General features: G+C 46.5%; 1 protein-coding gene across 3 annotated transcripts; it reads left to right on the top strand.

Moving 5' to 3' along the window:
* The first annotated feature begins 1,736 nt into the window (after positions 1-1,736).
* Positions 1,737-50,138, top strand: N4BP1 (NEDD4 binding protein 1). Of its 3 annotated transcripts, none has more exons than XM_040982742.1 (7): positions 1,737-2,052; positions 26,840-28,494; positions 39,145-39,275; positions 40,699-40,795; positions 42,856-42,963; positions 44,509-44,616; positions 46,151-50,138. In XM_040982742.1, exons 1-7 carry the CDS (start codon positions 1,855-1,857, stop codon positions 46,503-46,505), a joined length of 2,652 nt encoding a protein of 883 aa, XP_040838676.1. In that variant the 5' UTR covers positions 1,737-1,854; the 3' UTR covers positions 46,506-50,138. The 3 variants fall into 3 exon arrangements, with proteins under 3 accessions (XP_040838676.1, XP_040838679.1, XP_040838678.1); XM_040982745.1 differs by lacking the exon at positions 1,737-2,052 and adding an exon at positions 18,175-18,542; XM_040982744.1 differs by lacking the exon at positions 1,737-2,052 and adding an exon at positions 18,551-19,022.
* Positions 50,139-71,140: the final 21,002 nt, after the last annotated feature.

The raw sequence follows: 71,140 nt of genomic DNA on the forward strand, positions 1-71,140 counted from the left end.
AGCCCAACTGCCCTGCCAGGTGGTCCTGCGTTGCCAACACCCCTCTTACACTTCCCTTTAAGGGTGCTTCCAACATGGAAAAACACTAACAAGTTTGCTGATGACAGGGTGGGGGAGCTATATACCTAGGCAGCCCAACCAGCTGCTGCTGCCTGGTGCCAACATCAGGAATCAAGCAGAACTTGACTGCCTGAACTCTTCTCTGGAACCAAGACATGAAGACTGGAGGCACTGTTTCAGAAGAACATCGGTGGTGTAAAAATAAAATGTACTTAAACACGAAAGGATCTAAAATTCGTGAAGTTCAGTAAAAAGCATGCTTGAATACTATAAGCTGCTAAATGTAAAAATGAAATTAGACACGAGACAGTTGAATAGTACCCTAAAACCAGTTTAAGGTTTATAGCAGCCGGTTGTGTATAAATTAAAATTGAGATGTCGATGAAGTAGTTACAGGATGTGGTTAAGAACTTGCATTTTTCTAACATATTGATCACTCAATACTGTGTCAATTAACTTCATGATGGTGTAGATTTCCATGTTTCTGCCTGTTGTTGAAGATGTGTAGTGGCTTTTCATTGGAGGGGATGATATTGTGCCAGCTCTACTTTCAGATCAGGGATAGTCTCTCAATGAAACTGTTGAATTTATCTGAACAAGTTGCTGGACTCTGTATGGTCCACGCCCACAATGAAGGAATTAGGACTGGTTATGAACTGTACTACTGCAACAATATGGAGGAAGTCAATATGGGAGGGGGGCTTGGGAGAATCCCAGAGCCTATGAAACTGTGTCATAAAATGACACAATTACAAAAAAATCAATGGGATTAAGTTAAAACACACACACACAAGGATCCTGCTGCTGCTTTCTTGGTGAAGGTTGAGGACTCGGATTTGTTTGTTTGTTCCCCGTTACAGCTAACACGTCTGGTGAGCATTTACTGCCTCAGGTACTATATTCATTTTCACAGTGGCAAGTGCTGTAACTGTCTCACCTACATTGTACAGGTCAGGAATTAAGACACAGGTGTTAAAATTCCCACCTGCCTCATTCCACAACATTTAGCTCAGACGCAGGAAACTAATCCTTTATTTTCCCGAATTTGTTTTTCCTGGACTCAGAGAAGGCAGGTTCAACGCCACACTAGAGCTAACCAGGTGCGACCAGAGCCTTCACAGGCGGGAAACGCAACCGGGGTGGGTCAGTCCCGCTCCCCCTTCAGGTGTTCTCCATAACAGAGAACAGAACTCAATTTCTGCCTCCCTACCAGAACTCAATTTCTTGAATTTGCTTAATCATGTTTTGCATTTCAGTTTTCCATTTCTATTACCATTGTCTCTTCCCGTTACCATGTTTACCGAAAGAAATCAAGAGGGGAAGGAGAGGGAGTGGAAGGAAAAACAGAAGTCTAGCCCACTAACAATGTAAAACCACAAACCTGCATTCACTCAATGACCCCCCAAAGCGCCGGGGCTTCAGCAGAGGACGCCGCCCGGGCTTGCCCAGCAGCCCTCCCCGCGCCCTCAACTACCATGGCGACTGCAGAAGACGTCAGCCTCCGTCGCCGGCATCCTACCGCCCTTCCCCCAGGGGGCGGCGAGCCTCAATGACGTCAGAGGGCGGGCCGCGGCGGCGGCGGCGGCGAAGGGGTGGAGGGCTTCGCTGCCCGCAGTTGCCAAGCTGCGGTGTCCGTGGCGGGATGGTGTAGCTTGGCCTGCGGGCGGGCGGGCGCGGGGCGAGGCGGCCGGAGACGGCCGACGCCGCCTGACGGACTCGGGTGCTTAAGGCAGCACGCTGAGGGGGCGTCGCCGCCTCCGGCCCCCGGCGCCACCGCCGGAGGCCGCGCCCGCCATGGCGTCCCGGGCGGTGCTGGACGAATTCACGGCCCCTGCCGAGAAGGCGGTGCTGCTGGAGCGGAGCCGCTTGCGCATCGAGGGCCTTTTCGGCGTGAGCCTGGCCGTGCTGGGAGCGCTGGAGCCCGAGCAGCCGCTGCCCGCGCGCATCTGGCTGCAGCTTCGCGGCGCGCAGGAGGCGGTGCACAGCGCCAAGGTGAGTCCGCGGCCGCGCGCGCCTGGCCGGCCCCTGGCCCCGGCGCGCTGCGCTGTCTTGAGGGGAGGATCGCGTCCTCGGCCGCCGCTAGCCCTGCTGCTGCTGCTCCTGCTCGGGGCTCGCCGTTCCCTTCCCTCAACCTCAGTGGGAGAGGTTGCTGACGAAAGGACGTGCTGGGCCGCCTGTGGCACTCACGGCCCCTAGGGGTGGTACGCGGGGGCCTCCGGGGCCTGCGGGGCTGCGCCGGCATCTCCTTGTGCAGAAGCGCGGCCTTCCTCCTCCTCCTCGTAGGACTCCTGCACGGGAACCTTTTTGGGATCCCAGTCCTGCCTGGTAACCGGGGAGGAGGGGAATAACCCTCATAGTAATGAAATGAGAAAGCCCAGGGAGGAGAGCATAACATGATTGCTGGGGGCCGTTATGTACACACCGTGAATAGCGCATCAGCCACAGAAGGATGATGCTGTCTTTTAGATAACAGTAAGATCGATTTTCTTAGCTAGCGCCTTTCTTTTTACATTAACAGCTGTGGAAACTGAAACTCCAAATGGTGACTCACGTGTCTAAACCTTTCAGACTGTTAGCTACCCGACATCTCCCTTCAAGCCCAGTACAACAACCACTTGTGTTCCTGGTAGGGCAGAGAAACAGTTTGTACCCGATGATGGTCCGGTAATCCGCTAGCCAGAGGAACCGGAGAGAGAGCAGTTGCATTACATGCTTGGGAGTCCCAGGAAGGGTGGGCTTCTGAGCTACCTACAGCCAGGAAGAGGGGTCGGGGCTGTCTGTGGATTTCCTGTCCTGTGGGATTTGGAAGTCTTGTTTGCCCCCAGTCACATTGGGGGCTGAGGAGAACGCAGCTCCTTCCATTCCGTGTGCAGTCACCTGCCTGCCAGAGCTGGGCTTGGACGATGAAGCTTCCTGAACTCCAGGATCCTCCCGGTTTTCCCATCTCGTGGGGAGGGGGGCGGCAGGATTCAGATGTAGGACGGTGGTTCCAGAGCCCTTGTCCTGATTGCCTGACTCCCGAGGGGGTCCTGAGAGCCTGGGAGACTCCCTGATTGTGGCTCTGAGGTTCTCAACAGCCGGGAAGGCTGGAGGGCCTGCTTTGGATGTGTTTAAAGAAGGCTGACATGCTTGGATATGTGGTTCTTCTCCACAGCTTGCCTTTTCAAAACATGGCAGGTGCAGAATAGAGGTAATTTTCGGTGCTTGTTCTTTAACCTGCGCTCTGCTTTGGGGCAGTAGTTTGGATTTCTGCCCCTACCCCCTCCTTCCTTTTCCCGTTACCCAGTTGCTTTTGCTCGCCAAGGCTGAAAGCTCTGGCATGACTTCGGTCTTATTTCTTCTGGAGCCCCTCACACATTGTGCCTTGCCTTGCCATGGCCGTTCCAGGGTGTCTACTCTGAATATGTTCCCTCCTTTGCTCCCTGCCCTGAAGAGCAGCAGTTAGGGCACTCCCTCTGACTTGGAGAGTGTCCGCCCAGTTTTCTGGTTTAACACCGCAAACCTCAATTATCATCCAGTTCTACCTCCTTGGCCGTGTGCTTTGCATCTGCTCTAGGCTCTGCTCCACAGCGAGGCCCTTCCCAAGCTTCCGGGCAGCCCCATCTGCTCCTGCTGTCTCTGTGTGCACTTGGCTTAATCTAATTGGAAAAGGTGTGTCTTGCCTTATCTGGGTGGTTTGTCAGCTGTCTGGTTAGCTTTGCCTCATATATTACTCATGACCCAGCCCTGTCACTTGTAAATTCTTTTTCTTTCCTTGAGGGAAAGAGTTGAATGCTGCAGTCCTTTGCTTTTTGTCCTGTTGGTTCATTTTGGAGTTTATTTGTTAATTTTGGAAGCCAAGGAAACAATAACTTAATTTTAAAAAGTAGTAAAGTTGAGTTGGTTCAACATCCATGTGTTTTGGCTTTTGTGTGCGTGTTTGTGTGTGTATTTTAGTTTGCAGTGAAGGAGAGAAAAAGAGTGAGTGAGCTTTTCCAATTCTCTTGTACACTCCCCAAATGGTCCCAAGGACCAGGGCTGGGTCAAGCCAAAACCAGGAGCCTAGAACTCTCTCATGAAGTGCAGGGGCCAGAAATGCTTTCTCAGGCACGTTGGCAAGGAGCTGGATCAAAAGTGGAGTAGCCTGGACTCGGAGTAGCCCTTATTTGGGATGAAATAGGAGATTGGACTTGCTGCGCCACAGTGCCAGCCCCTGCATCTGCAGCGTTTTAAGTTAAGCTGTGGGAAAGAAGCAGATTTGGGAGAAGGACAATTTAGAGTGAAGAGTGTGGTCGCTTCGGCAGCAGACACTCGAAGTAGAGTAATAGAACGAAGAGGCATTTTGAAACCACCGGAATAACAGCTGATCAAGGGAAGATGAGTTCAGCTGTTCTGGGTTCCACCTAGTGGCTTCACTTGTTTTCTTTAAAAATGTTAATTCTGCAAATGCTAAGGCAGAAGAGAATGTGGAAGTGTAGCAAGCTTCGGTTTACTGGAGAGGGTCAGCTGGGAACCTCTGGGCAGAAGGTGATATCCAGGGATGTTGAAGAAATGCACATGAACGGCCACTTTGTGAAAGAATTTGTTGGAGGAAGCCCCACGTTAGCTGAGCCAGGAAGAGCCCTGAGTGCCTGGCATTCCACACAGCAGGGGTTGTGAGCGGAAGTCCAGAAGCCATAAATCACATGGAGTGTCATGGTGGAGCCTCAAGGCCTCCTGTGGGAGATGAAGTCAGGAAGCCCAATGTCAAGGTCTTATCCACTAGGGAAACTGAGGATTTTGAGAGGGGCGAGAATCTGCCTAGGATTCTGCATAGGGTGCTTACGGGACTGGAAGACTCAATAGAGAGAAAATTGTTCCAAGTTAAGAGTTCCGCTGAAACTGCATGGTTCTTACAAGGACTGAGCAACCCCATGAGGCATGAGTGTCAACATGTAGGATTAGGTTTTAAGGGACAGTGGCAGGAAGGATGGCTGAGAACAGTGTTCACTTGGAAGAGCCAAGTGGGGCATTGTCTCACTTGCCAGGACTGGTGCTCCTCAAGGAGCACTGTGTGACACACGGCTTGTATCCAGAGTGTACAGTGACACGGGAAAGGAAGGGCCCTCTGCCCACCCGGATTAAGTATTTTCGGCAGGCTGAGCTTGGGGAGCCCCAGGCGGACCCAGGACCCAGAGATCTAGAAGGTAGCAGTGTGTTAAGGCCAAGGATCAGTTTGTATTTCTCTAAGATTGTCTAGGAGATCCTAGGAAAGAAGTAACGGGCAACCTGTGGGAGGGGCCGCTTGGAATGTCTTGACGGAAGATCCTGTTGAAAGTTCAGTCATAGCAGGGGAAGCAGACCAGAGGAAGAAGGAACTCGGTACACTCTAGTTCCAAGTTGACATAACCTTGTATCTGGTAGGATGAATAAAGGGTGAATGCGTGTTTTCCAGAGAGCAGGGAGTCCCTAGCAGGGGTTAAGATGAATGCAAATCACAGGGATATGAAAGAATGCAATTTTGTTACAGACTGCATGTAGGAAATGGCCAGGTCACACAGTGCTGGGTGCCTGCAGGAGAACGTGGTTGATGCTCTGCAGGCAGGTTGTAGAGAGTCAGATTTACCATTCCAGAAATTGCCTCAATGTTCACTTCCCTGGGCTCATGCTGCTAGTTTGGCTCCTTGCAGGCTTGCCATGATGCGTGAGTGTAGGAAGTGAGTGTAAAGCGTCTCACAGCATATGGCCTTTTGACATGACCGGTAGTGGCAAGACAGTGTGTGAGGTGGCTGCGGTGCAAAGGGTGCCCAGAGAAGGGCTATAGTCTACAGTAGAACATCATGGAAGCCAAGGAGTTTGAGGACTGAAACGGAGGTACACCCTGGCTCCCACCTCCTTGAGAAAGAGGGGTTGATGATGCCTGCCAGGCAAGGCTGGAAATTCTCTGGATGGGCTGTATCAGTCCTGGGGAGTGAGGTAAGTTGAGCTGTATGGGGTGGTGATTGCGTGGTAGTAGGACCACAGTAAGCTAAGGCCCCGTGTGGCCCGTGGGAGGCGAATCCACATGTGCAGTGTCAGCCAGTTACAGTGCATTCTCCGGGATATCTGACTATCCAAGAGGAGTTCATCATCTAGAAGACTCCTGGAGGCTGTATATCTTTATGAGTAACTTGTTTGTGTTTTTCTGGGTGATAATGTTTTCAAAAGCTATGCACTCTATAAATTATGCCAATTTTTTCCCCATGAATGGTCTTTTTTGTTGTTGTTGTTATTTTGTTTTTTTAAGAACTATTTGGGAAGCAGAGTACTCCCTCCTACTGGTTCACTTTCCAAATACCTACAAGGACCGGACTGGGCCTAGCCGGGCAAGGCCAAAGTCCCATGTGGAAGTGCTGGGGATCCAGCTGTGCAATCATCTGCTTTCTCCCAGGGTGTGAATTGCAGGAAGCTGAGACTAGGAATGGAGCTGAGTTCAAGACTTGGGAAGTGTGCAGCCATCACAAATGGGATCTTAACCACTTTGCCAAATGTCTTCCCTGAAGTATATACTGTAAAAAACATGAAGCCACTGTACATGTGAAACTACATGTTGGTGGGACAGATTCAGCTTTGGGGCTGCCTTTTCAGGACCTCTACTTCAAATAGGAGGAGACAGGGCTGGTAAGATACACATTTATATTTCTGTTCAGAGAAGAGGGCCTTTGAAGACGCTGAGCTCATATTACTGTGGTAAGGTGGGATGCTGGTTCATCCCAGGGCCCGTGAGAGTCTGGCAACAGTGCAGTGTGTTAGCTTCAGCAGAGCTTCTGGGAGTGCACTGGAAAAGAACAGCCGTGAAGGCCTAAGGAACTGGAGTAAGGGCCATGGAGAACTAAAGAGCTTGAATGTATAGTGTCTCTTGACCCAGACATTCTCTTGTAGATGACACCTTGCCCTATCCGGAGAGTCGGCAAGGCCAGCACACCAGAACTAGAGCTAAACAGATCTGCAGAACAACTGAGCAAGGCAAAGCAGTTCCAAGGAATTGTGATGGCCAGCCTTGTTCTAGAGAGTGGAAAGTCAGTGTGAACTGTGAGAGCAGGCAAGACCTGAGACCCTGTTGTGAGACATGCACACTGGAGCAGGATTCTAGTAATTATTGGAGAGTTATAATAAAAAATTTCAGAGATCAACGTTTGAGAAAGATAACTCCCTTATCTACTGCTTTACTTCCCAAAGGCTTGCAGCAGTGGAGCTAGACTAAGGCAGAAGTTGAGGGCCAGGAACTCAATCCAGGTCTCCCATGTGGGAGTAGTACAAGTTCTCGAATCATCACCAGTGCTACCAAAGTGTGCATTGCTCCGAATCTGGAGTCAGGAGCGAGAGCTGGGAGTTGAACTCAAGTACTCCAAGTAAGATGCAGGCAACATAACTGCTAGACTAAGCTTGTGCCTGTGTGAAGGAATTGTGAGGAGTACATTGAGGAACAAAAGGTGCTTCAGTGGCTGTGGGTGAAGGGCAAGATGAGGCACTGCTGAGGGCCTGAAATCCTAGCAGAAAATGGAGTGCTGAAGTTAGTGAACCGGCAGCCTGTCCGAGGTTAGCAGGTGGACAGGACTTGGAATCAGTGGCATGGCTGCTTGGGTTGGGTCCCCCTGAGTCTGGGTCCCCCTGAGTCTGCGGGCTGCTCGGTGTGTAGCTCACAGCTGCTCACCCCCTGGCATTCAACAGCCCCCAGGGACTCAGCAAAGCACTAGCCTGGACAAAAGGGTCCCAGAGAGGGGTCCGGAGGATGAGCTGATCTTAACACATACCCACAGCACTGCTAAGGTAGCCTCGCATCCAATCCATTCTTCATTGGAGAGACAAAGTGTTAAGAGGAGCTACTAGTTGGCCTTTTTCCAACTGTTTTACTTGATATTTGTGGAGTGAGGAAGGGAACGGGGCAGAGTGAGACAGTTTTGGAAGAATGACTGCCTGGCTTCTGAGGGTTAGCACTGGCCCCCCTGTGCTGTGGCGTTTCTTTTTGGCTTAGAGGAGTGTGGAGGAGACTCCCAGAGGCTACGTTTCTTTGTGTAAGCTGTTTGTGTTATTTCTAAATGATATATGTATGTATTTTTTTTTCAAAATTATGGATGCTATAATTATGCCAATAAGTTTTGGTACCTGGGTTCCTAAATAAGTTCTTTTTTTTTTTTTAAGATTTATTTATTTATTGGAAAGTCAGATATACAGAGAGGAGGAGAGGCAGAGAGGAAGATCTCCCGTCCATTGATTCACTCCCCAAGTGGCTGCAACAGCCGATGCTATGCCGATCCGGAGCCAGGAGCCAGGAGCCAGGAACTTCTTCCGGGTATCCCACACAGGTGCAGGGTCCCAAGGCTTTGGACTGTCCTCGACTGCTTTCCCAGGCCACAAGCAGGGAGCTGGATGGGAAGCAGAGCTGCCGGGATTAGAACCGGCGCCCATATGGGATCCTGGCGCATTCAAGGCAAGGAGTTTAGCTGCTAGGCCACGCCGCTGGGCCCCCTAAATGAGTTCTTGAACTTAAACAGGCTTATGGAGGAAATATTCATAGAGGTAACATTGGCTAGTACCATTGACTTTCTGTTTTCATTTTACCAGAAGGGAGGGTGCTGGTCTTTTGCACTTCCTAGAATGATGTGGTTTTTGTTTTTTTTTTTTTAAACTCAGTGCGGTTATAAAACTCCACTTCTTAGGAAACAGTGATTGATTCAGTCCCTTTAATATTCTGGGTTATACCAGAATGTTGAAATGAAGGATCCTCAGACTGCTGATACCAAGGTCAGTGATTGCTCATGACTCAAGTTTCTGCTTCCCTATTTTGCTACCAGTATTGTGGGGTTTTGATGAAATCAAGGGCCATGTCTTGTTTTTTAGGTTGGCCTCTTACTAAATCGGCTTTTTTTTCTTTAATATTTATTGATTTTTTATTGGAAAGTCAGATTTAGAGAGAGAAGGAGAGACAGAAAGATCTTCTGTCCAGTGGTTCATTCCCCAAGTGGCTGCAAAAGCCACAGCTGAGTTGATCCGAAACCAGGAGCCAAGTGCTTCTTCTGGGTTTCCCACGTGGCTGCAGGGTCCTAAGGCTTTGGACCATCCTAGAGAGCTTTCCCAGGCCACAGGCAGGGAGCTGGGAGGGAAGTAGAGCTGCCCGGACACAAACAAGTACCCATATGGGATCCTGGCTCATACAAGGCAGGTGAGGGCTTTAGTCACTAGGCTTCCATGCTGGGCCCAAATTAATGTGGTTTTATAGGGTTAGCAGGGGGAGAACCCTCACAATAATTAAAGAACTCTTTGTTTTAAAAAAGACTTAGTTATTTTTATTTGAATAGCAGACTTATAACAGAGATCTTTATCCATTGGTTCACTCCCCAAATGGGCACACCAGGAGCTAGGCCAGTTTGAGGCCAAGAGCTCCTTCTGCGACTCCCATGTGCATGTGGGGGCCCAAGCTTTTTCAAGTCGTTAGCAGGGAGCTGGATCAGAAGTGGAGTTCGAATTGGCACCCATATGGGATGCTGGTACCACAGGCGGAGGCTTAGGTGGTTGTGGCACAGCACCAGCTCCAAATAACTGTTTAATCAAGTATTTCATGTGGAAACAAGGATAATGGTTTTGCTTAAAGAAAACTGAAGTCTTTCTTCAGTTTTTTAGGGCATCTGTGTTACAGCACAGTTAACTACTCTACTTCCAGTCCAGATTTCTGGTAAGCCACCTGGGAAGGCAGTGGATAATCAGGGCCCGGCTGCTGGAGTTTCTTAAAGTTCCTGGTTTGGCCCTGACCCACTGCTGGCTGTTGTGGCCGTTTGGAGAGTGAACTAGTGGCTGTAAGATTTCTCTTTCCTTCACTCTTTTTCTACCTTTTAAATATATTAACAAATCTTTAAAAAACAAGTTGTTTGTTTAGTGGTTTTGTTTGGTCCTGGTGTTGATAGCCTTAGTCATTTGCATTAAGTAAAGAGTATGAGCTGTGTGAGTGCATTTATATCTGAGTTTCTTGCCTGAAAGTTATGATTATGACATCTTAAAAAAAACTTGTGAGAGATCTTTTATCTAATAATTCTTCCCCCAGATGCTGGGACTAGGCCAGGCCTACAACGGGAACCTGGAGCTCAGTTCAGTCTCCCGGTTGGGTGGCAGGGACCTAAATACTTGAGCCATCATCTGCTACTTCCTGCAGCACCCATCTGCAGGGAACAAGTCTGAAGTGGTGCTGGGCCCTCTGGTACTGGGTGCAGAGTCCCAAGTCGTGTCTCACCGCCCATAGTGAGTGAGTGCGGCTGCTTTCGATAGAAACCACCCGTAATACCACAAGTTCATCCACAGTCTTGAACCAATATAGTTAGATACGTTTCATTGTTAACCCTGGTATTTCTAACATTAAAGTAAGTTAAGGAAGTTTATTTTAGTATTATAGGTAGATGAAAGTAAACTGATAATATCCGTAAGCCAGGTAATATATTTTCAGTAATGATAAACAAAATAGTAATTTAGCTTGCTTTCTTAAGTCTAAAGCAACAGGCTGGGCAGTAGGTAGATTCTGCCGCCTCACAGTCACAAACTGCCACAGCTCTGGCCACCAGGTCTCTGGCAGCAAGGGATGGAAGAGGAAATAACCCCTTTCCAGAAAGCTCAGCAGGCTTCAGCTGACACCTCTTTGGCCGGAGCCGTTACCGCATGTTCACAGTTGCAGAGGGAGCTAAGCTCTGTTCAATTCAAACTGGGTTTTTGTGTCCTTAAACAAATCTGGGTTCTGTTATTTTAAAAGCAGAGGTTGCCTATTTGTGGACAAAAGCAGAGTTGCCATATCATTCAGAAATACCAGACATGCAAAGAAATTAATTTATTTTTTTTAAGATTTATTTTTATTATTTTTTTATTGGAAAGGCGGATATACAGAGAGGAGAGACAGAGAGGAAGATCTTCCATCCGATGATTCACTCCCAAGTGAACGCAACGGCCGATACTGTGCCGATCCGAAGCCAGGACCCTCTTCCGGGTCTCCCACGCGGGTGCAGGGTCCCAAAGCTTTGGGCCGTCCTGGACTGCTTTCCCGGGCCACAGGCAGGGAGCTGAAAGGGAAGCAGGGCTGCTGGGATTAGAACTGGCGCCCATATGGGATCCCGGGCGTGCAAGGCAAGGACCTTGACCACTGCGCCACGGCGCCGGGCCCTAGAAATTAATTTATTTTAACATACTTCTTGTTAGAGGATAAAAGGAGAAACATGTAGAAGTGAAGTGTCGGTTTTGGGTGGATGCTTTGTGCACAGTTAAGTTTGTGCTAGGACACTCTGTTCCGACATTGGAGTGGATATTTCTAGTCCTAGCTCCATTTCCCACCCGGTTGCTTGGGGGCCAGGGTCGGGAAGGAGCAGCAGGATGCTGAGCCCACATAGGAGCTCGGGTGGGTCTGGGCGCTTGGATTGGCTCAGCTCAGCCCTGGCTGTTGAGGGCATTTGATGGTGGAAGGAAGATCTGTGTGTCTCTGTATCTCCTTTTGTGAAAAAAAGTGTCAGCATTATAATTGAATACGTAATGGTGTGTTTTCATAATTACATAAATGTATATATATATATGAATAACTTATCTGCCCGCTAAACAGAAAGGTATCTTTTCATGGAAAAAAAGGAGATTTTTGCATTGTTCTGCAGTGATAAGATCAGGGAAATGGCATTTCAGTGTTTAGGTTAGCATTAATAGGATCAAACAGACTTACTTGTCTAAGAGTTAATTTTATTACATGAATTTGGGATTCATAAGTAAAAATTAAAGTAGTATCCGTTTCTGTGCTTTTATCCTTAAAAAGGTAAGCCATCTGCTGGCTTACTAGTTTACTCTTCCTATGTCACAGTAGCCAGGACTGTCGCTGGCCTGAGCGGGGAGGAACCAGGAGCCAGGAGTCTCTGTTTCTCTCTGTGTCTTTATTTTTACTTTTGTTCTTATCATTTTATGATACAGTTCCATAGATCCTGGGATTTCCCTTACTCCCTCTCCAAAGCCCCTCCCCTCCCCCACTGAGCCCCTATATGATTACTATAGTTCTTCATAAACAGTCATATGTCCATCATTGTGGGCATGGGCAATGGCACAGATACAGTTTCACTGGGAGTCCATCTTTGATCTTGAAGTAGTGATGCATGCTGCATTGTATCCTCACATCTGGATGTGATAGTCTCCATTACACATTCCCTTAAACAAAAAGCCACAAAACAAAACAACAGGAAGAAAAGGAGAAATTTACAACATGAAGTATGAAGTTAAATAACATGCTACTGGATATGATAGTCTCCATTACACAGTTACTGTACATCCCCACCCCCTTTTATTTTTTTATTTTTATTTAAAGATTTATTTGTTTAGTTTTTATTGGAAAGGCAGATATACAGAGAGGAGGAGAGACAGAGGAAGATCTTATGTCCAATGGTTCACTCCCCAAGTGAGCGCAACAGCTGGAGCTGAGCCAATCTGAAGCCAGGAACCAGGAACTCTTCCAGGTCTCCCACGTGTGTGCAGGGTCCCAAGGTTTTGGGTCGTCCTCAACTGCTTTCCCAGGCCACAAGCTGGGAGCTGGATGGGATGTGGGGCTGCTGGGATTAGAACTGGTGCCCATATGGGATCCCGGTGCATGCAAGGCGAGGACTTTAACCACTATGCTATTATGCCAAGCCCACCCTTTTATTTTTAATTTACTTGAAAGGTAGAAGATCTTCCACTTCTGAAATGCCCACAGTATCTGGAGGTGGACCAGGCCAAAGCAGGAGCTCCATCTAGGTCTCCTATGTCCCTAAGGGCTTGGGGACTTGGGCCGTTTTCCACTGCCTTTCCTGGATGCGTCAGCAGAGAACTGCCAATCCAGATCTTTCACAAAGGTGTCAGGACCTGCGTACTTGGATCATCTGCTTCCTGTCAGGGAGCGTGCATTAGCAGGAAGTTGGATCAGGAGCAAAGGAGGCAGTACCCAAAGCAGGCACTGCAGTGTGTGGTACACATGTCTCGTGTGGCGAAGGATGGCTGCCCCAAACACCTGACCAAGGCTACCTGTTTAACATATTCGATATCTAGTTTATTTATTTATTTGTTTGCTTGTTTATTTTTACTAATTTTAGGAATATGGGCTTATGTATTTATTGTCTGTCAGTTAAAACAGATTCAGCAATAAACCTTATACTCTAATCCATTAATACTCCTGAAGGTAGGAAGGTATTTTACATTTACATCATGAGAAAGAAAGCTGTTTACTCATTTGTAGCCAGAAATATTGTAGGGAGTCAGCTCTGGTTCCACAGTCTTCACCACAGGTCACAATTTTAAACTTTAACTGATGTAACTGCCCTCTTCCTGTGGTCCTGAGACATATTCTTACATAAATAGAAAAAACTGAAACCAGGCATTGTTGGCAGCAATAGCAGGTAGCAAGTAGAGATGGCTTCCCTGCCATGTACAGACCAGAGTCCCATGCTCTGGAGGATGCTGTGGAGTTGGTCCAGTGGTTTGTATCTCTTTATCCCTGTGTCCCGAGGACTCTGAAACAGGAATGCGGCCTGGAAAGAAAAGAATGGGGAACTGCTCCACTGAGCTGCTCTTGCTGGTTGATACTCACTTGGGAAGCCAAGACAAGGCGTGCTTGATTGTAAGCAGCTGATGAGGGGCTCCTTCTTGGGCCACTCAGGTTAACAGACCTAGCGGGTGAGTCCACTTTGGGTCATACAAAACTGCCAAAGTTTTAAAAATAAAATGAGCATGCCTTTTAGACAGGTGCCTCATAACTGAGGGAACCAGCGGAAAGGAAATGTGGTCCAGAGAGCACCTGAGACACCGTGTGTGAGCAATAAAATGTTGGAATAAAACTGCTCAGTTAAATACAAACTGTCTTCGATCTTACAAAGCAGTGAGAATCACAGCCTTTATTGTTATGTTTTCTGCCAAACCTAGCTGCCTGATGTCTCTGCCAGACGAAAGTCAACATTTTAATGTGCAGCTTCACTGTGGAGAATGTTATCAGTAGTGTCAGGCAGAAGTGTTAGAGCATTATGTTGTGATTGAAGGCCGTCCTTGATGCTTTTCCTGATCACATGCAAGCTATTGGAGCTGGTCATTTTTGTTTTGTTTGAATGTCTGAATTAGGAAAGACTGATCTTTTCCATCTGCTGGTTCATTCCCCAGATGCCTGCAATGACCAGCATGGGGCTAGGCTGACGCCAGCGACCGGGAGCTTCGTCTTCTTGGGGCTATCTTCCCTGTTTTTCACAGGCGGGTAACAGGGAGCTGGGTCGGAAGTGGAGCAGCCGGGACATGAACCAGCACCCACATGGGCTGCTGGCATTCTAGGTAGCAGCTTTCCCCACAGTGCTGCAATGCTGAACCCAATTTTTATTTCTTTTCTCTTAGAACACCAAACACAATTTATGCATGTGTCCCTTCATCCTCACCCCTAAAATTTTTAAATCCTAGTGTGTGGCCAGGGTTGAAAATGAGTGGTTTGAGCCATTTAGGCCATTTGAAAGTTATTCTTTCCCTGTGAGCGTAGCTTCTGCTTCCTCAGTGTTCACGGTCAGTGTGTGTATCTTATGATTTGTGGTCCTGCCACAGTGATACTCTTGCAGCTGGCAAAATATGTCAGATCCACCTCTAAGAGTTGGTGTGGTATCAGCCCGTGTGTCTCCCTAGATCTTGGCCCTGTGTCTGGGCTGTCAGTTGTCATTTGCTCCCATAAGCCTTGCGGGTAGCACCCTGTGCTGCTGGGGACATGTAATCTGGAGAGCGGCCGCCTCCAGTAAGAGCTGGTAGATGGTGAGCAACAGTGCAGAGAAACCTGTCTCCGGGTCAGACGTGCAGCCTCTTGAGTAGCCTCTTTGATTGTACCTGGGTTTTTCCATGTCCTGAGCAGCAGAAATTGCCAGGAGTTTCCCTCTGGGCTTGTTAAACATACATCTGAGAAGCACTGAATTTGTAGAGGGGACTAATAGAAATTCCTTTTACCTTATGAAAGGGAAGTTGCCTTGTATGTCCCCACTCCACCTCCATTGTGCTGGTGTTTCCAGTTTAAAAAAAAAAGAAAGGAAAAGAAAAGTGAAACAGAGTCACAGCATAGCAGGTTAGCCGGGTTTTTAATTTAAACAGCAGATGTTGCAACTGGGTGTTTGAGATGTCAGGTTAGGACACCTGAGTCCCATGTCAGAGTTGTAGTTGCAAGTGTAGCTACAGTCTGATTCTAGCTTGCTGCTAATGCAGACCCTGAGCAGGTGAGATGGCTCAAGAGTTTGAATCTTGAAAGACCTATATTAAGTACTTGTTCCTTGCTTTGGCCTGCTTCTGTCCTGACCATTGTGGGCATTTGGAGCATGAACCAGCACTGATGGGAGCTCACCCACTATGCCATTACACTGGCCCCCACTTTAAATTTTTTTAAATTAAAATTAGCAGATGGGGAGTGTACCAAAATGATCTAAGCACGTGATTAAAACAGAAAATCAACTAGAAAAATTATCTAAGAACAGCAGTTTACTGTTCTTAACTCTCCCTTTTAGAGGTCCCTGCTTCTTACTGTGTTTAGCTGTTGTTTCTAATGATGACTTTTTAGTTGTGAAGAGTGTATTGCTATTCCTTGTCGATTTGAAGTATTATTTTTCTTTAAAAGAAGTAAGGCAACGCTTCTCTTTTTTTTTTTTTTTTTTTTCCTATAACGTTTTTTTGGAATTGAAGAACAGAGTCTGGGCTGACACAGTGATGTATTAAGCTTATTGTCCACCTGGTGTCCTGACTGCGGCATTTCCTGCTTGTGATCTGGAAAATCACTGACACATGGGAGACCCAGAGGGAACTCCTGGCTTCCTTGGGCTCCAGCTCTCCTCTGTGAATCTGCCTTTCCAATCAAAACAATCTGAAGAGACAGAAAGATCTTGCATCCAGTTGTTCACTCCCCAAGTGACTGAAGCGGCTGGAGCTGAGCCAATCTGAAGCCAGGAGTCAGGAGCTTTTCCGGGTCTCCCACGCGGATGCAGGGTCCCAAGGATTTGGGCTGTTCTCTACTGCTTTCCCAGGCCACAAGCAGGGAGCTGAATGGGAAATGAAGCAGGCGGGACTCGAACTGGCACCCATATGGGATCCTGGTGCATGCAAAATGAGGATTTAGCCACTAGGCTGTCATGCTTGGTGTCCCTCCTCCTTTTTTTCCTTTTTTTTTTTTTTTTTTTTTTTTTTTTTTTTTAAATTTTCTTTCCAAGAGTACAGTTTACCTAATTCTGACTCACCTAAATGTGACTAGAGAGCCAAGTCCTGTACTGCATTCTTTTCTCTCTGGCATGGCTTTTAATTTTTCTGGAGCTTAAAAAAGTGTTTAGTCACTTGAAGACAGAGAAAGATAAAGAGCAAAAGAATTTTCTGTCTGCTGGTTCACTCCCCCAAATACCCACAGTAGCCAGGCTTGAGCGAGGCCAAAACCAGAAGCCACAGGGAAAGCAGAGGCTGAAGGAGCCTTGAGCTGTCACCTGTGTCACCTGGTCACCAGGCACTTTTCACTAGCGTTAGCAGGGAGGCCGGATTGGGGAGAATGGTCAGGACTGGAGCTGCACTCCACTGTCGGATCTGGATAGCTGCAGCACCGCAGTGCCTGTGTCTTCCTAGGCTTTTTATCTTCTTTGGTTTTATCCATTTGTGAAATTTGCTTTCCACTTATTTTCAGTCTTAGGAATTCAGTACTGTCTCCTGTCTGTTAAAAAGCAGTGAAATTTTGCAGCGGTTTTCCTCTGCACTCTACGTTACTAGGTTCTTGCTGTTTTCTCTGTGTTCTGCCTTTCGTATTCGGGCTTGTCTTCCAACAGGAGCATGTTTTATGTTTCATACAAAACTTAAAAGTGAATTGGATGCTGGGAGTCCGGACAGAATTTGTTGATAGGTAGACTTAGATCGTGTATCAGGGGATTCGCTGGGTTTTTGAGAGTTTTACAGGCCTTTTATCTGGAGAACATCTGCTTGGCTGTTACTGGCGGCCCACTGACAAGGTAGGATGCTCTTTGTGAGAATGACTCCGCAGCTGTCGAAATAGTGTTTACCTTCTGTGCATTCAGTTGTGTGCTTGATTTAGACAGGCAGCAACACCTAAGGACACAGGCACCTAGAAAGTTTCACTTCCAGATGGGATAAGGTCAGTGCAAACTATACTCTCTGTCTCACCTAATTGAGGTGTAGAACCAGGCAGAATTAGGGGAGCAGCTGTTTGAAAACCCTGAACAGTGAACAGTAGCAAGCTGACTGAGAAAGAAGACCAGGTTTCAAAGTACCAGCCAATGGACAGCTCAGCCTCAGAGTGGAAATGGGCACCAAGACATGGAGCGAGCACCGGGAGGAACCTGCTGGTTTGGGATCAAGAGGCGGAAATTGGAACACCTGACACTCAAAGTGAGAAAAACTTGACTGTTTTCTTTCCTTCATTCACACATACCCCAGACCCCAGATAGTCTGTGGTGATGGGAGCTAGGCTTGTGGGACAGCCACCACTGTCTGTATTCTTGCCAGACCCAGGCACAGTTGCAGTACAGATAGGGGCCAGCGTGGTGCACACAAGCTAATTCTCCACCAGTAAGTGCCAACATCTCATATGTGTGTTGGTTCTAGTCCCGGCTGCTCCATTTCGATCCTGCTTCCTGCTTATGGCCTGGGAAGGCAGTAGAAGATAACTCCAGCTTTTGCGCCTCTGAACCTGCGTGGGAGACCCTGAAGAAGATCCTGGCTCTCCACTTCAAATCTGCTCAGCTCAAGCTGTTACAGCCATTTGGGGAGTAAACCAGCAGATGGGAGATACCTCTCTGTGTGTCTCCTCTCTTTGTGAAATCTGTCTTTCGGGGCTCAGTGTGGTAGCCTATTGGCTAACATTCTCAAATGCGCTGGGATCCCATTTGGGTGCCAGTTCTAGTCCTGGTGGCCTCACTTCCCATCCAGCTCCCTGCTTGTGACCTGGGAAAGCAGTTGAAAACGACCTAAGCCTTGGGACCTTGCCCCTGTGTGGGAGACCAGGAAGAGCTCCTGGCTTCGGATTGGTGCAGCTCCAGCCATTGCGGCCACCTGGGGAGTGAACCATCTGATGCAAGATCTTCCTCTCTATCTCTCTTCCTCTCTGTATAACTGACTTTCCAATAAAAATTTATAAATCTTAAAAAAAAAATCTGCCTTTCGAGTAAACATGAATAAATCTTAGAGAAAAAGGAAAGATGCACGCATAGGATGAGGTAATGAAGCCCTCCTCTCATTTTCTTCTGAAGAACTGAAAGAAGAATGCCAGGTGCCTGCAAGGTATGAAAGACTGCACAGTCGGAGCAGCCCAGGACCGGAAGCCAGCAAGTGAACAGGAAAATCTCAGCCCGTAGGCGAAGAGACGGTGGACAGCAGTGCTGAGAAGGTGCAGATGTTGGAGTTACTGGATAAAGGCAGACTAATACCCCAGTGGATAGTCCTAAATACTGTTAAAATCAATAGGAAAAGTTCAGACTTCAACAGAAAACAAGAAGATCCAATTTAACAAGGTTAGCGCTGAAAAATGCAATAATTAAATAAAAACTCGCTAGTTGGACTTAATTTTTAAAATACTGATATTAGGAAAGAGCCCGTGATCTTGAAGATTTAAAGTTACCCAGTCCATTATGTAGGGTTAAGAGAAGGAAAGAATGGGGTACTGAAAAAAAAATATTGGAAGAAGTAATTGCTAAAGACTTCCCAAGTTTGGTCAAAGATGGAAACACAGTATTTTGAGAAGCTCATTGAACACCAACAGAATAAACCCAGAGCTGCGTACCCAGACGCATGCTGAGCGCATTGTTAAAAACCAGAGACAAAGATCATGAAAGCACCCAGAGCTCACATGTCGTGTGGGAGGGAGGGAATTAACAGTTAAAGACTGCAGATTTCTCTTCACCAACTCAGGAGCCCAGAAGGAAGTGGTACAGTAGTGAAGGAACAGAATTGTTGACCAGAAAGGCTATATTATCATCCTTCAAGAAAGTGAGGTAAGAAATTTCAGTTGAAGAAAAACAAAGGCAGTCATTACCTTCAACTTGTTCTGCTAGGGGATTGCTGAAAGACAGAAATGGTAAATATTTGGATAAATATTACAGATTTGTTTCTGCTGCTTCCTGAAAGCTTTTAAAATGAGTCTGGTCACTGAAAAGAAACATAACATGGAGGATATTTCTAAAATATATGTACATGCAACTTATAACTATAGGGCCCAGCAGTGTGGCCTACTGGCAAAAAGCCTTCGCCTTGAACACACCAGGATCCCATATGGTCGCCGGTTCTAATCCCGGCAGCTCCACTTCCCATCCAGCTCCCTGCTTGTGGCCTGGGAAAGCAGTTGAGGCCGGCCCAAAGCTTTGGGATCCTGCACCTGTGTGGGAGACCTGGAGGAAACTCCTGGCTCCTGGCTCCGAATGGGCACAGCACCGGCTCACTTGGGGAGTGAACCATCAGACGGAAGATCTTCCTCTCTATCTCTCCTCTCTGTATATCTGACTTTGTAATACGAATAAAATAAATCTTTGAAAAAAAACTTAACGATAACATGAAGAAAGATGAGTAGAGAAGTATCGGGCCCAGCGCAATAGCCTAGCAGCTAAAGTCCTCTCCTTGCATGTGCCAGGGTCCCATATGGGTGCCGGTTCTAATCCCAGCAACCCAGCTTCCCATCTAGCTCCCTGCTGTGGCCTAGGAAAGCAGTTGAGGGCATGCAGCCTTGGGACCCTGCACCCATGTGAGAGACCCAGAAAAGGCTGCTGGCTTCAGATTGACTCAGATCCGGCCGTTGCAGCTACTTGGGGAGTGAATCGGTGGGTGGAAGATCTTCCTCTCTCTCTGTCCTCCTCTCTGTATATCTGACTTTCCAATAAAAATGAAATAAATCTTTTAAAAAATTAAAGTATGAAAATGATGTATGCTTTGTTTTAAATTGGGATTTTCAGATGTGACTGTGTGATAACATGAAGGCCAGTCACTGAAGTAATGGAGAAAGCCACACCACATGGAACCACAGGAAAGCTGCGGGGTTTTGGTCAGGAGGTGGGGAAGGGTCAACAGTGTAAGATTGGCTAGTGTGAGCGATTTTTACAGACTGTAGAAATTCTTAACTGGTGGTCTGGTACCTAGCCGTGCGTGGGTTTAGGACAGCTCAAACAAAGACTTTGCCCATCAGTCTGTGCCTGGGTCGGGGGCCTGCGTGTGAAAGGCGCGCTCCAGGCGTGAAGGCCTCCCACAGAGGACACAGCATTGGAAGATACAAAAAGTTAAGATTAGTATAGCTGGTGAAGTTGTAAGCATTGCTGTTGAGATCATTTTGATTGCTGCTAAGTGGACTGTAAAGATATACTGTAATTGCTAGGATGGCTACTTAAAAAGCAGAAATAGAGCAAAAAAAAAAATGCCTTGAAAAGATTGGGATATTAAAAACTGCAATGCAAAAGGAAGCAAAAAAAGAAATAAAGTGTAGAAAACAAAATAGAGTGGTATAGTCAAGTCCAGACTTAACCAGTAAGGATGTCAGAGCAAATAGATAAAGGTTTTCTGATTAAACATACATTAACATGTTGTGTGATATCTGTAGGAAATATTTCATTTATAATAATGTAGGCACATTAGAATTGAAGGCAGAGGAGTGAGTGTTTAGTCCAGCAGTTGAGATGCCTGCATCATCACATACAGGAATTTCTTGAGCTTGAAACCATGCTCCAAGTTCCTGGCTGTTTTCCTAACAATATAGACCTTGAGAGGCATGGTTCAGTCATTGGATTCCTGCTATCCATGTGGACAACCTGGTTAGTGACCTCAGCTTTTGGCACTGATCTCAGCCCCAGCTGTTGATAGGCATTTGGGGAAGGAACCAGTGGATGAGAAATCTATGGCTGTTTGGCTGTCAAATGCTACAAAGGGGAAGAGCATATGGTATACAAACATTAATCAGAGCAAAACTGAAGTGACAGTATTACCATAGTGGCCTTCAGAGCAAAGAAAATGACCGTAGATTACATCAGAAGACAGTTCACCAAGAAGACGTGTATGTTTCTAACACTGAAGCTGCAAAATACCTTAAGTAAAAACTGAAAGAAGAAATTGACAAATCCAGTCGTAACTGAAAGCTTCCATACCCTTCTTTACACTTTCTGGAATCACTAAATGAAAGAGTGGCGAAACTGTAGAACTCAACACCACCGTCTTGAGCCGAGTAGACTCTGATAAACATTTGTAGAGCAGGTGCTCAACAACCACAGGATACACAGAACTATCCGTATAGACCTCTTCCGGCCACAAAGCAAATCTGTTTTTTTTTTTTTAATGTACAAATTTATTTTTATTATTTTAAAAAGTTTTTATTGGAATGTCACATTTGCAATGAAGAGAGACAGATCTTCCATCCGCTGGTTTATTCCCCAAGTGGCCGCAGCAGCTGGAGCTGCACCAATCGCAAGCCAGGAACCTGGAGCTTCTTCTGGGTCTCCCACACAGGTGCAGGGTCCCAAGGTCTTGAGCCGTCCTCAGTTGCTTTCCCAGGACACAAGCAGGGAAGTCGGGCTGCCAGGGTTAGAACCGGCGCCCATATGGGATCCTGGCACATGCAAGGTGAGGGTTCAGCCATTATGCTACCACTCCAGGCCCTACAAAGCAAATCTTAACAAATTTGGAAGAAATCCCAGAGTGTCATGATCTGAGAGGAAACATATCAGCAGCAGGTGACAGGAACTAAACACACATAATTCATGGGTGATCAGAAAATTTTTTAATTCATTGAACAAAGTGGAAATGTAGCATATGAAAGTGTGAGGATACTACTAAAATAATGGTGAGGGGGAAAGTTTTAATATTTGGATGCTTACATAGAAGAAGAAGCATGAGCAGGCAGCTGCTCAGGGAAATAAAAGAAAACAAGGAAATAGACCTTTAGCAAACAGGAGCCGGAAAATAATAAAGAATATAAATTAATTATGAAGTTATAGGTCAATGATACATGAGCTCATTCTTTGATTAAGAAGATTAGTAAGATGAGCAAATCCCTTGTCAGCGCTGACACAGATAAGCAGGAAGACTGTAGTTACTAATATCAGGAATGAAACAGGTGTCTCAAGGTAGGAAAAGGATAAGGAACTACTACAAACAATCATGTTAGCTGTGAAATAGACCAATTCCTCAAGGTGAAACTCCCATACAAATAGATGCCTGACCCAGGTTGTTTTGACTGTAGGGTTTTGAAGAAAAGTGAGTATCAGTTCTACACAGTCACCTCTAGGAACGCAAGATGAGGGAACATTTCCTTACATGTTTGTAGAGGTGTTGTCCTGATGCCAACACCAGACAGAGGCGCACATGCGCACCCACACACCCTATAGACCTTCAGTGTCAAAGACATAAAAATCCTTCACAAAATTTTGCAGGTAAAATTCAGCCATGTAGGAAAGGGACTATGCCTGTGACCAAAAGGGACATTTACTCCAGGGAAACAAGAGTGGTTCAGTATTCTCAACTCACCAGTATGTAACCAACCTAATTAGCACACTGGGGCAGATGTCACGATTGCATTATTTGCTGCCATGAAGCACTTGGCACCTGGTGGGCATGCTCCCAGGAGACGAGGAACAACATCTGCACAGGATCTCTCTCTAGCTCCATTAGGAGAGATCGTGTGCTTCACGAGGCATGCATGTCAACTGTCACTTTTGTCAGCATGGTGCTAGAATGTCTGGCCACTGTAGTAAGCATCGAAGGTGAAAGTAAAAGGCCTGTGCCTTAGAAAAGAACAGCTACAGAGAATGTAATAGCTACGTAGAAATTTCACAGGAACGCACACACAAAATCCTTGAACTAGAAACAATTTTGGTTCATAAAAGTCTCGGGGTACCTGACAAACATATAGACATCAGTTGTATTTCCATATGCCAGCAACAAACACATGAAACCAAAACTTTAAAAAAAAAAGCACAATTGACACTCAGTTGAAAAATGACGCTTGAATATGAACACTTGCTGTCAGGAAATACCCTGTTAAGAGATGATGAGACAACAGAGAGAAAATGTCTACAAACCACACATCTGCGAAAAGACTCATATCTAGAATATAAAAAGACTCAACAGGAAAAAGCAATCCAGTCAGGAAGTTAGGATGTGGACAGAAGCAAAACATGTTTCATTGAAGAGGATATATAAAGATAGTCAACAGCACACAGGAGCGTGTTAACATCATTAGCCACTGGGGAAAGAAGTGTAAGTTAAGACCGTAAAAGACACACTGTTACCAAGTATGGTGACTGTATCAAAAGGTGACAAGGTTGTAGAAAAACTGGATCCCTCTCTCATCCATTTTTTTTCTTTTTTATTGATTACATTGCATTATGGGACACAGTTTTATAGGCACTGGGCTTAAGTGGACTCCTCCACCCTGTTGCATTACTACAGTTCAAATTCGGTTGAGATACTTACATTGCAAGCATTTACCAAGCATAAAGTCCAGCATCTTACTGTCCAGATAAGTTCAATGGTTTCTTGGGGAGACCATCTCTGGTCTGAAGGTAGAGCCGGCAGAGTATCATCCAGATCAATTAAAAGCCCCGACATAACATCAGTAACAATTTATAACATGGAATTAATTGACATGATGTTGAGTAACCAATATGTTAAAAGAAAAAAAAAAAGGAATGCAAGTTCTGAACCACATCCTGTGACTTCTTCATTGACATTTCAATAATTAGTTTATATGCAACCGGGCTTTATACACCTTAAAATGGCCATAGATTACTATTCAGCTGTCTGGTGTCTATTTTAATTTTAGTATTTAGCAGTTTATAGCATTGAAGCATGATTTTGCTGAACCTGGCTATTTTTCAGGTAGTCTAACTCTATAACTCTAACAAGACATATGTCAACAGTTTAGGTTGTCAACAGTTTAGGTTTAAGAGGGGTGTGCAGAGAAATCTTCGATACCCCAGTGAGGAGTAACTAATCTTTGTGTCCCACCCAGTGAGGTGTAAGTGCATCCACACTGACCATTTCCTGTCTGGTTTCAAGCTTTCCTTGTTGTTCTCTGTCTGTGTATTCTAGATTTTTTGTTTGTTTGTTTTGAGGGGTTTCTGGAATGATCCTGATGGTTATTGCGAGAGAGGGTGGGGACCCAAAGTCGGAACTAGGCAAGGACCAGAGAAAGCTCCCCTTCCTAGTCCCAAAGGAAGTTTACTGTTCTTCTGTTTCTGCGGACCTCTCAGTGCTCCTGGTTGTTGTTCCGATGACCTTGTATCCTGCAAGGCAGGATTTGGGCTTCTTCCATCCCATTGGGAGATCCAAATGGTGGTGGGTGACCTCAAGGTTCTCAGCCTCTGAAGGCACTCCATTTCCCTGTGGTCTCCTTGGCAGTTGAGATGTTGTCCTTGGTGCTCATACTGATAGTCCTTTGTGAGGATCTGGGAGTCCTCTCATCCAATTTTGAAGGGAGTAAAATGGGATAGCCATTCTGGAAAATAGAAAAGCAGTTCTTTGAAAAATGAAATAATTAAATTACTTAGCAGTTGCACTCCTAATGTTAATTATTTAAAAATGAAACCTTGAGGCCAAATAATTTCACCACTGACTGTAACAACATCGTTTGTGATAGCATCAAACTAACAACCAAAAAGCCCCTCAGTAGGAAAATAGTTTAAAAAGAAGGAAAATGAAACTATAGCTTTCCCATACTTAGGAGTACTACTGAGTGATAACATGGAATGCACTGCTGCAATGCGCAGCAACATGCATGGATTGTGAGGTCACGCTGTTGAGTGAGAAAAGCCAACCTCACAAGCATAGTTCTCTACTTGCAGTTATGTTGCATTCTTGGTATAACAGAATTAGAGAAAGGAAACAGATTAGTGGTGGCTGAGGGTAGGGATAGATGGTAGAAAGTAGATAGCTATTACTATGTGGGGTTAACATGAAGTCTTGTGATATTAGAAAGCTCTAAATTTTCACAAACATGGCCGTCTGTTCACAAAGTTACTCAGAGTGCTGTACACACCCTGTGCCACTGTCTGCCTGGCTTTCATGGTTAACTGTGGTTACATAAGGTGTAATGCTTCAATGGAGCAAAGTGAAGGATGCCCAGGGTCTTTATATTACCTTGGTAAGTTCTTATGGTTCTAACATTTTATTTGGGGAAATCAACAAAAAGACCCTTGACATAGGACATAGCCAATTAAGGCTCTACTTATGGCATGAGCATCCCATATGAGTGCCAGTTTGAGTCTCAGCTGCTCAACTTCCAATCCAGCTCCCTGTTCATGACCTGGGAAAGCAATGAAGGATGCCCTGTGTGTTTGGGCCTCTGGGCCCAGCTGTAGCCATTGCAGTATTTTGGGGAATGAATTAGTGGACAGAAAGCCTAGCCTGCTTTCTGTCTTTCCTTCTCTGTTATAAGTCTGCCATTGAAATAAAAATAAATACATCTTTAAGAATACAATTTTTAAAAACCTAGAATCACAATCCAAATACAGCATAACTTTAAGCAAATGGAGGCCAAATGTTGTCCTGGAAATCTTCAGGGAGCTAACATCAAAATTGAGCACTTCCCTTCCACATTTGGGAAAAGGGGTGATCAGTTACTATCCTTTGCTGAACTTAGTTACTATGTTATAAAAAATAGCAAGCTGGCCTTTGAAAAAGCTGCTCTGTAGCAGTACTAGGGCCACAGACGGTAAAGTGGGAGTAAAGAAGTAACTGACTCTCAGAAGGCTCACAGGGGGCTGCTGCTGTGGGGTTTTCTTCCATCACGTCAGGGTGGGGTAAAATTACAGACATACAACAGATGCGTTCATACTTGAATATGCAGTCTAACTGGAGCTATGTAGCTGCCAACACTGCAAGTGTGTAATAGGTGCAAGTGTTTTGATTGGTGCTGCACAGGTGAACTCTGACACAGCATCATTCGGGAGTGCCGTTCTGATTTATAGAGCAGGATTTGCTAAGCTCATTTCTCACACTTATCTGTCCAGGAAGTTTTCTCTGGTAGTGCAATAGTATTGTTATGTAGTGAGCACCCTGAAACCCTAATTATGCTATGCTTATCTCTGTCACAGTTGAGGAAAGTGAGGGTAAAGGGGTTTGGTGACTTGAACAAGATTACAGCAGCCATAGTAACTCCAGAACGAGAAGTTGCTGTATCAACAAAATGTTTGTGTGTGTTTTATTTGCTTGCTTCATTCATCTGTTTCCCTTTCTAACCTCACATAGGCCTCTTTCCATGCCAGTGACGGGGAGCAGTGTACTGTCCAACATCCTCTGCTTCTTTTATCCGTAGATGTATGTTCCACTTTAGCAGCCTGATATTTCTTGGAACACAAAGTTATACAGGATATAAGTTCAGTTAAGCAGCACATATATTTGTTATTACAAATATTTTACTTAAAATATATTTTCTGAAAATGCAATTATGATTTTTTGTAAAGCCAGCTTGACATTTACAATTGTATATCATTTTTTTAAAAGATTTATTTACTTGACAGGTGGAACGACAGAGAGAAGGATAGACAAAAATCTGTGAATTCGATCCAAATGCCTGCAGCAGCCAGAGCTGAGCCAGGCCCAAGCCAGGAACCCAGGGGTTTGGGCAATCATCCGCTGCCTTCCCAGGCCTATTAGGAGGAAGTTGGAGAGTAAACAGAGGCGGCACCTGATCCCAGGCATCCTGATAGTGAAAGCTGTCATCCCAGCATCTGAACCCACAGCACCACAGTGCCTGCTCCCTGCATATGTGATTAACTATGTGCTATAAGGAGCTTTTGCAAAGTGATCTAATTTCTTGACTTTTTTTTTTTTACAGGAATATATTAAAGGAATCTGTGAACCTGAATTAGAAGAAAGAGAATGTTATCCCAAAGCGATGCACTGCATCTTTGTTGGAGCACAGAGCCTGTTCCTGAAGAGCTTGATTCAGGATACGTGTGCTGACCTCTGCATTCTGGATATTGGCCTTGTTGGTATTCGAGGCAGTGCTGAGGCCGTGGTCATGGCAAGGAGTCACATCCAGCAGTTTGTGAAGCTCTTTGAAAGCAATGAGAACATACCCAACATCCAGAAAGAATCAGAGGTGAAAAGGGAATTCAAACAATTTGTTGAAGCTCGTGCAGACAGTTACACAATGGACTTGTTGATTTTACCCACTTCTTTGAAAAAAGAACTTTTGACACTCACACAAAGCGAGGAGAATCTGTTTGAAACAGGAGGTGATGACTTTACTGAAGTTCGAGATTCCCAACACACACCGTTTACACAAAATGCCAGCCCAGCACTCAATATTTCCCGAGAGGAGGAGGTTTTCCGTGAAGAGGCAAGAAATAAAGCTGGCACTCCTGTTTCTGAGCTCACAAAACAAATGGACTCAGTGTTGTCCAATTCACCAGATGTGCTTTTTGTCCCAGTGAATGGTCTGAGCCCAGGTGAAGAGGCGCTTTCCAAAGACAGAATTTGTCACAAAAGGAGGTCTTCTGATTCTGAGGAAAGGCACACCAAGAAACAGTTTTCTCTGGAGAATGTTCGAGCAGGGGAGGTTGTGCACGATGGTCCAGCCGCAGCTGACCTCTCAGATTCTGAAGTGCTAGACATAAAAGACACTACTGAGGAAATGGAATACAACATCCTTGTCAACTTTTTTAAAACCATGGGCTATTCCCAGGAAATTGTTGAAAAGGTCATTAAGGAATATGGGCCATCCACTGAGCCATTATTGCTCTTAGAAAAAATCGAGAAGGAAAATAAAAGGTCCCAAGAAAGTAGAGAATTTTCACCTGGGACTGTGCATCCAGAGAGCAGCAAAACCAAAAATAAAAGTGTTTATAGCAGCATAAACGAACTTACAGAAGAATCCACTCCAAAGAAAGCACAGGGTCACTCACAGCAAAACACGGCAGAGAAATTTTCTCAGTTCCCATTCAAAGCAGAACCTAAGCCATGTACCTCAAACTGCCGACTTAATGCTTTTGGAACAGTGCCAGTCGAGCAGAAACATGAACTCTGGGGTTCAAACCAAAACTACACTTGTCATTTAGACCTTGAAACTGATGGCCTATCACCTTCTGCTGCACCTTCAAGCCCCAAAGAGGTCAGTTTTGTCTCCAGAGGCACATCAACTCACCAGCCCAGAGTTTCAGTTTATCCTGAAAATGGTTTGCAGCAACAAACAGAATCCTTGCTTCCAAATAACATGAAAGCTGCCTGTGAAAAACATTTGGGATGTTGTAGCTCTCCTCAGTCCAACCCTCCTCCTCCCCTCTCGCCCCCTATGCCACGACCTCACGTGTCACCTCCAGCTCGTGATGTGATGTTTGCGGGGTCTTCTGATAACATTGACTCCTCGGTTACTGGGGTTCAGAGGTTTCGAGACACTCTGAAAGTACCATACAAGCTGGAATTAAAAAATGAACCAGGGAGAACAGACTTGAAGCACATTGTCATAGATGGGAGCAACGTCGCGATTACGTGAGTCCACTACGGAGATTTTTCTTTTAGTTTTACAGTGGGATGTACTCAGCCTGTCTGAATCAAACTCATTACAGTGAAAGGCTTCTGATAAAGTGATAGCAGTTCTCTTTTTAAAAAGGGGGGAGGGAGATTTATTTATTTGAAAGAGAAATTGTGTGAGGTGGTGAGGGGAGGAGGGGCAGAGACCTTAGTGGTCCCCTCTCCGAGTGGCTGATATGGCCGGGGTGGAGCCAGGCTAGAACCAAGGGCTTCTTCAGTTTTCCTACACAGATGGAAAGGGCCCAAGCACTGGGCCATTCATCACGGAATTGGATTGTAAACACAGCAGCCACAACATGAACTCAAGCACCCCTATGGGATGCCGGCATCACAGCCAGTCTTTACTTGCTGTGTCACAATGCAGGCCTTGCAGTTCCTTTCTGAGAAAATCAGTCGGTTTACGCTCTTTTGTGGGCTTCAGCTCATACTAAAAGTTAGTAATACTTGTTTCAGTGAAGAGTGGTATGACTGTTTTTTTGGAAACCTGCCTTGGAACCCTCTTAGGATTTTGCTATATATTTTAAAGGCAGATTTTATAGAGAGGGATAGATAGAGGTCTTTCTTCTGCTGATTCAGTGCCCAGATGGCCACAAAGGTCAGAGTTGAGCTGATTTGAAACCAGGAGCTTCTTCTGGGTCTTCCACAAGGGTGCAGGTGCCTAAGACTCGGGCCGTCTACTGCTGCTTTCCCAGGTCATAATCGGGGAGCTAATCAGGAATGGAGCAGCTGAGAGAATCCAGCCAGCACTTATATGGGATGGCAGTGTCACACAGTGGAGGGTTGGCCTGATGTGCCACCGTGCTCGCCCCTGGGTTTTGATTTTATACCTGTGTTGTGGGCTTACCTTTCTTCTCTAAGATGCAGTCTACTATATTTAGGAGAAGTGTCAGGGTCTGCCTGCTGACCTTTCCTGCTTTTTGATTTGGGACAGATCACTTGACCCGTCTGAGTTTGTTACATGGTTTGTTGCTTTTGTTTGTTTCTGTCTTATTAAGATTTACTTATTTTACTTGAAGGAATTGCCTAAAGAGGGAGATCTTTCCTCTTCAGGTTCACTCCTCAAGGAGCTGTAATGACTGGAGCAGGTCTCCCACTTACATACAGGAGCTCAAGTACTTGGCCATCTTGTGCTGCTTTCCTAGGCCATTAACAGGAAGTTGGATCCTAAGTGGAGCAACCAGCACTAGAACCAGCATTCATGTGGGATGCTGAAAGTGCAGGCATAGGATTATTCTGTAAGACTCCACCCAGCTCAGTTTATTGCTTTTTGATCTAAAGGTCTTTAATATGTTTCATGAGTTTTCAGCAGCAGCTAGGTGTCTCCTGCCAGTTCTCAAAAGCGGTTAGCACTATTGTTTAAAATTTCAGAGAAATTGGGCCCGGTGGCGTGGCCTAGTGGCTTAAGTCCTTGCCTTGAACACACCAGGATCCCATATGGGTGCCGGTTCTGATCCCGGCAGCTCCACTTCCCATCCAGCTCCCTGCTTGTGGCCTGGGAAAGCAGTCAAGGACAGCCCAAAATTTTGGGATCATGCACCCATGTGGGAGACCTGGAGGAAGCTCCTGGCTCCTGGCTCCTGGCTCCTGGCTCCAGATTGGCACAGCACTGGCCGCTGCGCTCACTTGGGGAGTGAATCATCGGACAGATCTTCCTCTCTATCTCTCCTCCTCTCTGTATATCTTATTACAAATATTCTTATATTTGTAATAAAATAAATCTTTGAAAAAAAATAAAATTTCAGAGAAATTAAAGTTGACAGAGTTTAAGCAAAGAATGATTCATCTCTCATGCAGCAGTTAAAGCCAGATGTTCAGAGAGTGTTGCGGACAGGGAACAGTTAATGGCAGAAAAGCAGGGGAAATGGCACGCGGAAGCACCTTGATTGGTCACCGAGCTGTGTTGACGCTATTGGGGGTGGGCAGGGGATGAGACATTTGTCTTGCATCATGTGATTGAGACTCAGCTGTTAGAATGTGCTCAAGTCAGGTTTGTTTATGCATTGTAAAGTTAGGTCGCAGTTGACTTATATGAACTCGGGTTCAAGGGGGAACTTCAAACCTAATGTAACTTAACACCATGGATTTGAAAATCTAAAGGTTTGTAACATGTTAAGTGTCTGCACCTGGAGTGAAGGAAAAATTTTAAACCTTATGAATACTCACCTCAATGGTTGGGTATCCTGTATTGTGGAAACTGTAGATCCGCAATGCCCTGAGTATTTAGGAATACCTGTTGAGATTGAACAATAAATTCACAGTAAAGTCTAGGGAAACACATGCTTGTTACAGATTTGTAGCCTTGCTTTGTTAAATGTTTTGTTAGGGTTTTCAAATAAAGATACAAGAAAATAAAACAAATCCCCATGCGCTAATTATTTAACAGTTACCAACTTCGGAGTAGTCGTGTTCCTCCATGTTCACCTGCTGCCTTATGCCAATATTATATTGAATGAAATCTCAGGCATTTCATTTTATCTACAAATGTATTAATATGTATAACAATTATCTTTTTTATTTTTTGAATAAGTTATTGATGCCATGGGTTGTTGTTTTGCTTTTAAAGATTTATCTTTATTTGAAAGGCAGAGTTATAGAGAAATCTGCCATCCTCTGGTTCCCTGAATGGTTGCAATGTCCAGAGCTGGGCCAATCTGAAGCCGAGCTTCCTCTGGGTCTCCCTCGTGGGTTCAGTGTCCCAAGGCTCTGAGCCAGTTTTCCCTGCTTTTCCAGACCATAAGCAGGAAGGATCAGAAGTGGAACAGCTAGGAACTGGTGCTAATATCCAATGTCAACACCTCAGGCAGAAGCACCAGGCCCCAGTGGCTCTGTTTTTTTTAAGACAGGACTTGAAAATATGTAGTTTAGTCTCATTTGTCTTTGTTTGCAAATGACACTGTTTACTGTCATTTCATTTTGTCTAGTGGTAACTCCTGAGCAAACCCCAGCAAGTGACCCCCGCTACATAGCATCATCTAAGTGGAAACGTGAAGTACAGTTGCCGTCTCCCACAGAACAGCAGCCCAGCCCAGTTCCGTGCTGCTAACAGTTTCTTGAGCCATGTGATGATATGATGTTTAGATCTTAATTGTAATTACTAATCATTTTTCACTTTTCTCTGTGGGAAGATTTCCCGAATTGGTGTTGAATAAGAAATGCAAATTCATGTAAAATGAACAGTGAGTGATAGTGATACTTTAAGCACACCTGGGGAAGTTGTAGTGTTTCTCAGAGGCACTCTTGGTATTTGGAGTGGTGCTGTGTGTTTCTTTTTTTTTTTTTTTTTAGATTTATTTTATTTTTTATTGGAAAGGCGGATATACAGAGAGGAGAAACAGAGAGGAAGATCTTCCGTCCATTGATTCACTCCCCAAGGGAGCGCAGCGGGCTGATGCTATGCCAAACCGAAGCCAGGATCCTCTTCTGGGTCTCCCACACGGGTGCAGGGTCCCAAAGCTTTGGGCTGTCCTTGACTGCTTTCCCGGGCCACAAGCAGGGAGCTGGAAAGGAAGCGGGGCCGCCAGGATTAGAACCGGCACCCATATGGGATCCCGGGCGTGCAAGGCGAGGACCTTAACCACTGCGCCACTTCGCCAGGCCCACCCAAGTGCTGTGTGTTTCTAATAGGAGGCTCAGCTCCTAGTACCCCTGTCTGCTCTTTTTGACACCTCAGAACGGCCCCCGCTGTTTCCTTAGACTGTTGGCTGTGGCACTGCAGGATGCTGCAAGCTGTCTTTGAAAGTACATTTCTCGGGAAGGATCTGAGTTTTCTTTGGATTTCCAGCTGTCTCAAGTTAAATACTACAGTTTTACAAAGAGATGTGCTGCTACTCTTAAGAAGATAGACTTATCCTTAATTGGATATGGATTGACTTGAAAATACCAGTAGTTAAAACTAACCATTTTTTCTAGGGGGAAAATCTGCTTCATGGGTAATGGGGTTTGATTTTGTAATGATGTGGAAATGTGTGGAGCTGAATGTAAATTGTGGCTAAACAGCATTGTGAGGGTGTCAAGTCCATTGATTTGGTCTCTTCAAATGATTATATTATGTGGATTCCACCTAGATAAACTTTAAATGTTCTATGGAAGGGTCAGCCCTTACTCTAAATCAGTAGCTTCAATATTAAGTGCATTACATTTTCCTAGAATGTGTTGAAGGACCAGTCTCCTATTCACAGAATTACTGCCAATGCCCATGGTCTGGCACACAGCAAATACTTGCTGATGAAAGAATGAATCACAGAGTTAAACATTAGGACAGCTTTAGTGGCTTTTCATTGCCCATTATCAGTTTAGATTAGTTGTTCACCGAGGCTGTGAAATATCTGGAATTTTAAGACTGTAACACATTTTGCATATCAGACACTGTACCTTGTTTTACATATTTTTATTTTTAGAAAATGTGTATTAATTTTTGTTTGAAAAGCAGAGAAACAGACAGACATAGACACAGAGAGATCTTGCCTCACCCAGATCACAACAGTCTGAGCCGGGGCAGGCCCAAGTAGAGTTGGTAGTTCAGTTTGGAGTCCTTGAGTCATCCCCACTGCATCCCAGGGTAGGCATTAGCAGGAAGCTGGGGTTGGAAGCTGAGGTGAGAATTAAATCTGACACAACAGTAGGGGTTTGGGCAATCGAAGAGGGAAGTTTAACTGCTGCAACAACCGACTACTATCATTTTTATGTTTTTTAAGATTTATGTATTTGAAAAGCAGAATTAGGAGGAGGAGAGAGAGAGAGCACCCATTGCTGGTTCACTTCTCAATGTCCGTAAAACTAGGACCAGGCCAGATTGAAACCAAGAGCTTCATCCAGGTCTTCCCTGTCAGTAGCAAGGATTCAAGACTGGGACCATCTTCCACTGCTTTCCCAGGCACGTCAGTGGGAAGCTGGATTGGAAGTCCAACAGCTAAGACTTGAACCGGTGCCCGTATGGGATGCTTGCACTGCAGATGGTGGCTTAATGTGCTGCATCACAGTGATACGGCAAGTTTGTTTATTTGTTTTTTTAATAAAAACAAAGTACCAATTTTGTAAGGCAACAAATATCTGAAATTTACATAGCATGAAGTAGCTTTAACGGTGCAAGGTTACACAAAGAAGAGATTTGGGCCCATGATGTCTCCAGAACCACCTTTCTCAGCATTTGAGAATTTCTTACTGAAGACATAGATTGTGTGTGGTCCAGAGTAAACCTCAGTAGTTGGGGAAGTAGTTAGGAGAAGTTTGAGTTGTTAAGCAACAGGATCAGGGGGTGTCAGGCTCAGCCTCTGCCTGTGCAGCATGATATCTGCAGCTTCTGCACACGCGTGAGAAATTCCAGAATACCCCCCACTGCACACTGCTGAGTGTGCGTATTTTTACGCTGTTTTTCCCCTGCCGCGATGAATGAGTCAAGTAATGAGTAAGTGGAAATTGTGGTAAATGGCTAGACACCTCAATGGGGACCAAGTAACATCGGGGCTCTGTCAGCCCGAAACTTCAGCACAAGAGCACCTGACTTATCTGGGTAGTAATTTTCCATATCGGTGAGATTTGCCCCTTTGCTTGCCAGAATTGTGCATTTTCAACATCTTGTCATGCTGGTGCTTCTGTAGCAGGATTCAGTGGTTGTGTTTATTAAGTAGAAGTTGTTAAAGAGAGATCATTTTTCCGAGTTGCTCAGAAAGGACTCTGATCTGCCTTTTTTTTTTTTTTTCTCTTTTCTTTTTTCAGTTTTAGTTTTGTTTTTTGAAGGCCAGAGTGACAGGGAAAGATGATCCATCTGGTGGTTCATAAACCAAATGCCCGCAACAGCCTGGGTTGGGCCAGGCCAAAGCCAGGAGCTGGGGTCCCCATTCAGGTCTCCCGCAGGGGTAGCAGGAGTCCAGGTACTTAGGCACATTAGCAGGAAGTTCCTAGACGCAGAGATGGCATTCTGTCCCAGGCACGGCAATACTGGATGCTAAGGTTCCAGAGGGTGACTTGACCCACTGTGCCACAACACCTTTGTGATGCCCTTTGTTGTTTTTTTCTCTTTTTACTTTTTTCCCCCTCTTCTTTCCTCTTGCTTCTTTTTTTCTTCATTTATATTTATTTACAAATCCTGTGTTGAGGGCTGACTTTCAGTAGATCGCAGCGAGGGAGCTGCTCTGCTACATAGGAAACCCCGACCAAGAGGCAGATGGTCTAGGAATGGTTTGGCGCCAGGTTCCCCAGGAACGTGCATTGCTGACGGACGAGAGGCTGTCTCCCTTTCCAGCCACTGCCCGTTTCCCAGGACCAAGGGCTCTCCGCACCAGACCCTGGTCCCGTTGCACGGGGAGGTGCGTTGCAGGCACGCTGCTGAGCCGGACACGTGGCTTGGCTGTGAGCTGGGGCAGCAGAGGACCGGCTATCCAAGGCCAACCGAGGCTCCTTTGACACTGCCGTTTGTTTTTTTGTTTAAAATCAGTTGCCTATCATCTGGCTCTTCTCTGCTTTGAACACTTCTTAATTGACTATTTCTTATGATGTAGAAGACAAACCAGATGATTTAACTTATTACCAGTTTTTTTAATTTTTTTTTTCTGAAAAGGCAGATTTGAGAGAGAAGGAAATACGGAAAGATCTTCTAGTCTGCTGGATCACTACCCAGATGGCCACAATGGCCAGAGCTAAGCTGATCTGAAACCAGGAGCTTCCTCTGAGCCTCCCACTTGGGTAGAGAATCCCAAGGCTTAGGGCCGTCCTTGACTGCTTTCCCAGATCACAAGCAGGGAGCTGGATGGGAAGTGGGGTAGCCAGTTCACACTCTGGCACCCATGTAGGATCCTAGTCTTCATACAAGGTGAGGGTTTAGCCACTGAGCTGTCACGCCAGACCCACTGGTTACCAGTTCTGAGGAACAGGACTTCTGATTGCTCCTAAGAGCCTGCTCACCTGATCTCCCGGGCCCAGTGACTGCAGTTCATTCTGCATTTGGAGCCAGGGGCCCACATGCTGTGGGTGAATAGAGTTCTGGTAGTCCGTCTGTCAACATTTTCAAATCAGCAGTTTGGTTCCCCGCCCCGCCCCCCCTTTTTTATTCCCTGAAGTTATTTTCTGGATAAATATATCTGCGAGAATTTTGAATCATTGCTGTTCAATTCTAGAGATTTTTTTTTTAAGTATCAAAAGTGGCATTCATCACTGAGAACACTACTTGGGAAATTAGTTGGCATTTGTAGAAATGGTCTTTGCTTTTTCTTGGGATCGCTGTTGCAGTGCTGAGGAATAAGGTTCCCCTTGCGATGCCAGCATGCCACATTTGAGTGCTGGTGTGAGTCCTGGCTGCTCCACTTGCAGTCCTGCTTGCTGCTGGTGTACCTGGAAAGGCAGAAGGCGATGGCCTCCACCAGCCACATGAGTGACCGGGATGCAGTGCTGGCCTTAACCTGGCTCAAGTCCTGGTGGTTCTGGCCACTGGGTAGTGAGCCAGCAGATGGATCTGTTTTCCTCCCTCACCCTTTCAGATGTAGAAGTCTAGAACAAAGAAATGATTTGGTGTCTTAGCATTTAAAGAATCCCTAACATGACTTCATTTTCCTTCTTTGTTCTGCAGTGACCTAAGGAAATGGAAGAGGGTTCTCATCCCTCCTAGTTTCTACTGTGGCCAGTAAGAGGCATTTACAGAAAAGAAGGAAAGGTGATCCACATTATCTTTGAAAGATCAAGAGGCACTTAGAAGCTTTCTTAGTCCTCCCCCTTTTCCCACCCCATTTTATTTGAAAGGGAGGGAGAGATCTTCCACCCGACTGCTGAGTGTTCCCCAGGTGCCCACAACCGCAAGGGGTGAGTTAGGCTAAAGTCGGGAACCTAGAACTCAGTCAAGGTTTTCAATAAGGGCAGCAGGGACTCAAGTGCTTGAATCATCACCTGCCTCTAGAGTGTGTATTAGCAGGAAGCTAGATCGAAAGCAAAGCAGCCAGGGCTTGAACCATTCATTTCAAGACCAAATATGTGCCTCCCAAGTAGTCCTTAAAACTGCCACATTATCTGACCCTGCAGCTGTCCTTCTGAGGTCTGAAAAAAGTGTGTGTGTGTGTGTGTGTGTGTGTGTGTGTGTGTGTGTGTGTGTGTATTTTGGATTTTCATATTGGGGCTCTGCTGCCATTAACTCTAGGTCTGTCCTTGCTGTTAAGCAGTTACAGCAGTGGATGATTCAAGTTTGTTTTACACTGAAAAAGTTCAGCTTTATTACGAAAAAAAGTTTCTACAGTACCTCTGGGCAGCATTTGTTCCATAGTGCCTGCATCGTTACATCTGGGTTTGAGTCCTTGCTCTGCTTCTCATTCCAGCTGGCTGCTTGTGTGCGTTCTGGGAAGCAGCAGGTGATGGCTCAAGTGCCTGGATGCCTGCGGCCCACGTGAGAGACCCAGAATGAATTCCTAACTTCAGCCTGGCACAGCCCCAGGTGTGGCGAGCTTCTGGAGAGTGAACCACCTCTCTTGCTGTTGGCCTTTCAAATAGATTTACAAAACAAAACAAAACAAAACAAAACAAACCATGTCCAGTTTTGTCACATAAGCCACATTCTTGCTATCTCCAAATGCTTTTGGATACATAAACTTAACTGAATTAGTTCATCAACACTAAGTTCATTTGTATATATATTCTGGGACAGAGCCTCTCCAAGCTCCTGTTTCTGGGTCCCTGAAAGGGAGTGCTCTTCATCTTCTGAAAAGATGAGTTTGTGAGATATTTGTTATGAGTGCAGACCACCGCTGCTTTCAAAGAATGTTTGTGGGACTGGGGTGACATACCACTGGAAGCGATAGAGATGGACACTGCTATAAGTGAGAAGACCTCAGTGTGACCCAGGCACCCTCACTCTGGCTGTGCAATCCTGGCAGGTGTTCAGCTATCGGTTCTATTTCTGGGATTCAGATGCACAGTGCAGGATAGGAAGTAAGATGAAAGGAAGGAAGTTTTTAGAAGGCCTGTATCTAGCGGCATCCTCAATGAAGGATGGGAGTTGAGTGCCGAGGCTATTTAAAGGAGCGTGGGGCTGGGGGCCGTGTTGTGATACTACATGTTAAGCTTCTAACTGCAGTGCCAAAGGAACACAGGTTCAAGTTTCAGCTGTTGCATCTCCAGCCCAGCCTGCTAATGTGACTGGGAAAGCATTGGACTTACTTAGGCTTCTGCCACCCATGTGGGAGACCCAGAGTTCCTGACTCATCTTTAGCTATTGTGTCCATTTGAGGAGTAAACCGACAGATGGAAGACCTTTCTGTCTTTCCCTTATCTGTACATAGCTCTGCCTTTGAAATAAATCTTGAAAAAAAGAAGCACAAGGAAGGTACAGAAATACTTCATACAATGCAACAAAAGGAAAAGCATTGAGCCCAGGAAGAGGAGGAAGGCAAGAGTACCACCACCGGCTATGCCGTTGGTGTGTGAAGGGTGGTTCCTTTTGGCCAGGTCCCCTTTGATTCATCAGGTGAGGAGCAGCGTGGAGCTAGAGGCTATGCGTAGAATGAGAGTACTGTGAGAGGCTGAGCTTCTGCTCAGTAGCTGCATGGAAGTTCAGTCTAAATGCAGTCACAGGGTAGGGCTGAGGGTGCATGTATAGTTAAGAAAGCCTAAGTTTAACTTGGCAGGACTTTGAGTGACACAGGTGAGGCAGTTGGCCTGAGTGGAGTAGTCCCGGAGGAGACACAAGTGAAGTTTCCGAATAATATTGTCACTGGAACGGAGGTAATCAATGAATCGGTGGCAATAAAATTATGCCAGCTTCATAAATTGCAATTTTACAGTTTCAGGTTTTAGTCCCTCCCTGCCTCCTCCTTTTTTTCCTAGTACCCATGGGTAGACAAATGGTTTACAACCAGCATAATTTAAAACTTTAAATATATATATATATATATATTTTTTTTTTAAAAAGTTACTAAATGGAAAATGAAATTGAAGTGTTTTTCGTTGTTCGAAATGTGTTTGCAGACTGGGAGCATGGGGAGCATTGGGCCTCTGTGCTCTGGTGACTTTCTGTGGGCGTTCTGAGCGTGGCCACACTCACTCTCGGTTGTCGTCCCCTACCCACACTAGTCGGGTCACTGAGTGTTGGGACAGCGACTGTACCTCCTGTGATAGAAAAGTGTGCCGCTGTGGGTTCTGTTCTCTCTCTGCTTATCTTGTTTTTCCCCCTGCTTTCTACTTCAGCAAAAACACCTCCTAATCCCCCTACATAGCTTTATTGGAGTTTTGGCTTCAGCTTGCACCTGTAAGATGTTTAAAAAATATATATATTTATTTATTTATATAAATTTATATTTATATAAATTTATACTTATATGAAATTTATATATATCTTTATATATATATATGAGCTTTTTGAAAAAAAATGTAAACAAGTAATACCATGTGGCTAATGCCCTCTACCACAATAGGCAATTAAATCACCTAAACAGTGTGAGAAAAATCATGATACAGTTCTGTCTCCTGCAGTGGAGCCCATCGTGGATTTGCAGAACAGCAGACTGTAGCTCAGTGGCAGGCTGTACTAAAGCTGGAGCCTGACAGGGAAAGCTCTGACTGCTCTCTGTGTCCCTTCGACCTTTCTATGTTGAAACTTTGCTTTAAGGTAAAATGTCACATATTTTCTTACAGCCATGGTTTGAAAAAGTTTTTTTCTTGTCGTGGGATTGCAATTGCGGTTGAGTATTTTTGGAAGCTTGGCAACAGAAACATCACTGTGTTTGTCCCTCAGTGGAGAACAAGACGTGATCCCAATGTCACAGGTGAGGTACACTGATTTTTCCACCTTTTGGATGGTTTTTCAATGAATTGGCTACAGTCGTAACATACTGACCGGAGCAGAGCCACATACCAAAGGCAGCAACTTGAAAACCAAAGTATAAATCTGCTGAACTTGGTAAAACATCAAATGAAGAATGTTAAGGTAGAGGAAATACTTGTGTGAAGGGTGGAAAATTAGCCTAGTTGATTATAGAGAAAGTTATGTTAGAGTTTATTATGCATCACAAAAATTTTCCCCTGACTTTCTAAGAAGTAAAATGTATCTTCTGTTAGGCTGGGTTTGTTTCTGGCCTGTTGAGATAGTGGCTTGAAAATGGCCACTTGATAAATTTGGTGTTTTCAGATATGTCTTTTTAACGGTGTTGTGAGCAGCTTCTTACGAATCATTTCTGTTCACCGTGTGATACTGCGTGGCCAATCTGCCGGCCGCAGCAGGAGGCTCAGGCTCACTGAGAGTCCAGAGTGCTCCACAGACGCTGAGGCAGTTTCCATCCCAGGTCAGGAAAGGACATGGGGTCAAGTGGCCCCATCCCTAGAAGTAAAAAGTAGACTGGGAGGAAGGGGGGCGTGTGCAGAAGAGCTTGCCCAACATGTGAAAGAGGAAGTAACGTTCGGGCACTAGTAAAGTGGAAATGGTAAAACCACATATTTCCCAAGCATTCCCAACTTCCCTTACTTTGAAGAGCCTGTTTGAGCGAACAGAAGGTACATTAAAGTAAGGTAGATCCACTCATTTTGTAGCAAGTTTTACCATTGGATTCCCTATGAGAATCTTAGAGTGGCTTAATGCTGTGCCCTTCTAGGACAATAAAACATGTTGGGATGGTGGGCATTTCTGCCTAAGTCAGCAGGGAGTGCCGCTGTAAGGAATGTAAATTAGGAAATCTCAGGCTTAGAGCTTTCAGCCTCTTGCTCATTACCGAATGTGGTTTGGAGAACCCCTTTGCTTTCTACTGCCACCTTACTGCCATGAAGACCCATGAATATTTGCCCTGGCAACTAGGAAACTGGTTAGGAGGCCGCTAGAGGGAGGGTTTGACAGTTTCTGACCCAGGCTGAAGCAGGCCTTAGGATGGGGCAGCACTGTTTTCACCCGGCTTCTGTGCTCACTCTTGTCCTCTGTAAAAGTTCTTACAGAACTCACTAAATGGGGGTTTATGGTTTACTCTGTGCAATTTAAAAAGCAAATGAGTTGAGCCCTCTTTTATAGTCAAAGAGTAGCTGAAGTCAGTTCCTACCTTGTATTGCCTTACAAGGGTGTTTTTCTTCTTAATGAGTTAGCAAAATTGAGTTAATAGAAAATAAAGATTTTCAACAAGTTTTCACGAGTGCTTTTGATTTGTTTTTATACCTCTTGGAAGACAGTCCTTTTCTGAATATATATTCAACTTATTCCATGAACAGAACAGCACTTCTTAACCCAGCTCCAGGAGCTTGGAATATTATCTTTAACTCCTGCTCGGATGGTCTTTGGAGAGAGAATTGCTTCTCATGATGACAGGTATGAAAGACCACTTTTCCTTCTAAGGTGGGATGGGGTGGTGCACAGCCAGCCACCTGCTCCCCTGGACAGGTCCACACTATTAAAGGTCTTACTGACTCAGTGGTCTGAGGGCTGTTATGTTTATGATCATTAGTTTAAATACTCAAGTCTATGCTGTGTGGGCTTAGGACCTTGACCAAAAAAAAACAAAAACAGCTGTTGGAGTTTCTGTTTTGTTTTTTAATAAAACATGACTGAGAATCTAAGTAAAAGCAGGCACTCAGCAGTGGTCTGCCACTACTACCTGCCTGCTCCTGGTCTGTATTGACCAACAACTGGACCTGCAGTTTCTTCCCCATGGGTGAATGCAATGTGATGGGAGTAAGCGCCTCCTTAGGTTAGGAGTCATTCAGAAAGCAGGTGCAGTGCATCTGAGACACCTTTTGAGTTTTTTCTAGAAACTTAACTGAGCACCCACCAAGTCCTCTGCAGAGGTTGGTTCCCAGGATATATGAATCGGGCACACATCCTGCCCTCAAGGGCCTGTAATCTGGAGGAAAAGATTCACAAATAAGTAATAAAGGGGAGTTTGCTGTGGGAGACAGAAGATTCCAAACTTACCCAGTGATGACGGCACCAGTTCTCACAGTCTCTCTCCTGGGTAGTACTAGCAGGAGCCAGTCTTTCCATGTGTAAAACCCAAGTGATAGCTGCTCGTTGCTGCCCTGCACTTAGCCTGTTCATCTCTGGCTTGCAGGAGCCAACAGCTCCACCCCTGGGAGTTTTCCCTGTTGTTCTCCCGTTGAAGATAGTGTGCAACTTGTGGGCAGATGAATCAGTGGGTTCCATGAGTGAGAGCTAAAAAGAGAACCCTGGCAGTGGACATTCATTTACCAGGTGCCTTCCTGATAGCCCTCGACCTGCACCTAGCTGAAATCGGATACCTGATTGGGTGGAGAGAAGAATCACAGGTGAGGTGATGTGAAGAGCTGAGGAACACAGTAGCTAGGGCGGGGACTCAGTGAGAAGTCCTGGGAGGCATGTGACCTGGCACCTGGGACGCTAGAGTGTTCAGGTCAAAAGTCGAACGAACTGCTGGATCTGGGGAAGACCTTGGGACCTGACACTGCCTGTAGTTCTCCCCCCTGTTGAACTGGGCTGCAAGTCCAGGCGTGCGGACCAAGTGTTCCCGTGGCTTACGGGGCTCTTAGAGGACAAGAATGTGTGCCCTAATTCCTAGTGCTTTAACGAAAAGCCTCTTTAGGAATACTCCAAGCAGATGTTACCACTTAAAACTTGTACCAATTAGAAGTGGTTTGTAAAATGCTCCTTTTTAACCCAAAAGAACCAAGTGTGTTTTCCTTCCCAATCCTAACATCCCTGAAATTAATGAGGTTTGATCTTTCTAATCCCCTGTCTCAGAATGGGTTGTCTCATCATCCTTGTCCACATTATCCAAGACAAATAGGGTTAGCTTCAGGTCCTGGGGAATGGAATTCACGTGATCCTCTGAGTTACTCAAAGGATTTGAACAGGAAGAACAAGTTGCAACAGTAAAATACAGTCCTTAACAGTCTCATTCTTACCGTTTTTCTTCAACGTGTATTCTTTCATAACTTTCATTTGAGTGGATCTGTTACCTCAGCAAAACAGAACAGCAGTTCTAGACATCTCTTAGAGACGGAAATGTGAACCTGTGAATTTAAAAAATAGACTTACAAGACTGACTACACCGAGTAACTGATGTTAGAACCAAAATACTGTTGCTTAGCAACAACAAACTGAATTGTGATTTCACAGCTTTGTTAGCTCTGATTGAATCTCTGTTCTTCCCCTTATGAACTATTACTACCACTATGTATTGTGACTATAGATTTTCTAGAAAAATGTATAAACTCTAGTTATACGTTTTTATAATTGGATGAAAAAAAGTTTTTATGGTGATCAGTAACTTCAGAAGTGCTCACCATTTTACATTGTTCTTCAGCCTAGAAGATGAAATCCTCTTGTTTAGAATGTGGTTTCTCTAATCCAGGGTTGCCTGTTTGCTCATTTAAAATTCTCTTATATTCCCATAGGTTTCTACTACACTTAGCAGATAAAACTGGTGGCATAATTGTAACAAATGATAACTTTAGAGAATTTGTGACTGAGTCAGTCTCTTGGCGAGAGATTATTACAAAAAGGTAATATTTGCTCTTTTTGTCTTGGGATGGAAATTTTGTTACTGTTTAATTTTGTTTGCGGTGGGCCTTAAATGCAGAAGCAACATAAAGCACCAGAGTGTGGTCAGACTAAGCTGAATTCCTGTCCTGGTGCACAGGATAGCTGGTCCCACAAGGTGACAAGGAGGACCCAGCCCAGACAGCAAAAACCTGGACGTGAGGTGGCTGAGCCTGCTGTGTGTGAGGTCACTGCACAGCTCACTGTGAGAGAGCATAAGCGGCCTCCTAGCCTGGCTCTGCACTCAAGCCCTTGGCCCTCTAGCCTGCCTGTCAAGTGGGAAGGTTGGACTGAGAGAGAACTGACAATTCCAGCGCTGAACTGCATCAGCTTCAGCAAGGAAACGGGACGAGCAGCAGTGTGCTCAGAGCTGTGATGACTCAGAGCTTGCGGGGCATGCTTCTGCATCTGATGTTTTTCTTGAGCTTTTTCCTCATCCATATTGAATAGGTGTTTACATGTCATCTAGAGTTAGAGTGAAGAATAAAACGTTCACTGCTATTAATTGCTCGTGTGTGACAACACTGTGACTATGTCCAACTGCTAAAAACCACCTTGAGTTGAGCAAACCCAGGCTCCAGGACCTGTGTTGGGATGCTTCCCCTGACCGCTTGCTTACAAGAGAAGCAAGATCTGAAGTAGCGCCAGGGATAAATCATACATGCTACAGGTCCTAGCACATGAGATGACTGTTTCTCAAGCCAGGTCTAACTAGAGTGGTGTATGACTAGCAGAGCTGTCTGTTTCCTCTCTGGGTTGTCATGGTTACCCCTTGTCTGAAATGTTTACTGGATTGTTAGAGGACTTTAGTAACAGGTTCTTGGTTGTAAATGCCCAGGTGAGAGTCAATTGCTCTGTGCATTTTGACCCAGCACTGTTGAATAGCTGAACTGAGAGCTGGTCTTTGAACTTCAGAGCACACGGGATGAGGCATTAATTCATCTTCTGTTCCTGTTGGGTCTCTCCCTGGCTCATCATCGCTAACTTATTAGACATTCGTCTCTGAGTTTGGAGGCTCTGAATGTGCTTCAGACCATTCCCTCCTGAGAGCTGCAGAGCCAGCACGGACACTTGAACTGTTTCGTTTCCCCATTTCCTGCAGCCGGATAATAATTTTTTATTGACATTGGATTTTCTTTCTTCAACATAATACTGTTTTCCTTTCTTTAAAAACGTTTTCACTAAGTTTGCCATGGACGCATTGATTACAAAGTCTTCTCATCTCACTTCTTCAGGTTGCATTCAAAGTTCTGTTTGGAGAATAAGCTGTCTGTCAAGCCCAGAGAAAAATGTGAAAGTGTTGAGAGGAATGTGAGGGCCAGCTCCTAGTGTGTGTGTGTGTGTGAGAGAGAGAGAGAGAGAGAGAGAGAGAGAAATTACATGGTTTAAGCTGGGTGTGGTTTTTTTCCCCCCTCTTAGCCAGTGAAGCAGCCTGAATCTGTGAGCTGTCTGTGGCCTGTGAGGTTCTTCTCACTTCCTGCATGCTGTAATCCTTCTGTGTGTTGCAGGCTGCTGCAGTATACTTTCGTGGGGGACATATTTATGGTTCCTGATGATCCTCTGGGAAGAAGTGGACCTCGCTTAGAAGAATTTCTTCAGAAGGAAGTCTTTCCTAGGTATTTCCTCTTTCAGATAGTCTTATGTTTCAGTTATTTGTGCCTCAATATAAGTGCGCTGACATCTTAGGTATTTATTTTTAAAGTTTTAGATGTAGTGTTGGTACTGTGTATGTAGCAGCAAATCAAGAAACTACCCCCCCAAAGATCAGAATGTCAGTTGTGATTCTTTCATTTTTTGGGTTTTGTTTTTATGTTTCTTTTCATCTGCTTGGAAGACAGAGTGACAAAGAACAATGGAGATAGAGATGTAGCTTCCATCCCCTGGTTCATTCTCTCAAATGACTGCAAGAAACATCAGGACTGGACCTTGCCGAAGCCAGAACCTGAGAAGGGTTCCCATATGGGCAGCAAGGCCCCAAAGCATCTAAAGCAGGTTTACCAAGCTGGTGATCACTGGCAAATGTCACTTAGTATATAATGTATGTTGTCATCCCCTTTTTAAAGCTATTTGCTTTGAATATGTTAGACTTGTATTCAGGATTCACTGAGTTGGAGAAACTGACAGCCAGTATTCCATGTTACCTGATTATCAACTGAATAGGGGTAAATATTTTCGTTGTCCTTTGGCTTTGTTGGTTTTGAGAGCGCAGCGCAGTTAGTTGCCTACATGCTTGCTGGTGACAGTCCTTTGTTTTTCACGACTGAGTCACCTGCACTCCTGTGTGCTTCCCAGCAGACCCTTGTATACAGGGTGCTGGAGTCTCTGGAGAGAAAGGCCCAGCTCCTCAGGGACGTGGAGCGTCACAGCTGACACTTTGATTGTCCCAGGAGCCTGCTGAGGCCCTGGGTTTGGTTTGTTATCCTTTCCCACACCCAACCCCCGCCCTGTGTGCGTGTGTGCGCACACACACACACCACCTTGCACAGAGATCAGCATGATTCAGCCTGTTGCTCATTATTTTCTTCCGGTCCCCACTGGGCATTAGCACCTGAGGCCTGTGGTCAAGCTGAGGAGAAGAGTGTTGTCTGTCTCCTCCCACCCCTCAAGCAGACTAGCAGCCAGCGCTAGGCTGCCTGTCTTTTCTCTTCCCCCCCGACTGCTGCTTGACACAGGTGTGAATTAATCGGTTAAGACATTAGTAACCACTTCCCTCACAGAGGGCCCAGCAATGAGATTGGGAAGCTGTTTAGCCAGCGTCAGTGGGAGAGAGGCTGTGGAATGGTTCCCATAACCTCTCTGTGCACATGCTCGAGAATGTACGGCCTGAGGGCTCAACTTCTCACTGAGGCTTAGGCAGGGAGTAGGCCTGGTTGGTGGAGACTGGCTCAGGGCCCAGGCGGGTCATAGTTAATGCCCGTCAATAAGAACCAGTGCGGCATCTCTGTGGGAGCTCCCCTGTTGCCCTGGGGTCAGTGACTGAGCTCTTGGCCCGTTCTGGGCCTCTAGAGGAGGTGTCCCTGGAGGTCCCGCAGGCGCCTGCGTCACCGCCTGCAGCAGTCAGCACACTGGGTGCCCCGGTCAGCAGCAAACATTGGAGAAGAGCTTGCTGATGTCTCTCACCCAGCTCACCAGGCTCTCTTGCACCCCCAGAGATGTGCAGCCCCTCAATGCCCTGCCACCAGTGGGCATGTTCGACCCCAGCTTCAGAGGCCCTGGCACACAGGCCACCAGCTCCAGCCACCAGCCTCCAGCCCGGAGTCAGGGCACCCCTCCCAGCCACTGGCTTCCGCAGCAGTCCAGCTTCCCGCTCATGCCGAACCTTCCCAGCATCGCACAGAGCCTGCCCTTGCCAGCACAGAGGTCTTCTGCAGAAACCAACGAGCTGAGGGAAGCCCTTCTTAAGATCTTCCCTGACTCTGAGCAAAGACTGAAAATTGACCAGATCTTGGTGGCCCATCCGTATATGAAAGATCTCAATGCCCTGTCTGCCATGGTGTTGGACTGAGGACGGCGCAGAGAGCAGAACCCAGGGCCCATGTCTGACTTGGCCAGAAGTACTGTAATGTGAAGAACCCAGTTTCCCAGTGCAAGCATTTTTGTATTGCACAAGGGATAAATGACTTTTTGTCCATTAAAAAAATGGATTTTCAAAACCAGCTTTTTTCTATATATAAATTATGCTGCTATTATTACAGAGTTAACATTTTCTGTGAAAGGAAAGTCTACATTTTCTGCCTGTTCATAACTGTTTGATAGTGGTTATTCCTGAGTGTATTTACATTTTTATGTTTTTTAAACTATTTTCCTTAAAGCAGAAAATATTGACAAATGGACATGGTTAGTCTTTCTAATAAAAAAAGAGCTGCTTTCCCCAAGGAAAGCAAGACTCTTAAAGTTTATTTTCTTGAGATGAATATGTCACGTCCACTAACAAAATGTGCTTGTCCTCTGCCCTGCCCCCCACTGGAGTTGGACTTGATTTGCTCCTGTGGGGGCTTTGGTTGGAGCCAACTGTGAGAGTGGACAGGTGGTGCCACTAGATGGCACTTTGTGCCTAGCCTAGTTCCTGACCAGGCCAAAGTGAGTCACAGACTGTCAGGGCTGGGAGAAGTCTTCAAGCTCTTTTCGCCCCATCCCTCCTTTCCTTCCTCCCTATGGAAGCGGGAAGCGTGGCACAGAGGGCCCGCATCCCCAGCCGTAGAGAGGCCAGGTGGGCACTTCGTGCACCTGATGGGAATTCAGACGCCCCATCCCAGCCTATGGTGACCATGGCAGGGCGTGACGATGCTTAGGAAGAGCTCCACACTCAATGGACGTCTCATGCCCACAGCCACGGGCAGCACCTCAACATGGAGTTTGTACAGCTTTGCCAAAAACCAATTTCCTACTCTTGAGAGTGACCCAAGCCAGTAAATAGCATTAGTAGCTTCTAGGGGTCCTGGGCCCCTCTATTTATTTTTGCTGTGTTTTGTCTCTTCGGTGTTTCCTAAACAGCTGTTCCTGTGAGGCTCAGAATTGGTATGTTAGTATTACCTTTTTTTTCAGTGTTTCTAAACTCTGTGTCAGTGAAGTTCTTTTCCTGGGTGACTCTTTAACACCTTACTCTTCTCTGGACTTTGAAAGGGCTTAGTGTTTTATACCCGTGCTGCCTGGGCTGCTCACAGTCGTTTTCATGTCTGTGCTGTGGCTCCTGTCTTTCTTCTGACCCTGTCAGGAGTGGGTGAGGACTCTCTGCTGCTTTGTTCTTGGCAGTCAGGACTCCCATCAGTGTGTTGCCCCCTGGCTTTCATCTGGTCTCTGCATCTTTTGAGGTCATTCCAGAGCTGTCCAGGGGCCGGACTTGGATGCCCTGAATGGTTGTCAGCGGCTGTGGAAGCAGAGGCAGAAGACTTGAGGTAGACCAAGAAAGGGGCTTCAGCTCCGGACCCTGGGTCTCAACTTTGACATCACAGCAGAGGTGATGGGGAGGGCTCGCAGATGACCCTTTGTGGCTCAGGGTTTGGTCCTGCAGCCTCTGCCAGTCCGCTGTTCCCCTCCTTCTGAGAAAAGAAGAGCCAGGAGTCTCTGATAGCTATGACTGAGCTGCTCGAATGCTGGATGGAGGCTGTGGGGCATAACATTTCTAGGCTTTAGAAGCAACTTGACCTTCAACACTGAGTATTTTTTAAGATTGCTTCTGAGAAATCTAGTTGCCAGTAACCTTTCTGAGTTATGGAAAAGAAGAAAGTAGACAATCCCTTACACTTATAATTTGTGACATGAAAGATAATTGATAATTCTGAAATCTGGCATTTTAGATTTTGTATTTAAAAACCCAATTCTGAAGCCATTACAGAAATTTAAATCTTTCTTTGCCTCCTAGTAATACTTGGCTCTGTGCCGCTCGGGAGGTGTTTGTAGGTGATCTGCCTCTCGCTGAGACATCTTAGCTGCCACCCCAGTCATGTTGGCCACAACCTCCACGTCTGGAAGCATTATAGCAGGCAGAGGCAGCGGTTGCTGCACCTGGAGGTACTGGTGGCACTGAAAAATCCCCGGGCCACATTCTGCCCAGGCCCCGAGCTACCTCTTCTGGGAGCAAAAAGATGAGCCTGCCCTCCTGCACGTGCCCACCTGGAGGACCACATTATAGTAGTCATGTCAGCTGTCCTGCAGGACAGCCATGTCACCAGGACACAGGCCCAGGAAGAGAAGGCTCCCATGGGCTGCAGGTGTGGAGTGCAAAAGAGGCCCCATTGCCTCACTCAGAATCCCCCACTCACCACCTCTGCTCCCCACCCTGGGCCTGGGGCCACCAGGAACAGACCTTGAAGCATCCTCGCCTCCCGTCCCCAGGTGCCACCAGCCTTTGGGAGTCTTCCCATTTGTGCTCCACCAGCATTTCCTTGTCGCCACGTGTCCTTCCCACCAGCAACCCTGAGCTTCACCTCTCATCTCCTATCTCTAGCTCACTTCCCCGTTCGACCACATGGCGCTCCAATTGTAGTTAAGTCGCCTGATGTCCTCTGACATCATTCATTCACCAGTTTTCGATCATTGCTCATGCTTTCCCCCAGCTCCTCCCCATTCCCTTCCCATGGGGATCCCTCCACCACTTGGGAGTGGTCTAGGGAACATCAGTCAGGATTCCAGAGTCCTTTTCTGTGCGCACTCAGCAAGCTGGGTGTGTGGTGCCACAGCCTTCCTGTTCCCATTTCCAGAAGGACACACACTTCATTCTTTCTCTTCTCTTACCTGAAAACAAGTCCTTAATAACCATCTCCTCTCAACCAGGTTGTTTTCAGACACCAGGCCACCTATGAGTCTGCAGGTAGACAAGGCAGCGTTCACAGAAAATGCAGGTTCCTGGGCTCTGCCCCCAGGGACATGGGCTGAGTAGGTCTGGAGTGAGGCCTGGGGATCTGTAACCAGCTGCTGCTTGCCAGGCTTCAGCGACTGGTGGAGGGGACAGGGCGGGGAGGGTTGTGTATCACTTGAGGGCTCCTACACTTACCCTTAGAGGTCACCACATTCCCATCAGCCTCACCGCTCCCCTAGCCCCACTCTCCCCCCAAAGCATGGTGGTCTCTGTTGCCCCCTCCTCCCTGTGACCCCTGCATCTGCTGTCTTCTCTTGCCCACCAGTCTTCATCTGGCATCCTGACCAACCCAGCCCCCTCTCCCGTCACCCTTCTCCATTCCAGGTTTATCTCCCAGTAAAGCACATGTGTGATGACCTTCAGTGGCATCAAGCCCAAGGGGCCCAGTGTGCAGAGCAGCCCACCTCCCAGCCACACCTGACTGCCCACTTGAACAGCCCTTGCCGCAGCCGCGCCTTGTTCCCACTCCCTGCCTCCGTGTGTGCCCCTTCTCTCAGATGGTTCTCCCCTTTCAGAGGCCCAACACCCAGCCTGCTCTGCACCCTTGCCCAGCTCAGACCAGAAGCAGCCCCATCCTGTTCTGTTTCCCTACAGCACTTTGTGTCTTGCTTGTGGCCCTTGCCACTCAGGCTGCTGTTGCTGCAGCCGATTGTGTACTGTGTCTTACTTCAGACTGTGAGCTCCTCGCGGGCAGGGACCTCTATGCTCACTCTGTGTTTGCCACGGCGCCTAGCACAGTGCCTTGCACTTGATAGGTGCTCAATAAATGTCTGCTCAAGTGACCTGGAGATGCTGCCTTCTTGACTGTGGCACATGGCAGCCCGACCTGCCGAGGCCTTTAGAATCGTGTCTGCAGGGGTTGGCATCGTGGGTCTGCCTGGGTTACCCCAACCTCTGCGAGAGCCAGTGTATATTACCCTGGTGCTGGCCACCTGGCACAGGCTGTCAGTTTCTCTGCCTTCACAGTACACCATGAGAGTCATATGTAAAGACCCTTACCTCTGGTGAGGGAACCTGGGGTGACACTACCAGGTGCGCGCCAGGCCATTTTCTGCAGCCAGTCTGCAGGAGCAGGAAGCAGAACTACAGTTCCCTGAGAGGTTGTGATCCTGGTTTCAGGTGTGAGGAAAACCTTTCCTTCCTCTGATGGCACACACTGTGGTCCAGCCTTCCCATTTTTCTTAAGCTAGTTTGAGTTGGATTTTCAATCTCTTGAAATCTAGTCTTCTTAAACACAGTGATAGATCCACAATGGCTGCTGTGCTGGGGCTGCGCCAGACAAACCAAAAGGCTCAAACTGCATCCAGGTCTCCCATGTGGATGGCAGGACCCCAAGCACATGGACCATCCCCTCCTGCTTTCCCTGGTGCGTTACCAAAAGACCAGAAGTGGTGCAACCAGGACTTGACCCAGTGCACTGATATGCTGGAGGCCTGAGTATAACCCTCTGTGCCATAGTGTGGTCCCCTAGAATCCAGTCTTAGGTAGAACTTGTGTTTGTAGTCTTTGCTAAGGACTTTGTAGGACTTGCAGATTGGATGGGGGAAGGTTCCTCCTACATGTACAAATTTCTGTGCAGCCAGAACTCCGGGAGTCAGGAAAGGTGACAGTATTCCAGACTTAAGAATCCCGCCAGCAACAGGCTGTCCCCCGCTCTTTCTCCCCCCTGCCCCCAGCATCCACTTCCTCTCCAGGTAAGTTCTAACTCTGGTTGGACAGAGAACAGCCCTCCAGCCTTGGGCACTTGCATTTGGACCTGTCCTCACATTCTGGTTTTTCCTTCTGCAGAACAGACATGATAGAATAGTACTTTCTGCTTTATGAATGACACAAGAAGTAAACGTATCCGTAACTGTGACACGCCGCCCACAGTGCCCCACACCGACCCTGCTGGGTGAGTGCTAATGTGGCGCTGCCCAGCAACCCCGTGGACATTTCTGAGCACCTGCCACAATCCTGATGGTTTGTACCACATGTCCACCAACCCAAACAGGGACATCCCATCCCCTACGGTTTGAGGGCATCGTCTGGTGCAGTCACCAGAGTAGGGACAAAGCCCTTAGGTGAGACCTAAGAGAAAGCAGGCAAGACAGCTGTGCAAAGGCCAGCTGTGACTAAGGCGTGTTTCATTTAACAAGCCTGCTGCCTCATAGTGCCCTCAGGTGGTGGTACCACAAAGGACCAGGGGGGCACTGGGCAGAGCCACTGCCTGCCCAGGGCTGTGTGGGAACCAATCCCCTGGCTGATGCTGAGCCCTTGGCACATTGTGCCAGGCATAGTTTTGTTCTCAGAGAAGTTGTGCGGGGGGGGGGGGGGAGGCTGATGCTTTCTCCCCTTGGCAGAGAAGCTGGGTGTGTGCAGTTCTCACGGCTGACACATCCAAGGTTCAGGATCTGGACTCCAGTGGGCCACCCCTTCCACTTCCCCACAGCAGCCAGAAAGGCGCCTCCAGGGGTGGGGAGGGAGCTAGGTCAAGGCTGGTAGCCTGCTGGGTGCACAGAGGAAACTACACCCACCTTCCTGCCCACAGCTGTGCCCAGCCCTCCTCCCCTGAGAAGATGCCAAGGGTGATTTCTACAGAGAAGCTGCAAGGCAAAAGCTCTGTGTGCCAGCCAGAAGCCATTGTATGGGTCTCACTTGGGTACAGGTCTATGGAGCGGCCCTTAGTGATTTGTGAAAGCTGAAAGCAACCTCTCCCCCAGCTCAGGTGCCAAGGTTGGGGGCATTCACTGGGGAAATGCGCCAAGGCAGGCAGGGGTTTGCCCGGGAGCAGGGCAGAAGTCCCCACAGCAAATGCTGCAGCTACCAGCCCAGGCGCCTGGGGCTTTCTGAACAAGGCTTCCGCCACCACCTCCCCCTTCCTGACTTTAGCTTCAAGGGTCACAGGACTCCAAACCACAGCCTTTAGTTTGGGGGCTTTCCTTACCTCCCCCAACCCCCACTCCGGGGAGCTCTGCCTAGTCCCACTGCCTGAAACCCAGTCGGGGTCAGGCCTGGGCTGCGGCAGGAGGAGGCAGCCTACCCTGAGAAGAATGTGCCTGTCTGCCCGCCTGTCTGGCTCCTGGATCAGTCTAAGATTTCAGCCTCCAAAAAAGGGAGCAGGAAGGAGCTGTGGGCAGACTCTGCTGCTTTGCCCTCCCCAGCCAGAGAGCATCCACCCTGCTGAGAAGCACTGGGCACCCACACTCAACTGCTCCTGCATGGCTGGCAGGCCGTGGGGGTGGGGTGGGACTGAGCCCTAAACAACCACATTCTCTGGATATGTTTGCATTCCGTGCCTTATCTTCAACAGTCATGCTTGAGTCACAGCCATATGCAGGGGACAGTGCCGGCCCCTGAGAGAGGAAGCCGCTCATCTTCTGAATGGACAGGGGCTGGGGGCTGGGAGGAGAGCCTGAGCCCTGCTCCACCGCCTGCAGCCAGGTGGCCTCAGTGTCCTCATCTGTCCATGGGAGTGGCCGTACTGCCTTTAGAACCGTGACTTCCAGTCCCAGCTGCACATCCAAATTGATCTGGCATTACAGCTGCTACTGAGCCCCGGGAAACAGCCTGTCCCCCGGAACATCCCTTGACTTGACATCCCGCTGTTAGGAGGCCCTGTGAGTGTGAAAGGCCCCACGATTCCCCTTAGAGCATCTGTGATCCTCAGCAAGGGTCCCACCAAGACCTATGTGTCCTTTTGTAGTTTTAAGAGCTAGTCCCTGCAGAAGCAAGTTCAGGGCAGGGAGCATTTGGTGCCAGCCTCAGCTGGACCTGGGCCAGCTGTGCACCCTCACTGCCTGGTAGACAAAAAGTAAGGCCCTTTTTTGTTTTGATTTTTTGTTAAAATTTGGTTTTTGAAAGGATTACAGAGAGAGCTGAATCTTATCTGCCCACATGAGTTCTTTCCCAGATGGCCACAGTGACCAGGGGTGGCCAGACTTCAGTTGGATCTCCCATTTGGTGGCAGAGGCCCATCTTGCCACTTTAGCCATCTGCTGCTGCTTTTCTCAGCTCATTAATAGGGCACTGGGTCAGAAGTGGAGCAGCCAGCACTCAAACCAGCCCCATCTGGAATGCTGGCCGCCACAGGTAGCAGCTTTACCCACCACTCCATAGCAACAGCCCAAGCTGGTGCTTTTTTAAGGGGCAAAGACTCACTCCTTTTTTTTTCTTTTAAATATTTTACTTACATAAGGTAAACTTATTTCACAGTACAGATTTGGAAACGTAGTGGTACTTTCCACCCTACCACCTTTCTTCCTTCCTTTTTTTTTTAATTTTTATAATGGCATAATTTCAGTTCACTTTATAACCACACAGCCTTAGCATTCCCTTAGATTAAAAAGAAAAATCACCAATTAGCAAACAGAAAAAAAATCACCATTCCTCAAGAGTATAGACAAAAGCTATTAACAATCAAATCTCAAAATATCAATTTCACTCACGTAGTGAGTGATACATTTTTTGTATCCTGTGCATTAGTTACCACAGATCAGAGAAAACATTTATCTCCTTGGGACAGGCTTGTTTTCCTAAGCATAATTGTTTTTCTAAAGCATGATTTTCAAGAAATTGCTTTGATTTCAACTGAGCGATTATACTTTTATCTAATTTCTACCTTCAGAACTCAACCCTGCCACAATAGGCTGCTCTTATGCTTAGGTCAAAGGAAATTAAATGCAAGTATGTTTTTTAATTTTTACATTTTTCATAATACAGTTCCTTAGGCTCAGGGGTTTCTCCCTTCCACTGTCCCCATATAATCTCTGCCCCTCCCTCTGTTCCCCCTCCTTTATAGCCATAATATAGTCCTTCAGCAGCAGTTGTAAGAACATTGTTATTCTGTTTAAGTGTATCGTGACATTGTAGGTATAGACCATGGTGGAAAGTCCAGCATCCTCTTGCAAAGGCCGACTTCCTAACCAGGACTCAGAGCAGAACCTCTGCCCAAGACCATCCATTAACTGCCCAAGCCATGGTTTCCCCACCTGCCATGTCAGTTTATGACTGTTGTTCCCTCTCCCTCTGTAACTGCACCTTTCAAGTAAATAAAACATTTTTTAAAAGCCAGATGTGAAGTAAACACGTGTACTTAGAGATGATTCTGGAACATGCAAAGCTACTCCATGGAATGAGCAGCGAATGCTCATTATTTAATAAAGTGCTCTTGCGGGGGGGGGGGCGTGTTTTGCTTGTTTTTTGACAAATGGAGCGAGGGAAAGATCATCTGGGAGTTTACTCCCCAGATGCCCTCAACAGGTGAGGCTGGGCTAGGGCTGGAAGAAACAGACTCAGTCTAGGTCTCACATGTAGGTGACAGGAGGACAACTATTGATGCCATCCCCGCTGTCTCCAGGGTTTGCCTTAGCTGGAACCTGGAGTCACAGATCAAACCCAGGCACTCTGAGTTGAGACGTAAGTGCCTTAACCACCAGGAGACCCCGAACAAAGAGGAGAAGGTGGCAACCGAGTTAGGAGTGGGAGTAAGAGCATCCTGCCCAGCAGTTAGCACAGTGAAAACCTGACTCGGGAGCCCAAGGCCTGGACACAGAGGAGAGCCAAAGGTGAGAGGGCTGCATGTGGGGATGCCGACTCCCTGGAGGGAGATGGGGGCGGGGGGGGACACAGGTGCACGGGGCACATGGGTCACCTCAGGGGTTGGTTGTGGCTCTGAAGGGTTGCAGGCCTTTTTTTTTTTTTCCAAAGGACACCCAGGAGTTTAGTATTATTCAAAACATAAACATAAGTCATCTTTTAAACATTGATGCATTTGTGTTGATTCAAAATAAAACCAACACATTTTCAGTAAAAAAAAAAAAAAAAATCTTCCAAACTTTTTAAAATGGATCAAGAATGGCCCAAAACAACCCTCAAAGAGAACCCCCAGGCTGGAGGACACACACTAGCTGGCCTCCAGCCTTAGAGCTGTATAATACTGTGGTCATCCCAACACTGTGTCATCAACAGAGCATGGACGTGGAGTTATGGAACTTTCTAGGACTGTTCAGGAATACACACTGGCAAATATGGGACATTGGTTTTGTACACAACTCTAAATTCAGTGGCAAGAAAAGAATAGAATGTCCCTGGGTCCTCACAGCCTTTGCCCCCACGGGGCCCACGTTCCTGTGGGACCCCCACTTTTTAAGTGTGAGTGGAGCCAGGAACTTGCTGCTGATCAACGGACAAGGGCACATAAGCATGGACATTTAGCCTGCTCTGTAAGTGACCCACATCCTGCCACATCACAGTGCCTGGATTTCATCCCCTGCTCTGCTCCTGACTCCAGCTTCCTGTCAATGAGACCCAGAGAGGCATCAGGTGGTGACGGCTCCGGTACTTGGTTTCTTGACACCCACATGGGAGACCTGGATTGGGTTCTGGTTCTTGGCTTCAGCTCTGACCCAGACCCAACCCATTGTGGGTAACTGAAGAAGGTGCCAGTGATAGGAGTTCCCTCTGTCTCTGCCTCACCAATATGACCAAATGCCGCTCCGTCATCCTCTCCCCCACCAGCCAACTGCCCCATACTCCCCTTGTGGGCTTGATGTGTGAGCAGCTGTATCAAGAGCCAGGAGCCCTGGGTGGCCAGCGAGGAGCACGGACCTCAGTCTTACAGCAGCAAGAGAACAGAATCCACCAGCAACCTGAGGGATCCAGGATGCCGCTTCTATCCGGTAGAGCCTTCAGAGGATAGCGCATGTGCTCGCTTCGGCAGCACATATACTAAAACAGAGGATAGCGCAGCCCAACGATCCCTAACTTCCAGAGAATCCTCAGAGCAGGTGGCCGGTGGGCATTCTGTGAAAGGCAGTGGGCGGGTAGGGGAGGGGCACAGAAAGCCTGCCCCTTTTTGACAAGAGCTGACCGCTGGGATCTGAATAGCTGGGGCCCCAGGACTGTGTGTGTCAGAGAGCAGCAGTCCCAGGGGGTGGAAAGGAGCAGCTGAGGCCCTCCGTAGTGAGGGAGGCACCAGACCAGAGCTGATTCTCAGAGTGAGCATTGGCTGTCAGCTGGAATCCAGAGAGGAAAAAGACGGGAACCCAGACACTCCCGCCTGAAATGCGGGCGTCCCAGTGAACAGCTTCCCCGCCAGGCCAAATGGCTGCTGCGCTAGTTCTGCACACAGCCACATCTTCTGCACTCAGCCTGACGTGGCACACAGTAGGTACTCAGTAAGCATCTAATGAGGGAGCAGTTGGGGATGAGGGGTGAGTGAAGGCCCTCAGAGCCCATGTCAGCATGTGATGCAGGCAAGAGGGCTGCAAACCCAGGAGCGAGTTAGCTGGACAGTCTTGTACCTGGGCAGGTAATTCCTCGTGGATTATGCAGAGGTGCAGGGCTTTTCTTTTAGAGGGGTGGGAAATGCTTGGGGTGGTAGGCAAAGAGGCTCTCCTGCCCAGTCTGCATTCATGGCGACAGGTTGGGAGGCAGCAGGCAGGCCCAGGGTTCAAGGAGAGCATTCCAGGACCCAACACCCAGAAAACAGCCAGCATTCCCAGCAGCTCCCGATTCATCGTAACCAGGCAGCCCCACCTGCTGCCACCACCAGTGCCGCTGCACAGCCTTTCAGGAGGAATGCAGCAAACCTAGGCAGGTGGGGCCCCAAAGGGCAGGAAGCATGCAGGTGCCAACAGAACAGGCTGATGTCAAGAGGGCCTGTTTCCCCACCCCCACCCCACATGAGGGAGCAGTCAGAGCTGTCAGTGGGAGGAATGGAAGTCAGGCCCACTCCCATAGATCATGCACTGTATGCAGCCTCAGGTGGGAACTCAAAGGGGGATGTCTCTTTGAAGCCATAGAACCTCATGTTTGCATGGGAACCAAGATAGTAGGGCTAAAGGGACTACCAGGCTTAGTACAAATGGGAAAGTGAAGGCCAGGTTGGGAAGGCAGTGTCCCAGCAGGCACTGGGAGTCCAGTGGCTGATCTGCCGCAGAGATACTGGTGTGCTGGCGCCAGGTGTCGGTTCACTGCCTTTGACAGGTGGTTTTATTCACTCTGCGCCTTGCTGTACTCATCTGCAAAATGACAATAGTAGCAATCTAGCGGAGACAAGTCACAGTCTTTCGCGGGAAGGGCGATGATTTTGGAAAGGACAGACAATGCAGAATTTTGACCTTGTCAGGGGCATGTCAGTTTCCCTGTGAAAACCACACTTCACCTGGAGTCTGAAGGGTTAGGGAATTCATTGTGAAGAGGAGAGGAAGAAATCTCCATTGGGACAAGGGGAAGCCACTGAGGCTGTGAGCAGAGATAGGGCAGCATGGAGTGAAATAAGGAGGGGCTGGGTCCATGAGGGCCGCAGCAAGTGCCTTTTGGCTTGAAGCAACATTGGCAACAGCGTAAGGGAGGTTTATTCTGTGATGGCCAGGGAACAGCATGGGAGTTTGTTGTTTGAAACCTCGGCTGTGCAGGACAATGGGAGAGGAACCTTCTCCAGTCCTTACCTAGTTCCAGCTCTGGGCCTCCACCCTCTATAATGACCAACAAGGTTCCTCCTAAACCCCCTCCCCCCTACACACACACATACACACACACACACACACACACTCACACACTCTCATATACACACACTAATAGGATTAGATAAGCAGAGAACAATAAAGAAAGATAGGTCATCAAGGACTCACACATGTCCTGTTAGATGGAACACAAAGAACAAGTACCCATCAGCAAGGTATGAGAGATTTCTCTGCAACACCCCCCAAACTCGTTGTGCACCTCAATTGATGAGGTGTCATTGAAATAGTTGCAGGAGGTTGTCAAGAACTTACGTGTAATTTTAACATATTGTCTACTCAATACTATGTCAATTAACTCCATAACGAAATATACTGTTGCTGCTGGGGCTCTTAATTGAGCAGGATCTTGCTCTTTGGGCCATACCTTCAGACCAGGGAAAGTCACCCCAAGAAGCAGATGGACTTGTCTGGATGATGGGATGCTGGACTCTGAGTTTGGTATATGCATGCGGTGAAAGTGTATCAACTGATTTTGAGCTGAGGTCCCACAACGGGGTGGAGGAATCCACCATGAGGGGAGAGGAGGGAGGGAATCCCAGTACCTATGGAACTGTACCCCATACGACAATGTAACCACCAAGTTAAAAATTCAAAATAAATAAATATAATAAAACAGTTATAAAAAAAATATTGTAATATATGAAAATACAAAAAAAAAAAAAAAGAAGAAACCTTGGCTGTGTCCCACAGAATGGGTATGGTGAAAGCAACAGAAAGATTCAAATGTTGGAGAGAACATGGAGCAGTTGGGCAGTCCACAGATGACTGCAGTGTAAACTGCTACAACCACTGCGGAAGATCAGGAAGAGATATGTCTCCTACAACCTCGGGCTTGGACATTCCTGCACGGGCTTCTGCATGAGCTCATACTACCCACCCTTGAACGAGTGGAACGAATGGACAAGGCTGGTTGGGAGAAAGGGCTGACCAAGAGCCAGGGAGCTCATGGTTTATTTCCTTCTAGAGCCTGTCACAATCGTCTGCCTGCCTCACCTCCTCACTAAAATACAGGTCCTGGGGAAAGAAAACCTGAGTTCCATTTACCATCGTTGGCTTGGGCAAGAAAAAGATAAAGATTCCAGAACCAGGCAGCTCCTCAAACCAAAGAGGATTCCCAAAGCCCCTTCCCTTCCACACTCCTGAGCCAGTTTCATTGATAGCCAGAGAAAAGGACCTGAACTACAGAAACAACCTGGTTGGCTGCCGCTGGCATTGACCTTGTGTGGCCATGCTCTGGTGGCTTTCAGCCTCTGATGGGCTCCAAGTTCCCTTGCCATGATTGGCTGAGATTCAGTTGCTTGCTTACTCTTCAAACTAGGTTACAGGTCACTCTGTGGGGAGAACCATGTTTGGTCTTGTAACCTTTGTTATGGCTTAAACCATAGCAAAGTTATTTTACAGAATCACTTCCCATGGGTCAAGCTCGGTGGCTCGATGGCTAAATCCTCACCTTGCAAGTGCTGATATCCCATACGGGCATCAGTTCATGTGCCAGCTGCTCTACTTCTTGTCCAGCTTCCTGTTTATTGGCCTAGGAAAGCGATAGAAGATGGCCCAAAGTCTTGGAACCCAGCCCTGCATGGGTGATCTGAAAGAAGCTCCTGGATCCTGGCTTTGAATTGGCTCAGCTCCAACCACTGCGGCCATTTGGGGGTGAACAAGCAAATGGGAGATTTTTCTCTCTGTCTCTCCCTCTCTCTGTAAATCTAATCTGCCTTCCCAATAAAAATAAGTAAATCTTTTTAAAAAAATAACTTTCCATGAGTTAAAATTAGCATCTTCATAGATATTAACCAAATCACTAAATGAAATGCTAACATCAAAATGATAATGAGGACGTTGAAAACTATACTACATTTTTAAAATTTTGCTGCATAGCTGCCACTTTACTGCATGAAATAACACCAACAAATACAATATATTGCAAAATTATAGTGTTCTTTGGCACTGTACAACTAACAAAATATTATGTTCTTTGGCACTGTACAGCTAACAAAAACTGTTCTCTATTCCCAGTTAATTCCAGTGGAAAGATGATTATATTTTGAGTGCCAACCCACAGCTGGGTATAAGCAAGTTCTAATATTACATAAGGCTTGAGATAATAATGTCATCTTTGAATTTTTGGTATAACTAGTTTTTACTACAGATAAAATTTTTCCTGGTTCACACTTCAAATACCCACAGCAGCTAGTGCTGGGCCTGGATGAAGGCAGGAATCCAGGACTCTGTCTGGGATTCCCACTACAGGGAAGGAGGGGAAGAATCTGAGTCCAGGACAGCCTCCTGAGACGCCTCAACAGGAAGCTGGATTGGAAGCAGAGCAGCCAGGACTCAAACCAGCACCCTGATACAGGATGCAAAAGTCACAAACAGTGGCTTAGCTTGCTGTGCCACAGTGCCTGTCTCATAACTTCAACTGAAATACCAGTTAAGGAAATGTTATGCACTGCCATCTGCATTCCAGTCCACATGGAAATGCCATCAGTTGGTGTCATTGTGCCCTTTGTAGCGTTTCTCTTTTTCTGGTCCAAGAGGAAGGCTGGGAGCATGCATTGCCTGGAGTTAGCTGGGATCCTTTTCATTCGAGAGCCACATCCTTCATGACTGGCTGTCTGTGGCAGGAGTCTTTGCCTAGTCTGTCACCAGCTCCAGGCAGCTGTAACTCACTCTGCCCCTGGCTCCTCCCATCGCAATCCTTACCAGCCCTGCACTGGCCCAGTGTCGGTTCTGTCATGTGTTGCAGTGGCCAGTCACTACCTCCCTCATGGCCAGCTCCCCGACGGCAGAGCCCTCGGCTCACGTGTCTCCCTGTGCCAGGCCCGGGGCTTGCCAAGTTACTGTGGAACAGTGGGGAAAATACACACTCGTTCGGAGTCCGCAGCACCTGGCTCTCAGCTCTGACTTCTCCGAATGAATAACAGGCCACTTGGCAGGGCCAAACTGTCTCTCCCAGGGTCCCCTGTCACCAAATTCATTTATTTATTTGAGACACACACACACACACACACCTTCCGTATTCTGGTTTGCTCCCTACATGCCATCAACAGCCAAGGCTGGGCCAGGCTGAAGCCAGGAGCATGGAACTTCATCCAGGTCTCCCATGCGGTGACAGGGACTCAAGCACGTGAGCCATCACCTGCTGCTTCCCAGGGTGTGCATTAGCAGGAAGCTGGAGCCGGAAGCAGACAGGGCTCAACCCGGTCACTCTGATATGTACAGCCGATATGCCGCCTGAACTGCTTCACCGAATCCCTGCTCCTAGCTACTGTCTTTGAGTGCCTGGTACCCAGTACAACTGGAGGAGAGGGAGGGAAGGAAGTCTCTGGTGTCTAGTGTGGCTGCAAGAACAAGGAGGGTGACAATGTGGCCATCCTTAGCTCCTGAGCTCCTCCGGCCCCAGCTCTGCACAAAATGAACCCCCACCCACCCCCAAGCCTAAGGAAAGAGAACACCTCGGGAGAAGGAATGCAAGAAATCGAGCTGGCCTGGAGCCAACTCACAGGGTGGAGGAAGGGCTTCAAGTTCCTATGACACAGACCCAGCCTGTCATCTCATCCAGATGCTTCACAAACCTGGGAAGGTGTCCCCGTAAGTTATGCCAGCAAAGGAGACTTCTTTAACTCTGTTAAGGAGAGTCGACCTGCAATATCCCCAGCGTCCGGCCCTTTCAAAATCTCCACTCAGGCTTGTAAGTCTGAGACTTCCCCAGGCTGCCCAGGCACAGGCTTGTAAATATCAGATTCCTCGGCAACATCTGGATCCAATTTAGCTGTGAACATTCAAAGCACCCAGCAGGAGGGCCTCCGCCTGCCACCCCCTTTTCCGTGGTAATAGAGCTGTGGGGACTCAGACCAGCACAGCCCACCCAACCCCCTTCTTCCCCCTGAGCATACTGGGAAAGAGGTGGTGACCAACACTTCCCTGCAACGCAATCTTCCTCTTGCGGATCAGTCTACCACATGTCCCAAAACACTCATGGCTTGCCGGCCTGACGCAGTAGCTGGGAGTGGGAAGGCTCTCTACAAGGGTTTGGGATTTCAGCGGTAGTATCACACAAGTGTACAGACACAGGCACACACATGCACCACGCTGCTCTCTGCACTGCTCTTCCATCGTGATTTGCACTTGGAAATTCCAATATTCCGCAGCAACTGGAATATCTCGTGCCCCTTTTCTTGTCCAGAGAGGGAGCAGCAATTTGGCAAAAATCAAACAGAAAGCAGTTGCCCAATCTCAGTGCACCTTACAGAGGACGCATAGATGACGGTGACGTTACAGTGATCGGATGCCTACTTATTTTAAATGTCCGTCTTGTTCTTTTCGTGTATTTGCTTATTTTATTTGAGAAGGAGAGAGAGAAGAGAGAGAAAGCAAGAGGGAGACAAAAGGGGAGATTGTGTGGTTCATTCCCCAAATGCCCGTAGTTGTCCGGGTTGGACCTAGGCCCGAGGCTGGGAGCTGGAATTCAGTCCAGGTCTAGCTCATGGGTGGCAGAAGCCCAGTTACCTGAGCCATCCTCCTTGTCTCCCAGGATCTGCATTCGCAGGAAGTTGGAATCAAGAATCTAATCCAAGCACTCAGAGGTGGACCTGACTGCCTTTTGTGTTTTTAATAAAGACGTGTTTATTTTTTTAATTGGAAAGGCAGATCAGATACATGGAGAGAAGGAGAAACAGAGATTTTCCTTCCACTGGGTAACTTCCCAAATGGCTACAATAGCTGGAACTGAACTGATCTGAAGCCAGGACCAGGAGCTGCTCCTGGGTCTCCCACATGGATGCAGGGTTCCAAGGCTTTGGGCCATCTCAACTGCCTTCTTAGGTTCTAAGCAGGGAGCTGGATGGGGGAGTGGAGTAGCCACGATACCCTGGTAGATATTTGGAATATAATTATTCTCTCAAGTTTATCCTCAAAATAGCTGAAGGTTAGCTAGTTTGTCCAAAACCATATATCTAAAAAGTGGTGAAGCTGGGGCTCAGGCCTGGGTCTGCCTGACATGGGACTCCACTTGCAGTGCCCAACACCTGCCATGCTGTCACTAAGTCTTCCCAAGCTTTGGTATGGAAAGGGTCAACAGGTCTGGAAAGCTCCTGCTTAAAAGCCATCTTCAGGGGCTGGCATAGTGGCATAACTGGTAAAGCCGCTGTCTGCAGTGTCAGCATTGCAAATGGGCACCGAATCATGCCTCAAGTGCTCCATTTGCAACTCAGCTTCCTGCTTGTGGCCTGGAAAAGCAGCAGACCTTGGGCTCCTGGCTCCTGGCTCCATTCTGCCTGGACCATTGCGGCAGATTGGGGAATGAACCAGTGGATGGAAGATTCTCTCTCCTCTCCTCTCCTCTCTCCTCTGTAATTCTGCCTTTTAAACAAATTCAATAGATTTTTTAAAAAGTCATCTTCAGCCACCACAGAGGAACAACAGGAGGGAAGGACACAAAAAGGCAGGGTTGGGCCTCTGAGAAGGGACCAGGGGGTGAGGCCCATTTTCTAGTCTGTCCAGTGTTTGAGCCTCAGGGATTGCTGTTGAAGGTCAAGGCCTCCTGGGAAGAGGTCCCTGAGCATTGCTTTCTGCTGGCTGTGCAAGCTGGGTCAGGAGAGTGACACCCAAGAGTGCCAAACGTGAATGTTGGGAATCTCTTCCTGGGGACCGCATGGTCACTTCTATCTCGTCTATTCAAATGAACTCACTTCGTGATCCAGGTCGGTTATACAAGTGCTAGCAGAGCTGAGAGCATTGTATCCACTCAATACTCAACAGATACACCAAAAGTCACAACATGGTACACAGAAATTGATCCCAAATAGTTCCCTATTGAGACTCCAAGAAACTTCTTTACAGTGTTCATCCTCATGTCTTCATCTTGCTTTGATTTTTAAAAATATATATATATTTTTTATTGGAAAGTCATGTAGAAGAGGAGGAGAGACAGAGAGAAAAATTTTCCATTTGCTGATTCACTTCCCAAGTGGCCGCAACGGCTGGAGTTGAGCCGATTCGAAGTCAGGAGCTAGGAGCTGCTTCTGGGTCTCCCACATGGGTGCAGGGTCCCAAGGATTTGGGAGATCCTTGATGCTTTTCCAGGCCACAAGCAGGAAACTGGATGGGAAGTGGGGCTGCCAGGACACGAACCAGCGCCCATGTGGGATCCTGGTGTGTGCAAAGCAAGGTCGTTAGTCACCAGGCTGCCATGCTGGGCCCGCTTTTGATTTTTTTAAAGACACTTATTTTATAACAATCAATACATCATGCCTCTATGGATTTATTTATTATGAATATTTAACATCAACAGATCTACATAATGTTTGGTCTGTGTGACTTCTTTCATTTAAAGAAAAAAGCCAACTCAGTCATCAAAAATATCTCCACAAATAAAAGTCAAGACTAGATGGCTTCAGTGTGGAGTCTACTAAACATTTAAAATTAACATCTGTCTTTCTCAAAATCATCCAAAAAGCAGGAGAGGAAGAAGTAGTTCTGAATTCATTCCCACAGGTCAGAATTACACTGAGAGTAAAGAAACGAGGCAGTACCTGACAAGAAAACTAGCCACTAAATCCCGAGGATTGCAAGAATTCGTTTAAAAGACACTATTAAAACAAATCTAAGAGCTGTTAAAAGGATCATACACCGTGAACAAGATCCATACCCAGAATGCTTGTGTTCAGAAATTGACCTTTGGAATTTATAACCCTAACAGAATGAAGGATCATAGTCATTGATGGAGAACAAAACATGCAAAGTTTTAGCAGTGTTTTATTATATATATATATAAAAAACCCATAAAATAGGATAAATTCACTCTGCTTGTGACTCTCAGACACTCACCCCCTTTCTTTTGATCTCTTAAATCGCCATCTTACCTCCACCAACAACAGTTCAGGGGTTTGGATTTAGGCACCGCTGGTCAGAAGCCTCCCACCCAGCCACAGTGATTGGTACAGAGAGGAGCACATGACTCAAATCAGCCAATAGGATTCGGTTCTGAGACTGCTGGTTGGATGTGTTGGGCAAGACCATCTTTTCCACAGACAGTACAGAGCTAGTGGAGCAGGAGATGAGCCTGCTGGCAGCCGCTCTGCCATCTTGTCCCCAGGGGATAAGTGCTTTTCCCTCATTATGAAGGACAGTCCCGAGACATCCCTAATTGTCAACTTCGGACTCTGAAGTTCTGTTATTTATCCATTTTTACTGAAGAGACAGAGAAAGATCTTCCGTTTTTTGGTTCACTCCCCATGTGAATGCAGTGGCAGGAACTGAACCAACCAGAAGTCAGATCCCTAGATATTTTCAGTCCATTAACAGGGACTTGGATGGAAAGTGAAGCAGCCAGGATGCGAACCAGTGCCCATATGGGTTCCTGGCACTTGCAAGGTGAAGATTTAGCTGACTGAGCCATCACGTTGGGACCAGCCTCTGCAATTCAACCATAGATCTACCAGCTGTCCCATGGCAACGATGTAGCAAAGCACTGTGTGGAATAACTAAAACCAATCAGAACTCTCCCACACGGTCTTGTTTGCCACGTGGTTTGATAACAGTAACACCGAGGCAGGAACTAAGACTCCTAAAAGGCTCGGCAGGATGGGATGCCAGGGAGGAAGGGTTCGCTGAAGTGAGAACCAGATACCCACCCCCTCCAGGTTCACTCTCTGCCATCACACACTCATCCCGGGGCTGTCATCGCGGGACGCCTGGGACAATGTCCACCATTACATCCTGGGCGAATTGAGACTATGGGTTCATGAGGCATCAGTTGGTTCAGTGTCAGGGATAGAAGGCCTTTCCTCGGGCTGGCGTGATAGTGTAATGGTTAAGGTTCTCGCCTTGAATGTGCCGAGATCCCATATGGAAGCAGGTTCTAATCCTGGCCGCTCCACTTCCCATCCAGCTCTCTGCTTGTGGCCTGGGAAAGCAGTCGAGGATGGCCCAAAGCCTTGGGACCCTGCACCCGTGCAGGAGACCTGGAGGAGGTTCCTGGCTCCTGGCTTTGGATTGCTGCAATGCCGGCTGTTACAGCCACTTGGGGAGTGAATCATTGGATGGAAGATTTTTCTCTCTGTCTCTTCTCCTCTCTGTACATCTGCCTTTTCAATAAAATAAATAAATCTTTAGAAAAGAAAGCCTTGCTTCTTACTCTGCTCCTTTTAGCTTCCAGTGAAAAGGCTTTTACAGGGGTCGGGAGGATATTTCTGAGTTAAAATATGCCTCGTTTTGTTGAGGTTATGACAAACATTGTTCAAGCCATGGTTCTCAAGAATTACAAGTGTGTAATTTTCCTTAAGAATGTGCTTTTCCTTCGTTCGTATTTACTTAGAAGCTGATTTTTAGTCTCTGACACCATTTTGGCTGACACTGGCAGGAAAGAAGGGAATTTAAATTGGCAACCTGCCTGGAAATGAGAGAGGAAAAGTTATTTCTTACCAGACTGTTGGCTTATCCAAAGCCACAAAGATTCTTACGTTTTCCCTTTAGTTTTTGAAAGATAATGTGAGCACCTTCAAAAAGAAAGAAAGAAAGAAAAAAGAATATCAGGGGCTGCAGAAAACCTACTGGTGAAAAGCAATTATTTCTTTTCCTGCCCACATCTTGCTCCTGCAGCTAAGAAGGAATGGTTTTCAACTCCGCCTTTTGTTGGATCCTTCTGTCTATAATTATAGCTGCTTCTATTGTTCTTCGTTGAGCTATAATTCACATTCCCTAATGGGTGCAATTCAATGGGTTTTAGGATATATGCGCAATGTGGTGAGGTCATAACCACTATCTAATCCCAGGGCATTTTAAAAAAGAGATTTATTTACTTATTTGAAACGCAGTTACAGAGACAACAGAAAAGGGAGGGAGAGAGAGTGAGAAAGAGAGAGAGAGAGAGAGAATCTTCCTTCTAATGTTTCTCTTCCTAAATGGTTGTAATGACCAAGGCTCGGCCAGGTGGAAGCTGGGAACTTTGTCCGGGTCTTCCCTGTGGGGCAGGGACCCAAGTGGTTGGGCCATATTCTGCTACTTTCCCAGGCACTTTAACAAGGAGCTTGGCTCAAAGTGGATCATCCGGGACTCCAACCAGCATTGGTAAGTCAGACCAGTGCTGCAGGTGGCAGCTTAGCTTGTTACATCACAATGCCAGTTGCTCCAGGACATTTTTTTATGAAAGAAAGTCCAAGCCACGAACTGTTCCCTATTGTCCTCCCCCAACTTACGGCAACTCCTAATCAACTTTATGCTTCTGTGGATCTAAATGCATGGAATCCTATAGCATGTGACATTGCAACCTTGCTTCTTGCACTTGGTGCAGTAATTTCAAGGTTTACTCATTTTGTAATATGTGTCAGCTCTTGATGCCTTTTCGTGGTTGGGCTGTTAACTCATTGGCCACTGGACACTGGCCTGGTTTCCACCTTTGACCACTGTGAGTAACGCTACCACGATCATTTGTGTGCAAATGTTGGTATGTACACATGCTTTCAGTTCTGTTGGGCATATGTGGCTGGTTGTAATTTATGCCCTCAGACTTCCTATTATGAGAGATGACTATTTAGCTTATTTAGCACTTTCCTTCCCTAACACCAATATAATTTCTGTGCTTATTTCTACTCTTTATTAACCTTTGTAAATGTAGCAGTCATGATTGCTTAGCACCCAAATACCAAATCTGCTAAACACATGAAAAGACAGTTTTGAGAGTAATACCGTTTTTTGTTGGTACAAGCTGCCAGGGACTGCTACAGGAAGCCAGGCCCTCTGTCTTCACAGACTGGCGTGTCTTCTTTATGCTTTCTGCCTCTCTTCTTTTGGTTATAAGCTGACTGCTGCAGCTCCAGACATTGCATCTGTAAGCCAGAGAAAAGGGAGTGATCAGGAAACAGGAGCTATGTTTGTTGTCCTCAATCAGGAAAGCATAAACTTTTCTCTGATCGCTTACCTTGAACTTCCCAGCAAACTCTTACTCAAACCACATTGGGCAGAACTAAGCTACAGGGTCACACATAGCTGCAAGGGAAGCCGGAGGAACACGTAAGGAAGGGGATTGACTAAATTGGCTTAGGTCTGTGGTTCTCGATATTGTCTAATACTAGAGTCTACAACAGTAGGGATGTTTTTGATATACAGATGTGCACGTTGATCTTATCTTAGTCGAGTGATTCTCAATCAAGAACAACTTGAATTTCTGGGTAATTACGTGTTGTTTTAAATTTGTATTTATTCGAACTGCAGAGAGAAACAGATTGGCAGAGATCCGTCATCTGCTGGCTCACTCTCTCAATACCTGTAATAGCCAAGGGTGCTGTCAGCATTAAGCGGATAGAAGACGCGATGCAACTAAACTTCCAGAAATGCACAGAAATCCCCCAACCCCGTCAACAAAAAAGGATCCTGTCCAAAGTGTCAGTAGAGTCAAGCTTGTAAAATCTTGCCCCAGCTTGTAAAATCTTGGTCCTTTCTAAGTAGTTGCAACATGCAGCAAATGTTGAATCATTGTTTTGCAAATGATCTGTTGTGTCTGGCAGCCCACACTGATACCCTGAACTAAACTGGGGTTCTGTAACAAGGAAGCAGAGGGGAGTAGGTGTTGGTTAGGCAATGTGACTGCTCCAGTCATGTTTAGTCATGTTTACTTCAGAGGTGTTAACTATGCAATGTTTTTTTCATTTCCTTCTCATGAGATGAGACTATGAACTCCATCATTCACTTTGAGTTCCTCTCTTCCCTTTCGACTCCCATAATTGGAAATTTTCCTTTGAAATCAACATAGTTTACCAGAACAGAGGACAGAATAAATGGATCAACTACCCCAGCCAAGTGTTGCAGTGAAAATCTAGGCAAGTGCAGATGCTAATGTGGACTGTGTCAGCCAGTGGATTCTGAAGAGATTTCATTGTGCTTGGAATGGCGAGATTGGCAGCAATTCAGAACAGTTGAACTATCAAAACCACTTGAGCAGTGCCCTCGGAGTGTACCCCACACTGGGGACCCTGAGATGGTTGGGAGGGTAGGTGTGGCTTCTCCCTTTGTCTCTCCCCTTCCCCCAGACACAGGAAGGAAAAAGAGAATGTGGAAACAATGGTCTTACCCACTTTCCTGAGCCCTTGACCCTTTGTGCCTTAATCAACTATGCAAAGATCACCAAAATTTTTAAAAAAAGATAAATAATAAAATAAGATAATCTACATAGTTCACCATAGCCAAAATTACATCCATATGTTGTCTAACCATATTTTTAATGCCAAAATTTAATAAAAGCTGTATTTTTTAAGCTACTTTTCTTTTATCAGCTTTTTTTCTGAAGTATTTTTTTAATTTTTAAAGATTTATTTTATTTTTATTGGAAAATCAGATATACAAAGAAGAGGAAAGACAGAGAGGAAGATCTCCCATCTGTTGATTTACTTCCCAAGTGGTTGCAACAGCCAGAGCTGAGCTGATCCAAAGCCAGGAGCAAGGAGATTCTTCTGGGTCTCCCACACAGGTACAGGGTCCCAACTGGACAGCTATGGGCTGTCCTCAACTGCTTTCCCAGGCCACAGGCAGGGAGCTGAGTGGGAAGTGGAGCTGCTGGGATTAGAACCGATGCCCATATGGGATCCTGGTACTTGCAAGACAGGGATTTTAGCCACTAGGCTACTACGGTGGGCCCTCCTGGAGTTTGTACTTTCATTTTTTTCCCTTGCACTATTTGACATGGGTCATTTTATGCTAATCTTCTCTATATGGTTCCAATTTTTTTTAGTATATGCGCTGCTGAAGTGAGCACTATATGGGCCATTTTAAAGGACGCTTTGTGCAACCCCAATTCTACCTATAGAAAACAGTCAGCAAGGAAGAAATAAGAATTACAACTAGACCAAATTCCTTAGGAAATTATAAGCTTTCACAGTTACTGTCTAATACCACTTAAGTAAAACTAATAACTAGGTATTCTAATTAATATGAAATTAGGGTCATAAAATAGATAATTTTATAATTCTATCTTGTGTTTAATAAATTAATATTTGGGAAATGGCACCCAGTGTTAACCTCTGTTTGGAGAGATTCTTCCTGGATACTTCTAATTTAAATAGAAAATTCATTTTCAGATACTCAATGAGAATATGTATTATTCCATGTAAGATAGGGATAGAAGGGTGAACTAATTAGTCACGTGACAACACTGTACATTCTTAGTTGCAATGGATACTTAGTGCTCACCACACTGCAGCTGAAATAGTTTAAGTGAAATTACATTCAGATTTCCTGACAATGGGAGCAAGTTTCCACCTCTTTGACCATCTGGGTGCAGCTGCAACAGCAGTATGCTGTGACCTCCAGCCGCTCCATATGTACCCTGATTGCAATTCCACATGCAACTTCCTTCTAGACGTCAGCGGTAATTGAAATGGCTTTATGATAGGCCTCCCAGAGCTCTACTGAGTATTGTAGATGCACGCTTCAATTCCCAGATGTTGAATAAATCAACCAATCTGAGGGGTAATAGAGTATTACATTTCCAAAGATGGTCTTTGTGTGTAGCATAGTTGTTGTCGGTTTCTCTTGATGGGCTATCCATTTAACGTCGAGATCTTAAGTGCAATTCAAGGAATTTTGGAAAATGAGTTCGTCAATGTAACCAACATCTTAAGCAATTGGTTTTCTCTTTGGGGAATTAAGAGCCAGCATTCATTTGAAATAATACCCAAGGATCTGGCACAGTGGCCTAGAAGCTAAAGTCCTCGCCTTGAATGCACCAGGATCCCATGTGGGCTCCGGTTCTAATCCCAGCAACTCCACTTCCCATCCAGCTTCCTGCTTGTGACCTGGGAAAGCAGCCAAGGACAGCCCAAAGCCTTGGGACCCTGCACCCGCATGAGAGACCCTGAAGAAGCTCCTGGCTCCTGGCTTTGGATCAGCTCAGCTCCAGCCATTGTGGCCACTTGGGGAGTGAACCAACGGATGGAAGATCATTTTCTGTCTCTGCTTCTCTCTGTAAATCTGACTTTCCGTAAAAATAAATAAATCTTTTTTTTAAAAAAAGAAATAATACCTAAATTTGCCTAAAATTTTCTTTTGCTTCCTAGGAAAGTTGATTTTAAAACATTTTTAAAGAGTTAATAATTTTATTTCTTTCAAAGGCATAATTACACAGAGGGGAGGGCGGGACAGAGAGAGACAGAAAGAAATTTCTTTCATCTACCAATTTACTTTCCAAATGACTTCAAAGGCCAGGGCTGGGCCGGGCCATAGCCAGGAGCCTGGAACTCCATCCGGGTATCCTGCATTCAACTAGCTTGCATTTGGAACGTC

This window comes from Ochotona curzoniae, unplaced genomic scaffold (genome assembly GCF_017591425.1).
Source record: "Ochotona curzoniae isolate NIBS_2020 unplaced genomic scaffold, NIBS_Ocur_1.0 contig_3622, whole genome shotgun sequence".
Classification (NCBI taxonomy): domain Eukaryota; kingdom Metazoa; phylum Chordata; class Mammalia; order Lagomorpha; family Ochotonidae; genus Ochotona; species Ochotona curzoniae.

Bases quoted from the DNA above. Each gene is read 5' to 3' on its own strand.
- N4BP1 (XM_040982742.1), top strand. From the start codon at position 1,855: ATGGCGTCCCGGGCGGTGCTGGACGAATTCACGGCCCCTGCCGAGAAG. The intron at 28,495-39,144 runs GTGAGTCCACTA...ATTTTCTTACAG, and splicing joins GGGAGCAACGTCGCGATTAC to CCATGGTTTGAAAAAGTTTT. The intron at 39,276-40,698 runs GTGAGGTACACT...TTCCATGAACAG, and splicing joins ACGTGATCCCAATGTCACAG to AACAGCACTTCTTAACCCAG.